General features: G+C 41.3%; 4 protein-coding genes across 6 annotated transcripts; 1 reads left to right on the top strand and 3 right to left on the bottom strand.

The window, feature by feature from the left end:
* Window positions 1–11,019: 11,019 nt before the first annotated feature.
* Window positions 11,020–14,635, bottom strand: LOC125709975 (cysteine and tyrosine-rich protein 1-like). The gene is made up of 4 exons (XM_048979076.1): window positions 14,188–14,635; window positions 13,096–13,195; window positions 12,545–12,705; window positions 11,020–11,681 (listed from the first exon to the last, which is right to left on the bottom strand). Exons 1-4 carry the CDS (start codon window positions 14,270–14,272, stop codon window positions 11,548–11,550), a joined length of 480 nt encoding a protein of 159 aa, XP_048835033.1. The 5' UTR covers window positions 14,273–14,635; the 3' UTR covers window positions 11,020–11,547.
* Window positions 14,636–37,446: 22,811 nt separating this feature from the next.
* Window positions 37,447–50,877, bottom strand: LOC125709961 (uncharacterized). Its single transcript, XM_048979056.1, has 6 exons — window positions 50,857–50,877; window positions 50,401–50,511; window positions 44,499–44,663; window positions 43,993–44,259; window positions 42,680–42,832; window positions 37,447–39,363 (listed from the first exon to the last, which is right to left on the bottom strand). The coding sequence occupies exons 2-6, from the start codon at window positions 50,486–50,488 to the stop codon at window positions 39,194–39,196; spliced, it is 843 nt and encodes a 280-aa protein (XP_048835013.1). The 5' UTR covers window positions 50,489–50,511; window positions 50,857–50,877; the 3' UTR covers window positions 37,447–39,193.
* Window positions 45,220–47,274, bottom strand: LOC125709960 (E3 SUMO-protein ligase ZBED1-like). Its single transcript, XM_048979055.1, has 3 exons — window positions 47,081–47,274; window positions 45,992–46,358; window positions 45,220–45,703 (listed from the first exon to the last, which is right to left on the bottom strand). Exons 1-3 carry the CDS (start codon window positions 47,242–47,244, stop codon window positions 45,377–45,379), a joined length of 858 nt encoding a protein of 285 aa, XP_048835012.1. The 5' UTR covers window positions 47,245–47,274; the 3' UTR covers window positions 45,220–45,376.
* Window positions 50,878–59,459: 8,582 nt separating the features above from the next.
* Window positions 59,460–68,029, top strand: si:dkey-192g7.3 (T-lymphocyte activation antigen CD80). 3 transcript variants are annotated; one of them, XM_048979050.1, is made up of 6 exons: window positions 59,460–59,757; window positions 60,356–60,402; window positions 61,856–62,161; window positions 64,811–65,107; window positions 65,222–65,346; window positions 65,819–68,029. In XM_048979050.1, exons 1-6 carry the CDS (start codon window positions 59,615–59,617, stop codon window positions 65,846–65,848), a joined length of 948 nt encoding a protein of 315 aa, XP_048835007.1. In that variant the 5' UTR covers window positions 59,460–59,614; the 3' UTR covers window positions 65,849–68,029. The 3 variants fall into 3 exon arrangements, with proteins under 3 accessions (XP_048835007.1, XP_048835008.1, XP_048835009.1); XM_048979051.1 differs by lacking the exon at window positions 59,460–59,757 and adding an exon at window positions 59,788–59,890; XM_048979052.1 differs by lacking the exon at window positions 59,460–59,757 and adding an exon at window positions 59,909–60,058.
* The last annotated feature ends 4,060 nt before the right edge of the window (window positions 68,030–72,089 follow it).

Here is a 72,089-nt window from a genome sequence, read left to right as displayed (position 1 = left end):
TTTTTTCAGCATGGAGGTGGAAAGTGTATGATCATAGACCACAAAATCAGATGTCTTTGTTGGATGCCATCAATGCTGCATGTGAGGACATCACAACTGGCCATTGCAGGGGATGGGTGCGGCATTCAAGGAGATTTTTTCCACAGTGTGTGGCAATGGAAAACATCAGATGTGATGTTGATGAAAATCTTTGGCCTGACCAACGGGAGCGACAAGATGTCCACCAAGAATAATTTGTTTTTTTTTTTCCCCATGAATGTTATTTGTTGTTTTTGTGTATTTGTGGTAATACACAAATATGAAATGTAAAGTGAAATCTTGTTACTCTTGTCAGTTACTTTACATGTACAGTAATACACTTGTATTGTGTATATACACGTGAAGTACAAAAATAAACACTGTACAAATACAAATGTTCATAGATTTTTTCTTTTCTACATACTATTGACTTTTGTCAACAAGTATGAGATTTTTGTTTAAACCCTTAATTTTCATGGTTGACTGTTGTGGTGAAAAAACAACTAAACATTTTGACCAGTGTGGCTCACACAATGACAAAAATACTTTTTTTTTTGGTGGCCTTGGCCAAATTATTGACACAATAACTAGGTTTTGAAGCATGAATTAAATGTTTTGGGTGAGTAACTACATTTTGCAGACATGCTATAAAGTTTTGAAGTTCCTGCAAACAGTTGTGACATTTGCACTCACAGTTTAGAGAATGTTAAGACTGTTTCGAAAAATGTGCCAAAGCAATTGAGAAAAACTGTATTGTGTATAAATGTTCTTTGAAAAGTGAAGACAGTTTTAAAAGTCGTGGTGCTATACTACTTTTGGAACTTTAACTAAAATCGATTGAGGAAGATGAGAAATATTTGCTGTCCTCACTGTCAAAGAGTTGAAACATTTTTGGCACAAAAGCCTATTACAGAGGTTTGTGCAGACACTCTCGAGAAATCCTTTTTCGTATATTTCTGTTGCTGTTAAAATATATTCTGGCCTATACTGAAACAGAACTTTTTTACATTTTGTGCAACTAAGATGTACATAAATATGAAGATTAAACAAATCACTTGAAAGAAAATTAGCAGACATTGTCTGTGAAAATAAGCCTCCTATCACATTCTTCCTGAGATTTTATATTGCTGAATAGTGTTGTTAATTTTGATTGCTTCAGCATTTAACAATACAGTAAATGCATTGTGCAAATGCTTAGAAGGTGATGTCACGCCCAGCTCGTACGATCCTCGTGTGTGCCACGCCCCCTGATTATCCACGTGTGCTTCCCTGATCGTACCCAGCTGTGTCTGATTATGTTTGCCCAGACTTGTGTATTTCAGTCCGTGTCTTGCATTGGTTTCTTGTCTGTCATTGATGTTAGTCTGCAACCCGTATCCTCGTTTGCCCGACTTTGCCTGCCTCCTGCCTGCTTTTCTGCCCGTGCGATCACCCGCATTACCGGCGATCCTGACAGGTAACATGGCTGTAGCATATTTAAGTCAGCAAACAACATAGATGAAAAAATATGAGCTGTAATGACATTTTTATGTTAGAACTCACTGGTTGCTTTTTATATACAACTACACTGTTACTTAAGCAATTAGTTTGCAGTGAAGGGGTTGTTTTTTCATAAAACATAATACAATACACCACCTCTTTCATCTTCCATGTTAGACACTGATTCTAAACATACATGAAGAACATTAACTGTGACTCTATAATTACCCTCTTTAAATAATAATGACCAGTAATGCCCGTGTCTGGATGATTCCCCAGTATGGCATGAAATACATTTTAACCTATAGGTCTGTATTCTGCCATCTACACAAGGGCATTGTAACAATGATGAGGATTTAACTTGTGTATAAATGGGTTTTAATAACCCTACACAGCACACATAAATGATTAAAATGTCTGGAATACTTTTCCAACATTTTTCTATCTTTACCACTTCTTACAAATTTCACTTGCCTGACTCATCAGATGGCTTTTTGCAGGATCTATGATTCCATGGTATTATTATTAAAAACATTTATTGCAGCCTTTAATAAAACAATTGATCTGTCACTATTGATTTGTACTGGCAGTGTTCTTCTGAAACAGTTGTCTTTCATGATCTCTATCTGCTGTAAGTAAATGATATACTGCACTCTTTGTGTGTTCTTCAGAAATCAGAAATGCAATTGGTACTGTAATGTGCTCTGATGCTGGGTTACTCAGTTTCTTAGTAATGTTTGACTTTATTATGCCTCCAGTTGCATCCCAGAACATGAGTAGATTTAGCCATTTCATGTCAAAGTCTTATGCCTCCCTCTGTAAAACATATTACTTTAAGTGGTACAGCTTGTATTGTAAACTGTAATCTTGTTTCATCCCCTAAATTTATACAGAAAGCCATTGTGCATGACTTATAAGCTCATCCCCACATTCTTAAAGCAAACATATTTCTTTGTCTTATTTTGGCTTGACTTAAAATGTGGTTTTTAAAAACAATTACACAGTAAGGATTTCACTTTTTAATTTTATCGACAAATGTTTTTGCCAGGTGTACTTTAGAAAGTATTTACCAGCCCTTTTGGCATTTAAGAATTCCCACTTCTCTTGGGTAAGGGTAAAATCTGAATTTTCTGGAGCAAAGGTTTTAAATTTCCCAAAAGATGCATTTTTGAAAGAATGCATGTCAAAGTTTCCTCAGAAATGATTTTTTTCCCCCTTCTATCACTGGTTAATGGCATATTTCTTCTTATTTACTGACCACCCAAACCAAACCCATCCTTCATACCTGAAATGTCCAACCTTCTTTCAACATTTCTTTCAACACTCTGCCAATATTAAAATCCTTGGAGATATGAACATTCACATGAACACACCCTCTTGCAGCTGAATTTCTCCAACTTTTGGACTGTTCATCTCAGGCCCTAGACTCTTTACCTGATTATTACGGATTCTGCCCCTCTTAGCAATCTGCATGTATATGGTCTGGGGGTGTCAGACCACAAGGCCATTTCCATGGAGCTGCTGTTACCATCTCTTCTCATCAACCCAAGCATCAAATCTGTTTCAGAAACAAAATAACATCAACCCGGCAATTCTGACTGCCGACCTCTTCATCGAGAACACCAAAAGGTTTACTCAATTCCCTAAAAAAACGCATGGTCAAAATTTTACTCTAACATGATCAGAGTCCAAGAAATTCCAGACAGCTGTTCTTCACAGACAGCTGTTCTTCACTATAAACCATCTACTCAAACCACAATTGCATTTAAATGATCTATGTTTAATGGCTTTTCCTATGAAGTTGCTTTTACTTGGTATGTCCACTGAACATTTTTTTTTACAGAATAGCAATACTTCTTTTTCTGACCTGCTCTCCTCCTGCTAATCTCACCTTCACCTTTCTCACCTGTTCTACTCCCGCTGTCCTGTCTCTCCTCACCTTCACCTTTCTCACCTGTTCTACTCATGCTGTCCTTCTCCTGACCTTCAGCTTTCTCACCTGTTCTACTCCTGCTGTCCTGCCTCTCCTCACCTTCACCTTTCTCACCTGTTCTACTCCTGCTGTCCTGCCTCTCCTCACCTTCATCTTTCTCACCTGCTCTTCCCCTGCTGTCCTGCCTCTCCTCACCTTCACCTTTCTCTCCTGTTCTCCTTCCGCTGCCCTGCTTCTCCATTCATTTAGCTTTATCTTTCTCGTTCACCTGCCTTTTCTTCTTCCTTGCCTGCATTTCTACCTATTCTATCTTTAGCTGACCTGATATCTGCCCTTTAGGGTAGCAGTGGACTGTGGCATCATCACCTTGGTAAATACATCCATTACTCCCAGCCTAGAAAAGCATAGTGACATTGAATAAAAAGACAAATAATACATCCACTTTCAATGTTGTTTTCAAGAAAACAAATTCATTACATCACAAAAGTTAAATATTTAACCCAGGATTTTATGTTTCAAAACTGCACAGACTTTCCAAAAGATATAGTTTTAAGAAGTACTTATTCTAGTTTTATTGTTTGAATGTGTGTGCATTATGTGCACACACACTGAAATCTCATAAATAATAAAAAAGGTAGACACCAAGGTAACCTCCCTAAATAGGTCTGCTGCAGCACTCTTCAGGATACCCATTACCTCGTTGGACTAGGTGCCCACGTTCCTTTGTGGCTTTGCCTTGATCACCCCTGTCACAATCACCTTAGGACTAACCCTTGAATGTACAGATATTACGCCTGGGGTGGAATGATGTATCAATGGAGTTGAAAAATACAATATAAATGAAAGGCACAATATACTAATGGAATATATTTAATATATTTGACACTAGTTTTTATTCCAGGAGAACTACTCCAATGGATCTGCGTTGGTTTGAAGCTGACACAATCCTTTAGATTTCCGTTATGGAAATGCATTTGCCCTATATGAAATCAGGTCTAATTTCATACTGGAGGGACTATGTTTCAAACCCAGCTAACTTTTTGATGACACTTATTTAATATAAGTGGCACTTGATTTAATTCAAAGAGCATTAGTAGAATGTACTTGACTAGGTTTGAAGCTGACACAATCCTTTAAATTTGTGTTGTGCATATATACATTTGACCTAAGTAAAATCTAGTCTAATTTCGCGTTGGGGGGGACTATATTGCCAACCCAGCTACCTTTTTTGCTGACGCTTATTTGATATAAGTGGCACTTGTTTCTACAGGTACTTGGAAATTTTTCACCAAGGTGTCTTGATTAACTTCACACCTATTTTAATGGAAAGAGATTAAAAAACCATAAAAAATGATACTTCATTTGTCAATATATCTTTAATAGAACCAGAGATATTGAAGATTTAATATGCCTGAAATCGGCTCTTTGTTCTAATGTAATTACAATTAGAACTGTAGAAAACACTGTGACTACTTAGAGCAACTTCACTCTGCATAGGCGGAGGGCAGCCTGCGCCTCGTTCAATAAATGTAAGAAATTGTAAATAGGGTATGGTGCACTTAAACAACCATAACTTTGCCAATATCTAAACAATCTTAGTGATTTTTGTTGTTGAATGTTGAAATGAAAATTTACTTGGGGGTATCTACATTAACTTGCATGATGTCCAACCAATCAGGAGCCAGATCGGTGGTCACGTGACATTGATCCATCCTCCGTACAGCACATAAAATCCCTTCAATCTTCAATCATCCTGAAGTGGGCACACGATTGTATAGTGTGGGCATGCATCAATCGTCATCATAGTTGGCAATTTTCACATTTAGGGTGCAATAAATATGCCTGTGCACAAATAATCGATGCCCCACGATTCTTTCGATTTTTATTTAGTGCGTGAAAGTTACCTTGTTTTCAAATTGTTGTTGCTCCGCGAATACTGAACCGATTTTGATCCGGTAAAAAGTACGAAAATCAAGGATAAATAAATTATTCAAAACAGCGGATATCTCATAAGTTGAATGCAGAGCTAGCCTCAAAAAACGCAGTTTCGCACCCAACCCGTAGCCGCCGCTGAAACAATGATGACGTCATCACACGGAATAGTAGAGTGAGCGACCAAAGCAGGATTTCCAAGTACCTAGTTTCTATACAAAGAGAATTAGTAGAATGTACTTCACTATAGGGATGAAGCTGACACAATCCTTTTTGCTTGTGTTATGCATATACATTTGACCTATGTGAAATCAGGTCTAATTTCGCATTGGAAGGACTATGTTCCAAACCTAGCAAACTTTTTGCTGTCGTTTATTTGATATAAGTGTCTCTTGCTTCTATTCAAAGAGCAAGTGTGCATTTCACTTGTATCTTCCCAACTGACCAATACTTTGAGTGCAGATGAATCTCTAATTAACAATCGGCTGTTTGAAAACAGTTAAGAGTTTTAAAAACAGGAAAACATAGACACTTTCCTGTGCAGAATTATTAAGCAAATTATTATTACTATTAAAATGGGTCAAAGAGGATCTTACAGAGAACAGGGGAAACAAATAGTAAAGTACCAGTCAGAGGGATGCAAAATGATCGAAACTGACAGACTTTTGAAATGTGATCACTGTACAATCAAGTGTTTTGTTGCCAACAACCAAAGACGACTTAAGAGGCTTATAGAGAGAATATAACACTCATAAGTTCTATGTCAAATTAAATGGGAGACTTCCAGAAACTTTTGAGCATCAAATGCTATCATTTTTCAAAACTGCAATCTGAACAGAATCTCCAAGATATTCTACAAACCGGATTCCAAAAAAGTTGGGACACTAAACAAATTGTGAATAAAAACTGAATGCAATGATGTGGAGATGGCAAATGTCAATATTTTATTTGTAATAGAACGTAGATGACAGATCAAGAGTTTAATCCGAGTAAATGTATCATTTCCAAGGAAAAATATGTTGATTAAAAATTTCACGGTGTCAACAAATCCCAAAAAAGTTGGGACAAGTAGCAATAAGAGGCTGGAAAAAGTAAATTTGAGCATAACGAGGAGCTGGAAGACCAACTAACACTAAATAGGTCAATTGGCAACATGATTGGGTATAAAAAGAGCTTCTCAGAGTGGCAGTGTCTCTCAGAAGCCAAGATGGGTAGAGGATCACCAATTCCCACATTGTTGCACAGAAAGAAAGTGGAGCAATATCAGAAAGGTGTTACCCAGCGAAAAATTGCAAAGACTTTGCAGTTATCATCATCAACTGTGCATAACATCATCCGAAGATTCAGAGAATCTGGAACAATCTCTGTGCGTAAGGGTCATGGGCGTAAAACCATACTGGATGCCCGTGATCTCCGGGCCCTTAAACAACACTGCACCATAAACAGGAATGCTACTGTAAAGGAAATCACAGAATGGGCTCAGGAATACTTCCAGAAACCATTGTCAGTGAACACAATCCACCGTGCCATCCGCCGTTGCCAGCTGAAACTCTACAGTGCAAAGAAGAAGCCATTTCTAAGCAAGATCCACAAGCTCAGGCGTTTTCACTGGGCCAGGGATCATTTAAAATGGAGTGTGGCAAAATGGAAGACTGGTCTGTGATCAGACGAGTCACGATTCGAAGTTCTTTTTGGAAATCTGGGACGCCATGTCATCCGTACCAAAGGGGACAAGGACAACCCAAGTTGTTATCAACGCTCAGTTCAGAAGCTTGCATCTCTGATGGTATGGGGTTGCATGAGTGTGTGTGGCATGGGCAGCTTGCATGTCTGGAAAGGCACCATCAATGCAGAAAAATATATTCAGGTTCTAGAACAACATATGCTCCCATCCAGACGTCATCTGTTTCAGGGAAGACCCTGCATTTTTCAACAAGATAATGCCAGACCACATTCTGCATCAATCACAACATCATGGCTGCGTAGGAGAAGGATCCGGGTACTGAAATGGCCAGTCTGCAGTCCAGATCTTTCACCTATAGAGAACATTTGGCGCATCATAAAGAGGAAGGTGTGACAAAGAAGGCCCAAGACGATTGAACAGTTAGAGGCCTGTATTAGACAAGAATGGGAGAGCATTCCTATTTCTAAACTTGAGAAACTGGTCTCCTCGGTCCCCAGACGTCTGTTGAGTGTTGTAAGAAGAAGGGGAGATGCCACACAGTGGTGAAAATGGCCTTGTCCCAACTTTTTTGGGATTTGTTGACACCATGAAATTTTGAATCAACATATTTTTCCCTTAAAATGATACATTTTCTCAGTTTAAACTTTTGTTCCGTGATTTATGTTCTATTCTGAATAAAATATTGACATTTGCCACCTCCACATCATTGCATTCAGTTTTTATTCACGATTTGTATAGTGTCCCAACTTTTTTGGAATCCGGTTTGTAGATGCAGTGTTCTGCATGGCATTCCTAACGTCATAAATGCTGAAACATGGCCTCCACTCAGTGAGGCATGTAAGGTATAACATTAAGAATGGGCACGGAAACATCTTAAGACTGATTGTCAGAGATGGATTACGGACAGGGTCAGCGGGGCCGCTGCATAGGGGCCCTTGGGGTGCAAGGGGCCCGTGGGGCCCCTAGCCCAAAACAATTTGCAACGCTTATCAACAATGTATTTTCGTTTGTCTATTTTAGAGGGCCTACATTCTTTGATCCTCTGCCTACAAGGGCCCCTGACCCTATAGGGAGGGCGTTTGGCTGCCAAGGGCCCTTGAATTGTGGTGGTTGTGGTGGTGGTGCTGGTGGTGGTGGAGGAGGGGGGGGGGCCCTCGCGAACGTTTTGCCCAGAGGCCCACACAACCCATAATCCGTCCCTGAGTTGAGACATCAAACATTGCCATTCAGTCTATTACCCAAAATGCAATGGAGAGGTCGAAAGGTGGAACCGAGTTCTGAAAGACTATATGTAGTAGACATTGAGTGCAGAGCTTAGAAGCAGTTTGTCACTGACTTCCTGTTTTCGTGCTTATATCCCTGCCGTCACACAAGCTTGACCTGCTGAACTCCTCCATGGTCGTCTTATGAACACCAAACTGAACATCAGAGGCTTTCCCTCATGTATTATACAAGTGGACCATGCAGGACTGAGAGACACTGTCCAAAAGAAATAGATCAAGTCAAAGCAATACACAGATAAACACTGTGAGGTGCAGACTCGGGTTGGTGGTTTTATGTACATTGAGAAGCTAGTATGGTCAAGAAACCATACCATTTTTCAAAACCATATCCAGATCATTAAACAGAGGGGTTCTGCAACTTTGCTCTTCTTTGATAGTAAGGTTTTCAATGGCACCTATCTTACCCCTTCCTACCCAAATCTTGCTATACACTGCACTGGTATTTGTTCTTTAAGAAGGGTTATGAGCTATATTTTACTATATTGGGACTTGATTATTTTCTGTTATATTATATAAGCTGTACAGTGGAGATCGAAGGTTTGGGCACCCCAAGTAAAAATGTGTATTAATGTGCATAAAGAAGCCAAGGAAAGATGGAAACATCCCCAAAAGCCATCAAAATGCAAATGAGACATTCTTATAATATGTCAAAAAAAAGTTGGATTTTATTTTCATCATTTACACTTTCAAAATAACAGAAAACCAAATAACGGTGTCTGCAAAAGTTTGGGCACCCTGCAGAGTTAATACCTTGTACTGCCCCCTCTGGAAAGTATTACAGCTTGTAAATGCTTTTTGTAGCCAGCCAAGAGTCTTTCAATTCTTGTTTGAGGTATCTTCGCCCATTCTTCCTTACAAAAGTCTTCCAGTTGTTTGAGATTTCTGGGCTGCCTGTTACACACTGCTCTTTTAAGGTCTATCCATAGATTCTCAATTATGTTAAGGTCAGGAGGTTGTGAAGGCCATGGCAAAACTTTCCGTTTACGCCTCTTCATGTAATCCACCATTGATTATGAGGTGTGTTTCAGATCATTATCCATCTGTAGAAGCCATCCTCTCTTTAACTTCAGCTTTTTCACAGATGGCATCAAGTTGGCATCCAAAATTTGCTGAAATTTTATTGAATCCATTTTTCCTTCTACTCGTGAAATGTTCCCTGTGCCACTGGCTGCAATACAACCCCAAAGCATGATTGATCCACCCCCATGCTTAGTAGCTGGACAGAGGTGCTTTTCATTAAACTCTGTGCCCTTTTTTCTCCAAACATACCTTTGTTCATTCCGGCCAAAAACTTCAATTTTAACCTCATCGGTCCACAGAACTTGTTTCCAAAATGCGTCGGGCTTATCTATATGTTCTTTTGCGAACTTCAAACGCTGATTTTTGTGGTATGGACGCAGAAGAGGTTTTCTTCGTATGACTCTTCCATGTAGACCATATTTGTACAAGTATCTCTTTATAGTGGAGTGGTGTACCACAACTTCAGTGTCTGCCAGATCTTTCTGGAGGGATCGTGCAGTCAGACGTGGTTCTTGAATTGCTTTTCTCACAATCCTGCAAGCTGTTCTGTCTGATATTTTTCTTGGTTTTCCAGTTCTTAATTTAACTTCCACGGTTCCTGATGACTGCCATTAATTACATTCCGAACAGAGGATATTGACATTTGAAAACGCTTTGCTATCTTCTTATAGCTTTCTCCTGCTTTGTGAGCATCAACTATTTTCAGTTTCAGTGTTCTAGACAATTGCTTAGAAGAACCCATGGTGCTGATTGTTGTAGCAATGCCAGATGAGTCTGGGCATTTAAAACCTTTGAGATTGACAACACCTGGTCTTTCCACACAATGATTGTGAACAGTCCCTGACACTGTCAGGTCTCAGCTTTCCAGAGGGGGCAGTACAAGGTATTAACTCTGCAGGGTGCCCAAACTTTTGCAGACACCATTATTTGGTTTTCTATTATTTTGAAAGTGCAAATGATGAAAATAAAATCCAACTTTTTTATATTATAAGAATGTCTCATTTGCATTTTGATGGCTTTTGGGGATGTTTCCATCTTTCCTTGGCTTCTTTATGCACATTAATACACATTTTTACTTGGGGTGCCTAAACTTTCGATCTCCACTGTAATTGTTGCTAATGTTGTTTTCATGAAGCACTTAATCCTTGCAATGCGTTCTAATAATGGGATATGTAGTATATTTTATCATACTGTAGGTGGCACCATGACTGGAATGATTATGAACAGCAGAACAGAGCAAGTTCATTAAAGTAGTGGGTTGATTACAACAGCTTTTGTTTAATTTTTACTACTAATACAAAGTAATTATTTAACCATCCTGTGTAGCTGTAGCTGACCAACAAATAAGTTAATACAATTAATACATTTTATAACTGGAAAAAGAGGTATGACATTACACCACACAGTGAATGCATTGTAAAGAGTAGAAACAAGAGGAGAATGGAGGCATCAAAGTCTTTCTCTAGAGTGTGGATCAGTTTGTGTAGCTGGAACATCCTACAGCCAAAGCTGACCATGTGAAAAAAAGGTACATAATACATATATACACACATATCCCTTTTTCTTCAGACTGAAAGATTTTATTTGGGTGTTCCAGCTGATGTTTTTGGTGGTGTTTGTAGACCCTTGGCAACAGCCTAGCAATACACATACCACAACATTCTAGACACTTCTGGTCAACAGGATCTTTATTTCATGACTTAAAATTAGATCTTATTGCTGAATATTTTATCATATGAGCAATTTATACATACAGATTTATATACATTCATTCATTAGACACACAAAAAAAGCTCCTTCGCTATAAGGATGACAGAAAACAATGAGTTTTCTTTAAATCCAACAGGGGGAAAGTGCACAGTCACCAAAGTGTAGTAGTATGTTCTGGCTCACTCTCTAGCTGCCACCCAGGCTCAGTGTAGCATTCTGACCAGTAGTGTATAATAATCTGGTGAACATAAAAGTCTGCAGTTCTTTGCTGAATGTGTGGCCCTACACAGTCACACCTGCATTAACCATAAGTACGTGAGTGATTCATGTTTCTTCGGAGAAGGTCCCTATTTCGAGTTAGGCAGCAACAGCTTCTTTGATGTTAAAAGGCTGCCACAGAGAACCAGCAATGTAAACTAGGCCAGCCTATGCTTCCACAGAAGTCATAGGTCTTCAGAACCTATGAGGCACTTTGGGATGGGGCATGGTTACTTCCAAGTATGCCCTGGGTAAGGAGGAGGAGGAGGGTAGCTGGTCATCCTGGGTGGGGTTGGGGTGTAGGGTGGAGGAGGGACATGGTGGGGGAACATCTCATAGTCGTAGGTGTAAGGTGGAGGTGGACCTGAAATAGCAAATGCATATAAAAAGCCATCACACTCAATGATACTTGCTGAAATGTGCTCTCCATTCATAAGGAGTCCCACAGATAAGAGGTCACTTTCAAGCTACTTGGGATGTCACCATAAATATCTCAGCACACTCCAGAACAAACCACATCATTGTTATTGATATAAAATATCGTAGCATTCAGTTCTTGACCATATTGTTCGGTTAAAAAATGTCTTGGTTGTCCAATGTATTGGTTCTCAATCAACCAACCCTTTTGCGCTAAAATGTGTCTGACAAAGCATGCATCTATTTACAGATAAACAAAGGAGAGAATACCTGTATATGAGTCAGTCTACCGGTAACACTCACATAGTGAACATCTCTGCTTAATTGTGCTGTGAATATTCTTGTGTTTTTTTGCTTTTGATACTCTTAATTTGTTTTTAAATAAGCCACCATGGGTGCTTAGAAGGTTAGTGATAGCAGCAAACTAAAAAGGAAAGTCATGAGATATAGCTTAAAAAAGAAATAATTATATGGCATTAGCTCCTCAAAGTACAGGGGATGCCACTGTTCCACTGTATATTATTATTCATATTGTAAGATAGTTACGACAGCATCGGTCATACATTTGAAACATATACTTAATCTGTAATCTGTATTTACCCTTTAATTTAACTGTAAATTGTACAGGATAGATTTAAAAAAAATCAATGGATATGATCAGAAAGGTGACAAATGCTGGTGACATTTTTTGTGAGAGAATCTGGAGTGCCATTTCAACATCATATCAACACACTGCCGGCTCTCAAACTAAGATATAGTTCTAATAACCACTAATTATTTTCTAATATAGGTATATAATTTAGGTAATACCTGGATATCCTTGGGTGATGGTGTTGATGTGGGAAGCTCTGAGGACATCTACTCTGGAACTACGCCCATTTTTCACACACATGCACACGCATAAGAAAATGCCAGCCGCAGCACCCATGACAAAAACAACAGCGAACACGATCCCTGAAATAGCTGTGCCCCTGAAACACACAGAAATATAGACCCAGCATTGCAGGGGCTCCATATAGACTCTCATTTTAACACAATACATGATTCCTATCACTACTGGAAAAACTCAAAAGCATAGGAAAACTAACAATAGAAATATCTGAATATTTAAGTAAACGAAAAAAGTGATAATTAAAAAAAAGACATTTTACCTTGTGAGAGTTTTTAGTTTTTGTCATACTTTCTATATGTGGACCTGCTCCCAAACAATATTTCCACAAGTTTAGGAAAACAACCCACATGCATCAGTAATGAAGTGAGACCTGAAATGGCCATTCTTCTATAACACACCCACACATAGAGAAGAGAGCCTCACACTAGAGTGACACACAGAAGAAAAGGGTCAGAAAGAAACCGCTTACGAAAGAACATCCCCCACGTAGGCGTAGTACGAGCAGCAGAAGGGAGATGATCCCTCACAACAGTAGTCCAGGCAGTCCTCACACTGGGCCAAACTCCCACCTGTCAGAGAGAAGTTCCATCACTAAGAAACAGAACCCACTTGGCAGGTGGTAAAACTGCTTCAAGAATGCATACAAATGGCCAACAAAGGAAGCTGGAGATGCACGTCAAAAAATTGTGGAGAAAAAAAACAGGTCTAGTGTTCACTGCACAAGAGGAATGTTGTTTTCACTGTCTCACTCTTTCCTGGTAGAAATTCACCAATAGCTCTAGGTGATGTGTAATAGGGGGTGTAGGCAAGTTGCTTAAGATCTCTGGGTCACCAAATAGTATCTAGAAACTTCGTCTACAAAGTTACTGTCCAATAGCTAATATTTCAGTCCCGTGGGGTTGAGGTGCATAACAGCAATGCTCAGTATGGGCTCATTTCCGGTTTGGGGACTCCCCACCGCATCACCTCGGAACACAGCGGCTCAACACCGTGAGACAAAGACTGAAGCCCCGCCACGACTACATGGGTTATAAAGCAATAACTTGGCAAAGCAGAGTTGGAAATGCGCTGTATGTTACACCTGGAGCCCGTCTTCCGAGGGTCATTTTAGGTTTGTTTCAATGTGTGCAGTGTTGGTCGCCGGAATTCTAGCTTGTCGCTAAATATTAAGTTTGCGCCAAACAACCTAAAATTGAAACGTGTAGCGACAGTGTCTGTAAAAGTGTTCTTCCTGAATTCAAATAAGAAAACTGCTTCAAGAATGTGTAGAGAACAAATGTAAATTACGCAAAGTACGTGTTTAAAAACTGTTCAATCGTATTGAACCATGTAGGCTTACTGCGCTTCGGGAACGCAGTGCCAACAGCTGGCATGAAATTCACAGTTAACAATACGCAGTGCCCGCTTACAGAACCTAAACTAAATAAAAGATGAATATCATTGCGTTCTTATTTGAGCACTACACTTATCTCAATAACGCGGACGAACACACCTGACGACCTTCTGTGGTTATTAAATATTGAAAAGTTGGCATACAATGTCACTATTAAATTAATCTTACCGACGAACAGACAAATGAGCAGTGTATCCCTGAGGAAGGTCCAGCAGGGCTGGATGCCGGGGACACGCGCTCTGTCCATGCTCATTCTCTACTCCATTCGGATTTCATCAGAGATTCTTCTAATTTCCACAACTCTCTGGCAATTCCATCTTTATCCCATTAGCGATTCATAATCGCTCATTTCCAGTCGATTGACTATTTGGAAAGGGCGTTTATCGGTTTTTTTTTTCCAGGAAAGCTCCTACTTAGTAGCCCGTTGTAGAACTTTTCCCCCCCCCCAAGTCCAAAAAGCTCCCTCGTGTTCACATCAAATAGAGCTGCTCCCGTTTCTTTGTTCCCAGTTTAGCTTCTGTTTCAGCTTGCATCCTCCCCCTGTCGCTGTTTTCTCAAATTACCTCGTCCGTCTTCGTAGGAGGTGAACGCGTTTCTGCTGGAAAGACTGTGTTGGCACTGACAGTAAAAAGGAAGATGACGCCTCCTCTCTCTGAGTGCCGTCACGACTGCTCGCTCCATCGAGCCGCTCTTTGGTTAATATAATGTTCGTCACGTTCTAACCAGACCAAATAATCTGATGACAACAATTAATAATAATAATTATAATGACCATCATCATCATTATTTATTATTATTATTATTATTATTATTATTATTAGTAGTAGTATATTCTCCAGGGTTGTGGGTGAATTCGAATCATTTACACATTTCTTGTAGCACTGCATGTATCTTATCCCAGGAAACTCCTGTAGCTTATACCAGGAAGCACAGGGCACAAGACAGGAACCATCCTGCATGGGATGCCACTATCTGTATAAACAGGTAAAAAAAATATCTATTGCTTTGGATCAAAGTGTCTGCAGGGAAACTATATATAAAAATAGTGATGTGGCCTTATAAAAGAACAGCAATGGTGTTTACACCACAAGCTGTCCTATTCCAGACTAAAGGCTGATGTATTGTTTTGCATGGTATACACACTATCATTAGTCACATGGCTTATAGTTACGTTTCTGAGGAGGTGCGTGTCAGGCTATGATGTAGGATAAGCAGCTACACCGCACTCATGGCATATCAACTGCTTGGATTCTACACAGAAGTATAAATCAGCCTTAACATGATGATGTTTTTCAATTCAAAGGAAAATAAGTAGTCTTCTCAAAAGCTATTTTAAAATGCTAACAACAGGTGTTTTCTTTATGCCCAAATGAGTATACACCATGAATCACCCTAATCATGTGAACAATGAATAGTGCTCTTTTTGCAGTACTATGCTCCTTCATGCAATTGTCAAAATGGCTATTCAGACCAAAATTTATGAAACCTGGAAGCAGAACAATGGATGTCCATCTTCCTAGGAAGACGTGGATGTCCATCTTCCTAGAGCAAACCAGTGACTCAGCAAAATGTGCATTTGGGTCCTAGCAAGGTCTGCCCCCAGACAAAGGGCACATGTTTAGGCTATGGCAAGCAATGAAACAGCAACATCACATAGCAGTTCACTTGACACCTAGTGCATGAGTCAGATCCCACTTTCAGGTCAAAGGTGTTATCTTAAGTGCTTCAGTGAACCTGCTTGTAAGTTGGCTGTAGTGTTATAGTATATGCCCTGACTATATGAAGGATAGTGGTTGAGGTGCCTGGTATATGGGGGAATGTATAAGACACACTCGGACAGGGACGCTGTAAAGGGGGCGGGGGGGGGGGGGGGGGGGGGTGTTAGGACGATTACAAGGGCCTCTGAGTGATAGGGGCCTTAAAAATGTGGAACATATTCAACAAAATTAGATAGATCAGGGTTGGGAGCCTAATATGATATACTTTCATTGTCATGAATCCAGGCAGATTTCTCACAGGAGTGAGGAATGGAGCAAGCAGGAACAGAAAGTGGATGACCCACTGGCGGCTCACAGGAACATGGGGGTTTATTAACAAAACAATGGACCACAAGGGGTCAAAACTAAAGGGGAAAAAACGAAGACTAACTACTAAAGGTCAGGGCAACAAGGGGCAGTTGGGCGACAAATAACAAAACACATTCAACATCATATAACATCAATGACTCCAGGAAGAACTGAGCAGGATCAGGAACTTAAATACAAAAGGTTAAAAAGGATAATACAGGACAGGTGAAAACGATTAACCAATCAGGGAGGGTGCAGGACAACGAGCAATCAGGGTAGAATACACAAGGACTAGCACAAGAAAACAGACATCAGGTGAAACTAATAATAAACTCAGGGAACTAGGGAATCAAACAATCAAACAGGGAACCTAAGAAACTAACAGAAACAGGGAAACCAAATCTAACGCAGGGGAATAACAGGCAGGTAAAGACACAATCAGGGGCACAAAAGCAAAAACCAAAACCGAATACAAATCAAAACACAGGAACTAGAAAACTGATACAAATGAAACACAAGGGAACAAAATCTACAAAAATACAAAAACAGAGGAGGTGGTATTTGACCACAAGACTGAGCTATGCAGCCATTCGGAGAACAGGGGAAACACTAAAAACTTGGACAACAGGGGAAGACAGGAAAAACTGAGACAAACAGGTGCTGACCCTGACATTCATAGGGTGCAAAATCGGCGCCCCTGCACTGGGAGGGATTTTATTATTGTGGTCCTCATTTTTGAATGGCTATTTGTCTCATGGAGAACAAGATGCAATTTGTAAAAACTACCAATTTTTTATGGGCATGTTTTATCAGTACTGGTCTCAGCCGATGTGAGGCCATACTGTAGGTGAGCATCACAAGTAGCACCCCCCATCTGAGGCAAAGTGAAATTGTCTGGCAAGTCATTATGCCCTTGGCTACATCTGTCGCCTATCGGATTGACCAGCTCTTTGTATCTATTCTATTCTATTCTATTCTATTCTATTCTATTCTATTCTATTCTATAAGACTGACTGACAGGTTAATGTGAGCAAATTTACTAGTAAAACATTTTGTTATACATGAATACTTTGCATCTTGCCCTACAAAAAAACAGTAGTAATAATATAATAATACTAAAGAGATATTTGTTTTTAAGAAAATCAAAATATTACAAAACAAAACAATATTAAACCAACTACAAAAAAACAGCACAAAAAGACAAAAACTAAAAGCAAGACACATGTTCTCAGAAGGAAGACAACAGTGTGTGATGAAGCTGAGAATATTATCAATTCATGAAGCATGGTAGCATGATTGTGTGATGGTTTGGTTCAGTGGAACACACACAGATGCACAGGCTAACTTCTGTGCTGCCCACCAGCAAAGGCAGTGTAGACAAAGAAAACTCTCCTCCCACAGAGCCATGGTCTGCCAATGTATCTTCACAGTTTCAAGTGAGCTCAGAGGAAACAGGAAGGTAGAACAGTAACATGTGTAGGTGGAAATAGTAGATGACTGCCTGGACAGCTCTACAGCAGAAAGTGGTGTCGGTAAGAGCAGAGAGAGTTTTAAAGCTACATGAAAGGATTATGATGATTATTTCTCACTGACCTTGGGTCAGTCAAAAAAAGGGACTTACTGCACTTAACATGGGTTTTACATGTCTGCAAGACTTTCTTCTGCCTTAGGTTCTGTTAGGTCCTAGTTAGACCCTCCCTCCAAACACAAACATACACACAAAGAAGGTGTTGCGACACACACACACGCACACAGAGGTGTGTAATTATATCTTAGTGGGCACTCTCCATTCATTTCTATGGGGAAAAATCTAATCCCAATATGTTGACCTCTACCCAAACCTAACCACAAGTAACCAAACAAAATACAAGACTTGGCATTTTTAGTTTTTTGATTGTATTCGCAGATCTTTGTTGGGTCCTGAAAAATGGTCCCCACAATGTCAAAATAACAGGCTTATATTACATTTATATTACATGGGGAACAACTGGTCCCCACAAAGTAATATAAACATAATCCCAACCCACACACACACACCATATGTTGAACTACTTTTTGGGGCTGTGTGCAAAACAAGAGTAAACAGCCAAGGCTTATTGGTTCAATCCTTCAGAAACTGGCTACAGGCTAAACACTAACTAAAACTAAATATTCCCCTCAAAGAAACTAAGACTACGGTGTGACTTGATTGTCTTATGAGTATCAAATACTGATTAACTGAAGAATAAAATTGGCCATCAGACAGACCTGGCACCTTGCTTTTCCAGGGTAGTGTGGTTTCCCTACTCCCTATTCTCCCTTCTATTGCCTAGGCTGGGAAGTTCAACAAGGGCACAAGGGCTTTCACCTCTCCAAAACAAAATCACTCCAACTAGAAGTAGGAGCCATAACAGCAGCACTCTGATGTCTGTATCCTGCATTCTCATCCTGTATTCACCATAAAACATGTAGATTCCATCCTGCTGGTGCACAGCATGTCCTGGGTCTTCCCTGGGGCCTCCTCCTGGTTGGATATGCCTGAAACACCTCCCCAGGGAACTGTCCAGGAGGCATCCTAGATAGATGCCCGAGTCACCTCAAATGGCTCCATTCTATGCAGAGGAGCAGCAGCTCTACTTTGAGCCCCTCCCGAATGTTTGAGCTCCAAACCCTGTTTCTAAGGCCCAGACACCCTGCGGTTGAAACTCATTTTCACTGCTTGTATCCATAGTCTCATTCTTTAAGTCACTACCCAAAACTCATGACCATAGGTGAGGGTAGGAATGTAGATTGACTGGTAAAACAAAAGCTTTGCTTTCCAGCTCAGCTCCCACTTTAAAACAACAGAAGGGTATGGTGTCCATATTACTGCCAACACTGCACCAATCCGTCTGTTGATTTCCTGCTCCCTTATTCCCTCACTTAAACTCCTCCACTTGAGGCAGCAACCATCCTCCACCAGGTGAAGGGAATCTACCCTTTTTTGATCAAACACCATGGCTTCAGATCTGGAGGTGCTGATCCTCATCCCGGTTGCCTTACACTCAGCTGCAAAGCATCCCAGTGCATGCTGCAGGCCACAGCCCGACAACACCAACAGGACCACATGATCTGCAAAAAGCAAAGACGTAATCCTGAGACCACCAAACCATACTTCCTCTGCCCTTTGGCTACACCTAGAAATTCTGTCCATAAAAGCCATAAAAAGAATCTGTGACAAAGGGTAACTCTGGTGGCATCCAACACCCTACCAAAACTGTGTGAAAATTGGTCTGGGATGTGGGGGGGAGATGGAGATAAGGTGTCTGAGTATACTAATGAGTATATAAATGATCATTTTACACCAATCAAAATACAAGAAGAGACAACATGTAACAACCAAAGACACGTCGCATCCAGCCTTGACCCCTGTCCCTGTGCACTCACATTGTTTAAGTTTCATATTGTCCCATAAGCCACTTGGGAGGAGGAGAGAATTCCATCCATAAGACATACCCGTTATATAATCAACTGTTGGTAAGGCATATTGTCCTATATTGCCCCCTACTGGCTTGAGGGAGATGTGCTATCAAATCATGACTTGGAAAAAAGTTTGGTGACATTCACTCTTCATTACTCCCTTTCAATAAACTATGTGGTCCAGTGGAATTAGCAAAAGCAGAATGGAAGCAAACTGTCAGAGCAGTCTGCTGTCTCTGTGTTCAATGCCTATTACTGACGTCATTGTGTGATTTATCAGGATGCTGTAATCTGCAAAAAAAAGGGAAGCTGTCTAATCCTCTGCGTTATGACTGTACTTTTGGCAGAGTTTACAACATGGCTTATCACATGCAGTTTGATATAACTGCACAGCTTTCTGACATGGGACCTTGGCCTTGATGACAAAGAGATAGCTAGTCCCCTTAGCCTGTTGTGCCACCTGGTAGCAGTCCGTGCTAGAAGCACCTGCACACTCAGGAACCCATTCTAATCTCTCGCAGGACCCTATTGATGAGATACAGTAAATGCTTCTGTGGGCGAGAGAGAGGGACAGACAGAGGAAGAGTGGGAGGGAAGGAGACAGATGCCTCATCTGTAGGATTAGTGGGATGCTGCGATGATCTGCATGTACTGTGGAGTGCTTGAAGGGGGTGCGATGCGTGCTGCTGGATCAGGTGTTCGGGGTATATGGTAGCATTCACTCTTGCTGTTGGGACAAGCCGCACTGTTATGGCATCCCGCAGAGTACTTTGCTTAACTTTTAAGTATCTAATTGTAGGAATATTGTACCCCTCGACAGCAGGTGTGTGATCAGTATCTACCTGTGCGTAAGATTCCTTACAAAGCTCATGCACCAAGTTGAACCTTACCTTGAGTCAAGCAAGACTGGCTAGCTCCATTCGAATTATACAGGCAATACCCATGTCAGTCATTCGCAGAGAGCAAGTGGAATAGGCATTACACAAGTCCTGCAGGGAGCAAAGAATGCATACAGTGCAGATATTACTATGTTACAGGTGTATGTAAGTATAGCTACTGGTGTCAGTGAGTACAGGTGCATATATGCGTTTGGGTGGTTAGGGGAAAGGGAAACTCATTAATATTCATAAGAATGTGCTATTTCATTGACCAGTGAATGTGAAAACTAATTCATATTCTGATCCAAGAACACATACTCTTATTTGTCTCACCAAATAAGGTAACCCTAATACAATAGACGGAAACAGTGAGCCTCCCCCAGATTCCTGCCTTCTGGCTTCAAGGCTGTTATTTGCTGCCCTGGCAGCATAGAGTCTTATTATGAAATACAGTAATGAGCTGAGGGTCCATAGGGAAAAACTGAATGACTGACTCACTCATTCAGCAGACAATTTGAACACACAAGTCATTGTTGAATGATATGATCACCACGACAGTGGTCAACATAAGCAGCACATGACAACAGGAATATAAACATGGCACAACTGCACCTTCAGAAAACATTTCGATTGATCAGTAAATTAAAAAATAAAAAAACAAACAAAAAAAAAAAACAAATGAAGGGCAGAGTTGTTAAATGCCTCTGCATTAAGACTCTCCACTCTGCCTGTTTCTGCCAGACTTACTGCTAAAGTCTTAGAGGCAAATAGGAGAATTTGCTGCCACAATAAATTTGGGGTGAGGACATGCATGAAGGCATGGAGCGCCGACTCTGCCTGAACCATCACATCAAATTGCAGATGAACTGCAAATATTCCAAAGTTTGTCCATGTCAGCAGAGTTGAGTGCTAAACTGATCCTTCATTCTATCAGTGGATGTTTGCTAAATGAAGCATCTTTAGTATGAGCACTTGGTACTCCTGTTTCCTGGGTACTCCGTCCATTGAACCATGTCTCCATCTGAACTCAGTACTTTGGCAGTTTAAAAGATGGTCCTCTCATAGAGGTATGCCATCCTCTAGCAAGCAAATGCATTGGGATTCTTTCTATACTCATAGCAGGTGCCTCAGTCACAAATGGCCCATGGTTTTGCTCATTGGCAGTTATAATTAGTGCAGCATCAGTTTCCCCAAAGCAGGTTTTGTGTTGGCAGCAGCTATCCCAGAATGACAGGAACAATCAATATCACCCGCTGACTTTTGCGGCTGGCAGGTGCTGCCTCCCTCTGTTAGCCTTGGAAAAATGCAGCTGTACAAGAAACATAGCATTTCTTTCACCAGAAAAATAAGGGAATTGCAGAGGTATAAGGCTCAGCCCCCCAGTCATCTCATGTTTTTTGCTACATCTTCTAGAAGCCTGGTAATTTTTCCATCAGTTTTGATCCAACCTTTGACACCAGTGTGGAGAGCTGGAGATCCATAGCAAAGCTGACGTCATTGTAAACTAAGAAGCTCTTTATTATTCACTTCAATTAATTTTATTTTTATATATTAGCTTTCACAATGAGGTAAAGGATTTGCCCCAAGGTGCTTTACATGGGTGCGTTGTGATACATTCCTGCATCATATAAACAGAATAATTCACATACAGGGAAAAAGAAAGACAAAAAAGGAAAGAATGAAAGCTGGAGGACAACAGAGGAGAGGAAACAAAAGAAAACAAAAGTTCCCATGTAGGGAGAAAAAAAAACTCTGGGGATTCAAGGTTAACTGCCCTCACTCAAGTGAGCTTGCTTGGTAAAACCAAGGGTGGCAGATAGAAGGTTGTTACAGTTGATGTTAGTTCATAATGATGTTACAGTGCCACCCTTCCATGGGACTGAGCCAGGACTCCAGCTCAGATGGTGCCCACCCCTTTCTTTCTCTTCTTCTTTCTTTGTTTTGCCATTTTCACTGTTTTTGAACGATTCTGTATGAATGATGTAGGGACATATAGCACTCCCATGTAAAGGTGTTATATAAAAATAACTGAATTTAATTCAGATCAGGTCAGGTTGGGGAACATGTACTGGTACAGCATGTTGCTGCATCCACCGCGCGATGACACACCTCAGGATCCCAGTTGGCAACCCCCTCTCCCCCCTCAGGTCATGCAGTCCAGTGCCACCCTCCAGAAATCACTGTCTGTCTGCCGTTTTTGGCACCGAAACTGACAAAAAGGCTGTTTAGCTACTGTAATCTTCAGGGGGGTGGTGCAATCGATAGCACTGTCGCCTCACACTTCTATTGGTGTGGAGTTTGCATGTTCTCCCCATGCTGTCGTAGGGTTTCCTCCAGGTACTCTGGCTACCCCCCACAGTCCAAAAACATTCTAATCACAGGTATGGAGTCCTTACCCACAATCATCCCCACACTTCCATTTAAGAATAAATGACCAACATACATACATACTTACTCCCTTCAGTCTCTACCCTTATTCTGGTTTCATACTGGTTTCATACTTACTTATTAATTTATTTTTCTACAGCCCCCTTTTCTTGTTTTTCTTAATTTATTATGATTTCATTTTCTTCTGTGGTCATTTCTTCTCATTATCATCATCATTATTTTGACACTGGTTTGTTTGGCACTTATATGTTGAACACCTCATTGGTATATTTACTTATGAAGCAGTATCTTTACAGTTTTTTTTCTCTTTTCCCTTCCTATCTTTTCCTTATACACCAGAATCAATGACTATATTTATATTTATGTACACTGATGGTTGTAGCAAAATATTTTGCGCTCATCAGCCACATACTTTTCCTTTTTCCAGTAATATTATCATCATTATTATTATTATTTGTATTTTCTTTTTTTCTCCTTTTTTTTTGTAAAAAAAAAAGGTCCTGGCTACGCCCGTGGTCCCTGCTACGGCACCACCCGAGATGCCTCCGCCTGCTCCACCCGTTCCTGAGGCATCTGTTTCGTCTGTCCTGACTCCGCCTGTTCCGGAGGCCCCTCTGCCTGTCCCTGCTCTGCCTGAGGCCCCACACCAGGCCCAAGGCTGGGGGAACCAGGCAACTGAGGCCACCCCATGGCATAAGCGTCCACAGCTACGTGTCCTCGAGACAACCACCCGCCCAACCTGAGAGGAGGCCCGCGAGGGACTAAGGGGGCGCCAACCCCTGTACAAGGAGGCCTGCAGAGGAGGAACTGGCGGCAAGTACCCCAGTCTTGCCTGCAACCCACCCCACCGAGGCAAGCGGGTCCAGGGCCGAAGAGCTTGGGGGGCATGGCCACACGCCGGCATGCCTCCCCCACCCGTTCCCCCCCCCCCACAACGCAGCATAACTGAAAGAAGGCCCATACAACATGTCCCCCCCACCCGGGAGCAGACCCCTGGTGACCAGAGAGCGGCAGACCCCCCACCCGGCCCAAACCCAACCCCCCAATTTACCTAGAAGGCCCCAGAGCATTCCAAGAATCCCTGGACCGCCTGCAAGGGTCCCACCACGGCGCAGCAGAACCAAGGACCACTCAGCCCATGGCCCACGAGAGGTGGCCGCCCACACCAGCCAGGGTCGCCTGCATCCTCCGCTTTGATGGATCCTCCTCACGGTAGGCCCCCGACCCATGCAGGGCCAGAGACAGATTACGGGAGGCCCCTCAGCCCCAATCGCTTCCCCGTTCCATGTTAGTGTAAAGTGTGTATGTATATGTGTGAGAGAGTTATGTGTTTATGTCTACAATGCATTAAAATTAGTGGGTGCAGTTAGAATATGAGGGCCCCACTGCTGGTAGATGGTGGAGTCCCTCATTCCTCTCCCCGTAACCCCAGGCCCTAATGTAGTATGGACTGTGTATATAGCTAAAGTGCAAAAAAACGGGCGAGTAATTGAGGCACAGGCACCCCACCACTGGCAGACGGCAGAGCACCACCTGCCTCAACCCACCTCCTCAGCCCTAGTGTCATGTCTAATATGCAAGTAAAAATTGAGGGGCAGTGCCTCAGCGCACCTCCCCATTGCCCCTCAAAGCCCTAGTGTTTTGTGAAGTGTGGTTTCAGGCCCAGGGGAGCAATTAGGACGTGCTAGGAGTGGGCCCCCCACCGCACTGGGGCCAGATCCCCGACTGGCCCCAATTAGTTCCCATCCCCAACTTCGCACAGCTGACGGTCACCCGGACTGCTCAGGGGTGCCACAAGCAGCCCGGCAGCAGGGGACCCCCCCCAAGTGCAGACCGGAAGAGTCCCGCCCCACCACACCCGATGGGACCCCAGCTAGCAGCTAAAGATGGGACAACCCCAGATCCACCGGCAAATGGAGAGCCGTTCCGGTCAGGCATGGTGACCCCCACCACCCGGGCACCCCAGCCCCCGCTCCAATAATGCCCCCCCCCCACCCCCCAACCACCCCACGTGACGTCAAACGCAGCTCCTTGCATCCGGACGTTGCCCCGCTTGAAGTGCAGGAGGAGGCTCCCTCCAACCAAGTTCACTCCATCTTGCACTCCCGTCGCCATCAGGGACAACTACAATACCTGGCAGACTTTGAGAGTTGTGGACCCGAGGAACGCAGCTGGGTTCCAGCCAGCGCAGTACCGGATCCTGACCTCAAGGCGTACTTTCACCTTGCGCACCCTACGTGGCCGGCTCCCCGGACCTTCAAAAGGAACCGGGAAGCCCAAGCACAATGTGAAGTGCACAAATGATCTTGAGCCGTACCAAGCATTTTTCTGTCTTTTGTCTGCCCTCTTTCCCTTACCAGGTCTGTCTGCCCAGTGTGTGCTCCTTACCCGCTCCCTTTCCTTTTCCCAGAACCGCTCCCCATCCAGACCTGCTTCCTTTGCTGAAACCGGCACGTCCCGTTCCCGCTTCCCCGTGTGTTCGTGTCCCATGCTTCCCTGTAGAACGGACCCTCTGGCTACTGATCCCCGCTTACGTCTACTGACCCTGCCTTCCGCTGATCCTTGCCTGTACAGTACCTATGTCCAGATCTCCCCATTAAAGCCGGCAGTTGCCCGCACTACTGGATTTGTGCCTTACGTTTCTAACCAGTATCACACCAACTATGTTCAAAATCTGTCAATTGATTTTTCTTACAGGGAGACATCCTCTCCATGGAAACATAGTCTAAGAGTAGATTTTTTTAACTAAGTTATGTTTAAACTCTCTTTTGACTTCCAGTTCAAAAGGATTGTTTTCTTGGCAATGGCTAGTACTGTGAGAAGCATGCAAGATTTATTCATGTCTATATTAATGTTATTGAGGTCCCCAAGCAGGGAAAGTGAGGGGGATGGTGGGATGGGATGCCCTAGGTATGTCGATAAGTCTGCACAAATCTTTTGCCAGAATTCATTGACCGGGTTGCAGTACCAGAAAGCATGAAGGAAATTATCTGGTCCATCCTTCTTACAAGTTACGCGTATGTCAGTATTTCTGATACCCATCTGGAACACCCTTTGCCCTGTGTAGTGCGTTCTGTGTAAAATTTTGTACTGTATTAACTGCAGGTTGGAGTTCTGAGTCATTCGAAAGGTATTCAAGCAAATTTGCCTGCAGAAGTTAGTGTCTGGGTTGATGAGTAAATCCCTTTCCCATTTGTGGGTAGGGAGTGAGATCATTCTACAGTATCAGATTCTGCTAGATGCACGTAAATCCTAGACAGTAGTTTTTTAGTTGGAGTTATTAGGAAGTTTGTTACTTTAGCTGAAAGCTCCAGATCTAATTGTTTACGGCACCATCTATTATGTATTATTGATTTAAGTTGAAAATATAATAAGTATTTGTTTTTCTGAATGCCATAAGTTTCTACTGTTTTGTCAAATTAGATCATTCGATTGCCTTGGATTATATGTTCGAGGCGCATGATTCCTTTATTATGCCATGCTGGGAAGTTTATCATTTTGTATTTAATAGGATGTCAGGGTTGTTCCAGATGGGTGTAAGTTTGCATGGGCGCAATGAAGTTTAGTTCATTTTAAGAAATTTCCACCAGGCTGTCAGCGATGTGCTGATATTAATGCTTTTAAAACAGCAATGTTGTTTAAGCATATGACTGATAAATGGCAGGTCCTGGATTCGAATATTGTTACAGAAAGTTTGCTCGATATCTAGCCAGGTAAGGTCTAAATTGTTTTGCGTAGTCCATTTTAGGACATATATCAATCTACTGACAAGAATGTAACTACAAATTAGGGAGCTCCACACCCCCACAGTTTTTGGGTTTCTTTAAAGTTTTTAAACTTATTCGTGGTGGTTTGTATTTCCATAGATATTTTGAAATTAAGGAGTCCAGTGATCTGAACTAAGCCAGCGGAGGGTGACTCGGAACCATTGAGAACATGTAGTTAATTTTTTCAAGATCATCATTTTTATTGTTGCTTACTCTTCCCAAAAGTGATGTGGGCAGATTATTCCATCGTGCAAAGATCTTCTGTCTTTTTAAGCAGAAGACTGTGATTTAATCGCGTCACATCTGACAGCTTGGCAGAAATGTTAATACTCAGGTATCTATTGTTCCCAGATTGAAGTGGGATAGTTGGATTGAACTTGACGTCACAAAATATTGGAAGAACAATTGACTTGTTCCAATAAATAGAGTAATCTGAGATGGAGGAGAACTTATTTATGAGTCTTATAGCCTCAGAGAGAGAGTCCTGTGTATTTTGAAAGAAAAGTAATACCGTCCGCATAAAGACTAATTTTGTGGGTTATATTTGCTGTTTGAATACCTTTGATATCATTATTTTTCCGAATTGCTGCTGCCAATGGTTCAATAAATACAACAAATAGTGATGGAGAAAGTGGAAAACCTTACCTAGTGCCCCTTCTGAGAATGAAGCTTGGGGAGATTTGGTCATTCGTTTTTATGCAGGCTTTAGGTGAACTGCAAAAAATTTTAATCCAGGTTATGAAGTTCTCACATATACAAATTTTAGTAAGGTTGCCAGTAGAAATTTCCAGTTTACCCTGTTAAATGAAGCATTCCTATGTACATTAATACTTTAATGTATCCGCTAGGTGCAGCACCAGTGTAAATTACGGTTAAAGAGTAAACATATGCTGCCTGTATACTGTACAGTACTTCAGGGGAAGACATTCCTGTACATGTATGATAGATGTAGTTACTTGGTTCTATTTGTTGGGGACATCATTGTTTTGGTTTGTATTGGTATTCTTGCAACCTGCACTTTTTTATATATCAAGGAGTAGTGTAGAGATTAAGCTTTTTTTAAAGAGTTGTAGAAGTTAAGGCTGCTTTGAACATTATTTTATTATTTTTTTATTTTCAATGTTTTAATACTCCAGGTGAGCACTGAGCAGTTCTTGGCAGTTCTGTTTGCCAATTAACTAGCATTTGAACAAAAATAGTGTAGGGATTTAGAAAAATAAATATTACAACAAGGAACTGATATAGCAAATGTAAATCCAAGTGTTAACAACAAATGTTTTAATAAATTTAAGTTTAATAAATCATCTTTAAGTATCACTTGGTATTCTGGATTCTGGTATTATTTGTTTTTGCACTTATACTTCTAACAAAGCTAATAAGGGCGAAAGAGGTGGCAATGGTCAAAATTACATTTGCTCCTGTTCAGACATTTTGTTTCCACAGAAGGTAAGAGTTACTAATGAATGACAACACATATTCCAATTGGACAATGTAGGTATGCTACAATCCACGGGAATCCCGGCTGCCATTTTCTACGATTGCCACTGTTATGCGATATAGGTGCATCACAGAGTAACCCCAAGTTAAAATGGGCAGTGCGCTATCTGTGATTGGCTATTTCTGTGAGATTCCTTGTTATGACATACTTAGGATTCCCCTCTTCAGCCTCGAATTCGAATTTTTCAATTTGATCATACAGTTTGTCATTTTTGCTTGCGCTGTTTGTCATTTTCATCAAGTTCAACCTGTTCTAAACCAAAATCTATGCTTTGGACAATAACAAAAGGTAAGTGGATGCTCTTTCTATAGTTTTTTCTGTGAACTGGTGAAGTTTCATCAAAATCAAATGAATCCGAGACAGTTATTTACCGTTCCGAAGATCGCCTGTCTGATTCACTGAGTGTCATGGCGGACACGAAATCTATGAAAATTTCCCAAAATCCTGCACAAATAAAACTGCTTTAATACTATCAAAAGCCGGTATTATGGCATTATATGTAATCAAAAACTTGGTACAGTGATTTACACCAAGACAGCAAGATTTTAACACCTTATTCTTGATGGTGGTCATGGACCTGTGTGATGTGTGTAAGTGATGGCCTTGACCTTATAATATTGTACTAATTATCACCCATGAGGGTAATTACCAGTCATGCCTGTTTCAATTAACTACAAAAGTATTTTAAGCATGTTGCTTAAGTTGAGAATTACTTACTTGGTGACTTGTCTTGTCATAAAATGCAATACTGGTCCATGTCACTGTGTTTTTGCATCTTTAGCCTTGTCCGTCACACTAATTAGTTAACTGATTAATTTTAAAAGGAAAAATTGATATCCAACTTAATTGTTTAGTGTCTTATCTGATTCTCTTTAACTTTCTCTGTATGTGTTGAAAGTTTCATTCAGTTATCTCAACCCACAAGGAAGTTATTGAACATTAAGTCATGGAATTCATTTTTGTTGATCACAGCTTTTGTTTTATTCTAATGCAAAGACAATACATGGAAATTAGCCATTCCCCGAATATTAAAACTGTCATAACTTCCTTAATACTGAACATAGAGGGGTGGTTTTGGTATCAAAATTTATGTTTCTTTACACTCTACCTGATGAAAACATTTGTGGGTCTTAATTTTACTGTCTCATTTTTTTGTAACATAACTAGACAATGCTTTACAAATTAATCTATATAAATGTATCTGTACATTGGGCAGTTTATGAATTGCTTTTATATATTGCTTTATTAATCATGAATTCTGGTAATTTTATGCAATTTAACTTAAATTACAATTCTTAATCAACCATTCATTATTTCATATTATTTTAAGTCCCTGACGGAAGCACTAGTATGCCTGTATTGTAGGGGTGTAACGATATACTCAGCCCACGAGACGAGACACGATAATGGGTTCAAGAGAACGAGACGAGACGGTCTTTTTACAATATTTTAAGGAAAACTCCGAAGAGGAAATATATTACTGGAAAGCAGCCATTTATTTGAAAGACAAAAAATGATAAATAATGCAGATGTATGGTGAAATGTTTTAAATAATCACCATCATCAAATGCAGTAAAGAACAGAACAAATACCTAGCACCATAATACATTTCACCACAAACTCAAATGACAAGCTTCTCTTGTATTTGACTACTCAATTGAACTGTCACGCCCAGCTCGTCCGATCCTCGTGTGTGCCACGCCCCCTAATTGCCCACGCGTGCTTCCCCGATTGTGTCCAACTATTTCCTGTTACGTCGGCTTGTTTTGCGTATATCAGTCCACGTCTTCCTCTAATTGCGTGTCGGTCATTGATGTACTGTTCGTCGCCATCTGCCTTGTCTTCCCGAAATAAACCCCGTTGTCCTGTATTCCGCCTACCTGCTTCCTTCGCCGCGTCCTGCCTGCCCGTCCACTGTGGATGTAACATGAACATAAAATATAATATAAATAACAGACATAAACATTTTTTTATGTTTTATTCACTGGTGCAGTGGATTTAAGCAAAGAGCTATGATGGTGCCGCAAATGGTTTGGCATAGTAGTAGTTATTTACCTACAATGCTTACAGATGGTAACCCTTTCGCCGTTTATATTTTCCGCTGAGTACCCAAAATGCTGCCACGCAAAAGATTTAAAAGTGTCTGGGGCATCTTCTGTGATAATTTCGTCAGACGCCGACATGATTACATCAGCTGATGTACAGCGCCTTCACGAGACCGCTTTTCACTCTGACGAGAAATCTTATCATGTTGTGATATCGCGAGATCTCGTGACACGTTACACCCCAACTGAATTGTAAAGGTTACTATAATACTTTCCTATAAAACGTTTCTGACCTCATCAACCTGAAAATTTCTAATGAGCTACAGTATATACAGAATTTTAGCATTTGGTGGAAATTAATTGAACATATCCACAACAACTTCTCGAAGTTGGAAGTACAAATCTACTTTCAAAAGAAATTTATAAACGAGAGGAGGCCATTCGGCCCATCAGGTTTGTTTGGGGAGAACTTAACTAATAGCTCAGAGCTGTTAAAATCTTATCTAGCTCTGATTTAAAGGAACACAGGGTTTTAGCCTGCGCTACACTAGCAGGAAGTGTTCTCCCACTAATTTCCACTTATGGCCATGAGTTTTTCTATTTAAACTAATATTGAAATAGCTATTTGGCTGAACGGCATCCCGACCTGTTACAATCTTATATACCTGGACCATGTCCCCCTTTAGTCTCCTTTGTTCGAGGCTAAACCGATTCAGCTCAGCTAAACTCTCCTCATAAGACATTCCTCTAAGACCAGGAATCATTTTCATAGCCCTACGTTGCACCTTTTCCAAGGCAGCAATGTCCTTCTTAAGGTATGGTGGCCAAACCTGCACACAATATTCTAGGTGGGGTCTTACCAAGGAATTATATAATTGTAGCATGACTTCCCTTGACTTAAACTCCACACACCTAGAGATGTAACCTGTGATGCCTGGCTCGTACGATCCTCGTGTGTGCCACACCCCCCTGATTATCCACGTGTGCTTCCCTGATCGTACCCAGCTGTGTCTAGTTATTTTCAACCAGTCCTGTCTATTTGAGTCCATGTCTTACCAGAGTTCAGGGTCTGTCATTGATGTTAGCGTCTTTGATGTTTCCTGATTCCCGTAACCCTCCATTAAATCCCCGTTTTGTTCCATATTCCGCCTTCCTGCCTGATCCTTCCTGCCCTTTCACCTTATTCGTCCACCGCAAACTCTGACATAACGCAACATTCTATTGGCCTTTTTTATTGCTTCCCCACACTGGCGAGAATGGGACATGGAAGCATCAACATACACACCGAGATCTTTTTCATAATCAGCTACCTTTATTTCAGTGGAACCCATAAAATATCTGTACTTTATATTTCTGCTCCCTACATGGATTACCTTACATTTATCTATGTTAAATTTCAACTGCCAGGTATCAGCCCAGTCGCTAATTAAATCCAGATCCTGTTTTAGCCTCTCCGCTGCTAGATCGGTATCTGCTACACCACCCACCTTGGTGTCGTCTGCAAATTTAACCAGTTTACTGTATGTATTGGTGTTAATATCATTAATATAAATTAGGAACAATAGTGGTCCTAAAATTGAACCCTGTGAACGCAGGCCCACTGTGACATTGTGCCTTTAATAACTACTTGCTGCTTCCTGTCTGTTAACCAGTTTTCGATCCAAGCTGCTACAGTTCCTAAAATCCCTGCAGCCTTGAGCTTAAGCAGGAGCCTTTTGTGGGGGACAACATCAAAGGCCTTCGGGAAATCTAAGTAGGTCACATTGTAGGCCTGTTTATGATAAATTTCTCTTGTAGCTTCCTCAAAGTTAAACAGGATCTACCTCTCCTAAATCCATGTTGGCTATCCCTCAGAATGTTATTTGAATCCAGGTAATCTACCATTTTCACTTGGATAATAGCTTCCATTATTTTTCCTTTAATGCTAGTTAAACTGTTTGGCCTATAGTTTGCTGGATTACTTCTATCCCCTTTTTATATATGGATGTTATATTAGCATGCTTCCAATCAGAAGGTACCACACCAGCAGATAATGATTTCTGGAATAGTAAAGTTAATGGTTGGCTAATAATATCCCTCATCTCTTTTAAAACTATAAGTAAGATGCCATCAGGCCCCTGTCATTTATTTTATTTTGAACCTAGCTATGCTTAGTACCACATCAGCCTCAGTTATACATATATTGGTCAAACACAATGCTGTATTCATACTAAATGGTGGTAAGTTACTCATGTTCTCTACTGTGAACACCCATGTAAAAAAAAAATCATCAAACTCATTTACTATATCAACTTCATTTTCAACTATAAGGCCTTTACTACCGGGCAAATTAGTGATTTCAGCTTTTAGAGCTCTTTTGGAGTTAAAGTATTGGAATAAACTTTTATTGTCATCCTTAGCCTCCAATGCAATCTTTCTTTCTACATTCCTCTTGGAGTGTCTAATGTTGTTTTTTAACTCAACCTGTAGACTTAGATACTCCTGCTTTATTTTGAAATAATTAGTTATTTTCCAGGGGCGGCATGGTGGTGCAGTGGTTAGCACTGTTGCCTCACACCTCTGGGACCCGGGTTCGAGTCTCCACCTGGGTCACATGTGTGTGGAGTTTGCATGTTCTCCCCATTTCGCCGTGGGGTTTCCTCCAGGTACTCCGGTTTCCCCCCACAGTCCAAAAAGATGCTGAGGCTAATTGGAGTTACTGAATCGCCCATAGGTGTGCATGTGTGCGTGAATGGTGTGTGAGTGTGCCCTGCGATGGGCTGGCCCCCCATCCTGGGTTGTTCCCTGCCTCGTGCTCATTGCTTCTGGGATAGGCTCCGGACCCCCCGCAACCCAGTAGGATAAGCGGTTTGGAAAATGGATGGATAGTTATTTTCCATTTGTGAAACAGAACCCTTTTCCTCCTGACTTCTTAATTTCCTTAGTAAATCACATTGGTTGTAGTTTCCTAGATTTAGTTTTGCTGGAAATAGGTATGAAGTCCTCTTGCACTTGCAACAATGTGCTTTCAAAAAATTCCTCTTCAACTATTTAACTCCACCCAGTTTACAGTTTGTAGTTTCACTCTCATACCATAAAAGTTAGCCTTCTTAACATTGTATACTTTTGTTTTGGACTTTCCTGTACTAATTCCACCAACTCAAGTTCATTGTCGGAAGAGTCAGAGACTGTATCCGAGTGACCAAGTTCCAATTTCCCATGTTCATCGAATGCAGCATTAGGTCCCATGGCATCTACCAGAAGGGGTGTAACTTATGCACTTCATAGTGCTCAAACGATAAGGTAAATAAGACCAAATGATAATACATGCCTAGATCATGTTCATGAAGCAAAACTGAACTAGTGATTTGTCCAGAAACGTGCCAGTGAAGTGTCCGTCTTCTTTCAGTTTGCCAAACAGGTCCAGCCAAAACTGAACAGACTGCTTCATTAGTGTAAGCCACCACTGCTCAATACGCTGGTTACCTGTCTCACCATCAGACAAGCACAGAAATTTCTGCATGTCAGCAGCATACACATTTTAAGTGCCATGGTCCAAGCGAACGTGTTCTGGGCATCCTCCTGAATTAATAACTGAATCCATATAATATCCAGAGATGATTTTGGGGTCGTTGATTGTTCTGAATGCTTCCAACCATATCATTTTATGAGAATAACCATCAGTGCACCCACTTATTGGTATTCCATACGGCCTTAATTTATCGTAACCATCCATATGCCAGACAAAATTTGAACATTAACGAGGGATCAGGACAGACATACAAAACAGGCACATAGGCAACAACCAGGATAGAACCTGACACAGAACGCAGAATGTGGACAGACAAACCAGAAAATGAGACACCGGGGAAATACCAACAGGCGGAACGAAAGGGCCAGGAGTGAACAAGGGAGACACAGAGGGACGAGGAGCAGAGACAGGAGGGACAAAACCCCAGCGGGCGATAGGCGGCCGCCGCAGGGGCAGCAGGCGACCACGAGGCCAGAGCAGGAGGGGAACTCGGAGGGAGCGAGGAAGCAGGTACAGGGACAGGCGAAGGGGGCAAGGAGGAAGTCGGAGGGGGCACCAGGGGAGGCGAGGAGGAAGTCAGAGGGGACCCCGGCAAAGGCAAGGAGGTAGGAGAGGCCGCAGCAGGGGATGGTGCAGCCAAAGGCGAAGGCGCCGTCCACCAACGAGCCACAGTGAGGGGACCCGTAGGCGACCGCCAAGTCAAAGTGGGGGTACCCTCAGGCGACAGACGAGGCGTCAGAGGCAGGGCTGAAGGCGGCCGACGAGTCACCGAAAGGCGAACCACATGTGACCACTGAGCAAGAGCCAGAGGACCCGCAGGTGCCCCTGGAGCCACAGCCAGGGAGACCGAGGGCAAGTCAGGGGGCATAGCGGGCAGGACCCGACCCCTGTGCAGGTGTCCTCTCCCCTTGTGGGAGACTGACAGGTGAGTACCCGGCCGGGATCGACCCTGCTGGGGCGATGGTGGAGGAATCCTCCTCTTGGAGGAGTTCATTGGGGCCATTAGGGAGGTCCCCGAGGGGTCCCACTCGAGCTCCTCTTTTCTTTCCATCTTGGGAGGAGGAGCAATGGTCAGACAGTCTGGGACCTCCTCAGGAACAGGGACTGGATCTGGAGCTTCAGGTGCAGGCGGAGCCGGGACCTCGGGCTTAGCAACTGGCGGTGGCGGCACTGAGACCTCAGGCGGAGCAGGAGGCGGAGGCGACGCCATAGCAGGAGCCTCGGGCGGAGCAGGAGGCGGCACGTAAGCGGCTGGGACCAGAGCCTCTGTGGGCGGTGCGTTAGCCGCCGAGACTGGAGCCTCTGTGGGAGGCAGGTCAGGCACAACATGCAGAACAGGCAGGTAAGCCACAAGCAGAACAGGCTGGTTGGGCAGCAGAGGAATAAGCAGGTCAGGTGGATCAGAAAAAAGCAGGTCAGGTGGATCAGGAACAATGTGGGGCCCAGCATGGACCGCCAGTGCAGAAACCGTGGGGGGCAGAGCATTCACCACCGAAGCCAAACCCGGAGGGACTGGAGTCGGGGAATGTGTCTCAGCAGTGGGCTTTGCCCCTTTAAGGACCTTCGGGACCCACGGGATTGCATCCCTTACTGACCTGGCCCCTTTTAGAGCCAGGCCCATCCTTGTAAAGGCTTGCCAGTACTGGCAGCATAGGAGTGGGCAGGTGTGTCATGCTCTTAGGCTGCATGGTGGCGTCGATGTGGGCTTTGGGCACCCGCTAGTATTGGTGATGTCAGGAGCGAACACCGCTGGGTCGGGAATCGTTAGGGGTGTCCTCTGACACCTGGCAGGGAAAATAGTGGAGAGCTGGGTAGCCCATAGAAAGATCCCTGGTATGTCTTCTTGCTCTCGGAGATCCTGCTGTCTTCTCCCTCCCCAGGTTTTTGGTGAACTTCGGGGCGCTCCGAGTAGCAGGCTGTACGTTAGCCCGCTATCAAGGTTCACCTGCCGCTGCATCACATTAGCCACTCTCTCTCGAAGCCACCGGAGGTTTTCACGCACCTTGCTCGCTTGGTGCGCATTACTGGGTAGGGACATCCCTTTCAGGATATCCTGGTGCGCTAACCCCCAAGCCATGGGATCTTCCAGGACATTCACCACTGAAATACATGTAAACATTAAATTCTCTTCATCATTAATAAACCATTTTCAACTAAAAAAAATAATAATAAAAAATTGGAGAATTGGGGGTAATCTTTTCTGGATTAGAGAAAACTACAATCATATATAGGAAGATAATTTTTTTAGTTTTAGAACTCTGCTAGAAGTGGTGACTGTTGCTATAATTTGTATCTCTAGTTGAGAGTAGGGACTACATCCATCTTCTACCTCATTATTCTGGTCAGGGTGATGAGGGAGGGATGTAAGCTTTCCCATGCAGGAAGGGCTGGGGTACATGCATGCATACAAAAACATTTGTACTCTATGAGCAAAGTCCATAGAGACACCAAATAGCCTAACAGCATGTTTTTGGTCTGTGGGAGAAAATAGTAGTTCCCAGCAGAAATCCACTCTATGCAGGGAGACCACGCAGACTCACACACATGGAGCAAAGCATGTGAAAGTAATGCTGCAGGCGTAGGCTGTGTTGCCCTGGAAGATGGGCTAGGTTTTTTTAATTAAATCACACTGAAACAGTTTATAGGACAAATGAAACCAGCAATATTTTTATATTTCTCTCTCTATTCCTGTCTCTGTGATTACATGTAACATGCTATGTTCAAAATGAATTGTACTGTACAGCTCTTGACTTGATGTTACTTATACCTGGGCACTCATTGTAATCGTGGCTTAGCAGCAATTATGCCAGATTGACTGTCTGACAGCCTTATGCTTCTAATGTGCTATTTGCCTTACTTGTATGTCATTTTGGTCAAAAACGTGTCAAAACAAATGACTCTAGATGTAAATAAGGTTATTTCAGCGGGACCTCTACAAGTTACCCTACAGGCCATCAAACCTGGGGGGTTTTCTCCGTACGTTGCTTAAATCATCCGAGATCAGATGCCTCATCTTGGATGAGTTAATGCCGGTGAAACTCATCCAGGATAAGTCAGTTTTTCAAATGCAGCTGTGTAGTAGATTAGTCTAGCTGGATCCAATCATCCGAGATGATTGTGCGCACCTGAACTGCTTGAAAAGCCCATATATATCTAGTCTAGAAAACTTGATCAACAAGTCTCTCATTGGCTTCCACAAAATGTCAAAAAACAGGGTGCAATTTTTCATGCAATCTGAGCAGGACGTTTTATTAGAGGGGTATGATGAATTCAAAGATTTAATATGTAATGAAGGAAACGCATCAAAAGCGGCCCAAATCAGAAAAGACAGCTGGCAAAAAGTGTCAGTTGTGATGTACTGGACATTACAATTCTGTCATTAAAAACGCCCCACCTTACTTCCTTTAAAAGTCATTAAAGCCAGAAAGTCTCATATTCGATATTCAGTTAACTTAACCGCGGTGCCCCAGGTAAACTTGACTTAGCCCCTCATCTTTTCAATAGCTAGAAACTTCCCCGGTCAGCGCGTTGGTGGAATAGCAAAAGTTACTTAACTGGATGGGTTGGTGACATTTTATGAATGCAAAATATGTGTTGCATATACCAATTCCTAATAAAAGTACACTATTATAGAATGGCAAAGATGCAATTCCATGTTGTTAAAGGCTCAGATGGTTAAAGGCGTGTTCACTCCAAATTCCAGCTGACCAATAGACGTGTAAGCTGCTAAGGCCCGCCCATCCGTTAAAACAGCGCCAAATGTCAGCATCAAAAAAGCATTGTAAAAGCAAAAAAAAATTCAAAAGCAAAGAGAAACATTCCAGAAACAAAACAAATTAGAGATGGAAAAAATTATTTTATTTGACTTTTTTGATATTTGGAATACATATTTTCATTCTGATACTTAATAATTTGCTTGTGGTTTTCAAAATTTTGATTGATACTTTTGGCACAAAATTAAATCCATAGCAGACAAAACCACTGGAAATTCTGGGTAATAAAAATATTAGTGTGATTTTTAAATTCTTTATAGAACTGCAATTTTATTGCGTATACATTACCTGCAATGGCATAAAACACCTCTTTAATTGTCTGCACTCGCAGGTCTCCAGGAAAAACAATAAAAATTCAAAGGAAATATTTCAGAACCAACCAGACTTCGCAAATTGCCTGGCAAACTGTACTCTTTGACATATTTTCTGCATCGCCAACAGTGTACAAAAAAGTGCCTCTTGCAAAATATCTCAAGGCAATGCACTTGCACATAGTTGGGACTTCTACTATACGGAGCTAATAAATCTTTAAGATATTCCATCTCGGCTTCAAAAACAATATCATCTGGCAACAATAAGGAACTTGCCGATCGCGCAAAACCCTCTCAATTTGAAATTCCCTTCTTATTATTTGTGCATCCATGAATGGCGAGCCCATAACTGAACGGATTTCTATACACGGACACTGATTAAGTATGTGAGTTAATCATTGTTTACACAGAACAAACCTGCTCTGAGCAGGTTTGAGGATTTGGAGGTGCTGCTATGACAACACATCCAGCAGGAGTTTCGAAAAACCGACATATCCAGGACCATGTCAAATTGGCATTAATTACATCTGGCTAAATGAGTAATCCACGTACAAAAAACAACCCCCCGTACACTAAAATCCTGCGCACTCCAAAAACATACAGATTTGTGCAAAATGACGAGCATCAGTCCATCCTTCTTCTTAAATAACAGGGCCTTCAGTGGATGCTGTTTCTATACTGGAGCATGACAATGTCACTTATTCAAGATGTTTTTGGACATTCCACAATTCCAAGTTCTAGTCTTATGTTGGCCCTGTTTTATTACAATTTCATGCAGGCACCAAATTCAGAATATGTGCGAATAATAATAACAATAATAATAAAATAGACAGATAGATAAGGCTGATAATTTTCTTTCTACTATTTTTTAATTAAGATAGGTCAAAGATGATTTACAAACCATTTCTTGTAACAATGCATTATACATTAATGCCCCATTAAGTAACAACTCAACAAAATGTAACAAATTTTCATTAGATATATTTAGGTAAATTTTCAGGGGTGCGTTTCCTGAAAGCTTCGTATCACTAAATAGTTTGTGACCTCATACTTAAAATCATTCGTTGATTAATGAGTTTCTCAAAACACTTTGTGACTAAAGGAGTTTGTAACCTCATTCATAAAATAACAAGTGACCCACTGACTATTCTGTCATTCTTTATTTGAACTTTTGCCTGCTATTCTGTCACAGAGACAAAGAAGTTACCCAAAAAGGATTACAAACAGGCTAGGCTGATGTTGATTTTTAGATGATGTAATAATAATGATGGTGATAATGGTGATAATAATAAAAGGGTAATGCTGTAATATAAAATGATAAAGTAGGCTACAAATTTGTTATATTTTGTTGAGTTATTACATAATGTGTCAAGAGTGTACCCTACCTTAATATAGAGTAATCATAATTGTGTCAGATAACTAACAGTAGGCCTGCTATGTCCACAGTAAGGCCAGTTGGTGACAGACCCAGCTGCACTAGGCTGAGGTTAGAGCCTGACTCACAAGAGAGGCAATTCAGGGGTACACAGGAGTTCCTGTCCTACGGCAGAGACCCGCAGAGCAAAAAGCATAACTCCTGATTGATACGCTGCTGGGATGACAATGTGGCTCATCTTCAGCTCCCCATCATCTTCACAGCCTTCCTCATGGCATAATTTCCTCACCTGGTCTGGAAGAAGACCATTTCCATTTATTATTCAGCTGATGCTTTTGTATGAAGCAACACAGAAACAAGGTAGGTTATATATAACAAGTGCACAGCTATCAAGGAACCAACTTAAGTACAGGTGCTGCAACACTAAACATCCAATGCTTGAAAATGCAAGATGGTTGTGGAAAAAAAGCTTCATGAACACTGTAAAAACATTGCATTTAGACCCAGAAATTCTATAGCTTTACTCAGGGGGCCAATTCTGCTGTCCATAGGTTTGAACTGGCAAACTTCCAGTCAGAGCATCCTAACCTGCTGAACCACACATCATCCCCAAAGTGCAACACACAAAAACATAGTGTTCTTTCACACCACAGGAACATCTTTCAGGAACCAGAACCTTTTTATGGAACAAGGATCTTTTCTTATGTTCGTAACGCAGGAACTAGGCCTGATTGTAGTTCCTCAGAGGATGTTCCAGAATGCTTTTTTTTTAAAATCCCCACTCCAGACTAGGTACTTTTTGTTCAAACAAAAACTACTGGGGAGGCGTTTACAGCGATAGCTTGATGATTGGCTGACCACAAGCACTGGCACTAACTTGATATGTGGGGAAAAGAGACAGAAGTAGCAGAGCAATATTTGAACAAATGGAGTTATTTCTGTACCTCAATTAGATTTAATTAGGGCTACACCCATCCATCCATTTTCCAAACCACTTATCCTACTGGGTCGCAGGGGGTCCGGAACCTATCCCAGAAGCTACAGGCACAAGCTGGGGAACAGCCCAGGACAGGGGGCCAGCCCATCACAGGGCACCCTCTGTAATAATTTTTTTCTTAAATTTAAACATTTATTGCACTCATTAAACTGAAAAAGGAAACACAAAAAACATGACTGCCAAACACTCAGTTGGCTATTCAATTATGGTAAACAAAACAGCCATTAAGTTTCAATACCAAAAGTACTTTTTTGGTACTTCGGTACTTTGGGGTGGGACGAAATGCTTTGTTTTTCGACTGGTTATGCAAATTGCCTGCCTATGAACCCCAACATAACCTCCATCTTAAAGACAATTGTGAACTCAGAAAACAACAATAAACAAAATAATAATAATAATACTGGATACACAGACAAATGAAGTGACCCTAAGCTTTAAATGCCATATGGGCGGAAGAACCAGAGATCAGAATAGCATAAAAAGAAATAAAGTATTTTGTATAGTATATATGGACAGTGCAGTATTTGAAAATTTCTAAGTATTGCAATGCGATTTTATTGTAAAAAAAATATTGCTGTATTAATAAAACAAAAAAGACGTTCGGCATAAATTTCTGAAAAACCTATCTAGGAGGATTTAAACAGCAAGGATGAAAATCATTATGATTGTCTAAGAGAATGCATACAGCGCTCATGCAAAAGTAGTGAACGTAAACTTTAAACTGTCGGAGCCTATCCCAGAAGCAATGGGCACGAGGCAGGGAACAACCCAGAATGGGGGGCCAGCCCATCGCAGGGCACACTCACACACCATTCACTCACACATGCACTATTACGGGCAATTTAGCAAGTCCAATTAGCCCCAGCATGTTTTTGGACTGTGGGGAGAAATCAGAGTACCCGGAGGAAACCCCACGACGATATGGGGAAAACATGCAAACTCCACACACATGTAACGCAGGCGGAGACTCGAACCCGGGTCCCAGAGGTGTGAGGCAACAGTGCTAACCACTGCACCACCATGCGCCCTACTACATAATCTTGAAAAGTAATATTAATAAAAACTGTAAAACCTGATCATTTTTTCCCCTATGACAGAGTAAAAATGTCTTACCCAAATTTAAACTCCCTGCAGGGGTTTTGCGTTGCAACGCAAAGGTTTAGGGTTATAACACAAAACATTACTTTTTTTTTTTTCTTCTGCCGTTTTTTCTCTCCTCCTTTTGTCCCCTTAGGGGCTCCGTAGTACAAAGAACTGAAAGTAAGAAAAATCCTGATCTTAATCTAGCTGACTGGTGAAGTAAGAATTGCACATCTACAACATGCAATGTTGGTATAAGACCCTATAATATACTACAGCCATTTTTCGAATTCAGTACAAAATACCCCACCTTGCGCTGTGATGTCATTCAATGCTGGTATTAGTTTTTACACCAGTGGAAAACCAAGACCATGAAGTACTGTACTTTTGGCAGGCTTGAGACTCTCTGGGAAAAGTTGGAGTGCTTGATCCAACTAATGTAATACAATGCAGAAGAACTGTTGTAATTTAGAGATGAGAGAGCACAGAGGTGTGAATCAAGATCGCTGTTTGTTTACGATAAGTTGTGCAGCCCTAAATTATTGTATCAATTGAATCAAATATTTTTTTGAATTACAATTTTAGTGATTAATTGTCATTGTTGACACACCACAGCACACAACAACAAAATGTGTTCTCTGCATTTAACCCATAGGTGACAAAGCAGGGGGCAGCTAATTCAGTGCCCGGGGAGCAGTGCTTGGGGGCGGTACCTTGCTGGTCAGAGATTTGAACCTGCAATCTTTCAATTACAAGTGCACTTCCCTAACCATTGAGCCACCACTGCCCACCACGTGCTTGCGTCTCCACATTTTTGCGTCAGAAAATTTGATCAATAGCTGACGTGTGTCTAATATTGTGCTCTATTAACGTTATGATTTTTTTATTCTGTGGAAAACAAAAGATTGCTCTACTGGCCATATTTTATAAGGATTAAAAACATGCGCTGGGTCATAAAAATAAATGTCTGTGTCCCATTTTGATTGTGATCAATCCCCGATAACTAACAAATAACTCAATAAACGACTTGTTCATCCTCCATTGTTTTGGGGTGACAGTGTAGTTTTGTATGAAATTATGTTTGAAATTTAGCCTACAAGCTCCTTGCGTCTCCCATGCTTATTTGGCATCAAGGTCCCAGTTCCTGTCTTGTGGTGTGAAAGTGACACACAAAAGTGACCAGGATTTTCATATGTCCCAGTCAGAGAGCCCAGGAACTTGCAACCAGGGACCAAGTTCCGGGACTTTGGTGTGAGAGGATCTACAGAAGAGCATTAGGGCTACCAAAAAATGTGACAGGAAGCAGGATATAAGTACCCACTGCCATACATCCGAGTCACACATTATCAACCCAAGTACACTATTCTTACACAGAATAACACAACCAGTGATTTTTTTGTTAGTGTTAAGAAAACTGAGCAAAGAGACATGCATGACTATACTGGCCTACAGGCCTCCAACCATAAGGCACACTGGACCCAGTTTCTCGTTAGGAATCATACTGACTAACAGAGTCGTTGATTTCTTCCTCACCCTCCACATCTAGCGCTGTCCACCGTGGGTGAGAACTGACTTCAGACAGTGTGCCGGCGGGAGTGTTGGCCAACCATCTTTGAAGGACATCCTCTCGGCGAATCAGAAGCACAGACTCACTGCACAGCCGTTTGTGCATGACTGCCTCACTCACTGTTAAGACAATGTGGAGAAAAAAAACACATTCATAAATACACAATTAAAATGGCTCGGGGTCAGCTCTACCTTTACTGGAGTTCTAGGCATAGCATTACTTGGGAAGCCCCCTTACTAAGAAAATGAATCATCATTTCCATTCCTCTGCAACATCCGGTAATTCAGAGGCCCTATGCAGCTGCCCATTCTGCCTATAGCTAGAGCTGGCTCTGCAGTGACTTGATGCAAACATTCATATTAGCTGAGCACACATGTATTCAAAACATGGAATGAAAATTAAATCAGGCAGTTTACAAAATTTTGTAATATGTGTTTGGTGCTTTTTCTTAACTCGTATTTGTATGAGTGACTGATCTGCCTGGAGGCACAGGGGCTGTACGTGGATTTGATATGCTACCAAAAGGCCTCCTTTTGAAGACACTAACAATATTGACTAGTTGATGACAGTATTTACAAGTGTATATTCTGGGCTGAAACTTGCAGGAATGAGAGGCATTTTCTATGTGTCTTCTTCTGTATTCAGAAGGGATATAAGGAAATAGGGTTTATACTTTAGTTGAGAATATTTAGCTTCTTTTCACTCACTGAGCAGTTTTGTTTATTATGGTCTTTGCTCATTCTGAAGTTGTACAAATAAACATCCTTGGTTTGCATGTGGATGTGCTGTGTTGTGCTGTTGTCTAACAGCTCTGTCCCTTTCATTAATGTATGCGTATCTTGACCTCACACAGAAAGTTGGCCATTCCGGATTTGTGGTTTTCAGCACTGAACACACTTACATAAGAACATAAGAAGTTTACAAACGAGAGGAGGCCATTCGGTCTATCAAGCTCACTTAGGGAGAATTCAACTAATAGCTTAAAGTTGTTAAAATCTTATCTAGCTCTTATTTAAAGGAACCCCAGGTTTCAGCTTACACTACACTAACAGGAAAACTATGCCATGTTTTAACTACACAGTGTTTAAAGAAGTGCTTTCTCAAATCCAGTTTAAAATGTTCTCTCGTTACTTTCCACCTATGGTCACAAGTTGTTGTATTTGAACTAATATTTTAATAACTATTTGGTTAAACAACACCAGACCTGTTAGAATAGTCTACTGAATGTGCAGCGAGTAGCCTAGTGATGCTGAACATACTTACCCACACAAACACTCACCCACATCCAGCGGGTTGGTCATGTACACAGCACTGGGCCCCACCCCAAACACCAGTTGATGATGCCAGGCATCTGGTATCTCCTCACCCTTGTGTACACCCTGCTGCATGTTCATAGTCGCCACAGGAACGGCACCTCTGGAGATCCAGCTAGCCAACCAAGGCACCAGCTGCACCTGCCGAGGGGGGTGGAGGGCAAATAAGCGGCCCACAACCTGCCCCCCACTGGCACGCTCAGCGCCTTCAATAAGCTGCTGGTGTGTGGCACCTGGGGAGGGACGGATACATCCATATTCACAAAAATAGAATTATGAAAACATATAAGGCATATACGCACAATTGCACACACTGACATACACAAAGTTTCAAGTACTCAAAGAAACTGAGTTTGCATTGTCAGTTTTGGGTATGGTAGAATGAAAATCTCACTAGGGATGAACTTTATTTAGCAGGCAATAGGATTTCCGTATTTCGTTCCATCACGTTAACTAGACCTTCTTGCAGTACCAGCTTCACTACGGGAAAGCAGGTAGTCCCACAGTGGTGCCTCATTCCTCCGTAGTCGGGTCCGGACACATTCGTCAGCTGTTTCCGGGGAAACAGGAATCCCCAGCGCCTGCAGGACGTCTACCACAGCAGTAGCCCCGCACGCCGAGGCTCCAATCTGTAGTGATGGGATTTATGGCTCTTTGAGGGGATCCGGATCTTGGCGATCCGTTCCTTTCAAAGAGCCGTTCAAAAGAACGGCTCTTTTGGCTCTTTTTAAATATTTAGTCAGTTTTAAGAAGCCAGCTTGGGGGCATCTCAGTTTATCCTGGAAATAATCACTGGGAGGAATGATGTGGTGAGATTTGTAGTCAAATAATTAAAACTCAGATATCACACACTAATATCTGAGTTTGAATTATTCTGAAATATTGATTATTACCTCATTTGTCATGTGTGGACTATATTCCATAGGGTTGCACAACATCCCTCTGCTTAGACAGTGACATCACTATTTTGGATTTACCTTTAGTACAAAGTGTGTATGTGTAAAGCTACGTTGACTTATGTTATTCATACAATACCTACTCACAAATAAATATCAAAAACAAAGCCGGCTGCAATGAATTTCTGTGCAAAATAGCTTTTACTACAAACACTTCCACACAAGAACATTGTTATCACACAAGAACATTTTGATAGAAAATAAAAAATATTTAAAGTTTATATATATATATATATACTGTAGATAAAATTAGAATAAATAAAATGGAAATGTCTACATACAGTCCACTATTACTACTATAACTACTGTAAACTTTGCAAATAAGAGATCAGCCCCTTCAAGTTTTAAATGAACACAAAATGCAATGTAAATAAATAGAAAGCAGTTCCTTACTTTATGGCTTTTTCTGCCTCTCTTTCTTGTCCTTGGGCAAATTTGCATTAAGGAAGACAAGAGCTCTGACCTTTTTGGCCTTAAGGCGACTTCTCCTCTCTGAGATTATCTGTCCAGTTTTGGAGAATATTCTCTCAGAGGGAACTGATGTCGCCACAACACAAAGCTTCTTGGCCATCAGCTTGCTAAGCCTGGGGTAAACAGGGGCTCGACTCTCCCACCACTTGAGGGGATCCTCATGTGTTGGAAGAAGAGGCTCCTCCAGGTAGGCTCGCACCTCCATGACAGCTTCGGCGGTGGGATTCCTGGCTTCCACTGTTCCAGCTACCTGCTCATAGGGGTGGGAGATATAACAATGGGAGATACCATTTTTATGTGATTAGATTACATTAAATTAGATTCAACTTTTGCCATTACACAGTGTAAGAGAACAGAGTAATGAAATGCAGTTTAGCATTTAATTAGAAGTGACAATAGTAGATTTGCATATGTACAGTATGTGCAGTATGTACAGATTAAATGCAGGGATTTACAGCTAGTGGAAGTTTTAGACTGAGATATCAGATTCTAGAGATTTTTAGAGAAAAAAAATGTGAATTATTGTTGCCACCCTTACTTCCCCATGGAAATAGCTCCAAACTATTGATCCAGCACCACTGCCTGCTCCTTCCAGTCCTTCTGCAGCTGGTTGCTGTTGGATGGGTGTGCCACTGCTAATTCTTGCTGCTGCAGTTGACAGCCTTTGAAACGTCTCATCTGCTGTTCTGCCATCAGGGAAGGCCATCCTCTTAAAACGCGGGTCAAGTGCAGCAGTATCTGCTAGTATGTGGTTGGCATGAATCCTGTGGAATCGCGATGACATACTCGCACACAGACTGTCAATCACACCTTGCGCTGCCGCTGTTGTAGTGTTTCGCCGGAAATCAGCGGTGGCTCTTTGAAGTCCCCTGGCCAGCACTATGACCTTCGAGGCTGTCAAGTAGCTGATGAAAAAAGAAAGAAAAAAAAACTTTAATGTTACAATTTTAAAGCTGAAACAATGATAAATATTACAATGTATTAAACAGATATCTATTGTGGTATCAAATATCCATAATTTTGTATCAGGAAATTGGCATGCAGGCTACAGAAATCTACTGACAATGATATATATTCCAGTGCATTACACAGATTTCTAATATGGTATAAAATATTCATAATTTACTATCAGGTACATAAGAATATAAGAACTATACAAACGGCCATTCGGCCCATCAAGCTCGCTTGGGGAGAACTAAACTAATAGCTCAGAGTCGTTAAAATCTTATCTAGCTCTGATTTAAAGGAACCCAAGGATTCAGCTTGCACTACATTATCAGGAAGGCTATTCCATACTCTGACTACACGCTGCATAAAGAAGTGCTTCCTTAAATCCAGCTTGAAATGTTCTCCCGCTAATTTCCACCTATGGCCACGAGTTTGTGTATGTAAACTAATGCTGAAGTAACTATTTGGTTGAACAGCATCCAAACCTGTTAGAATCTTATATACCTGGATCATGTCCCCCCTCAGTCTCCTTTGCTTGAGACTGAACAGATTTAGCTCAAGTAACCGTTCCTCGTATGACATTCCTCTAAGACCAGGAATCATTTTTGTGGCCCTACGCTGCACCTTTTCTATGCATGCATGCTAAAGAAATATACTGCTGTGCAACTGAGTTACATACCTTTCTGCACTGAGTTCCACAGTGACTTCCTCAAATGGTTGCAAGATTGTGCATATTTCTTGCACTGTGGTCCATTCTTCCTGGGACAGGTGGCGGACAGGTGCATTGATGACGGCCAGGGTGGAGATGATGGCATTTTTACTGGCAATAAAGCTTTTCAACATGTAGTAGGTGGAATTCCACCTTGTAGGACAATCCTGTTTCGGTCGGAGCTCCTCCATCTTCAATTGTAGTTGAGTCTCCTTCAGTTTTTGTGCCCCCACGGTGCTTCTGTGAAAGTACTCCACTGCCTCTTTCACCTTATCAATGATGGGCTTTGAAGCTTGCAGGGCATCTCTTACTACCAGGTTAATAGTATGGGCCAGGCATGGTAGGTGCATCCATCCAATGGTTTGTATAGCCTTAGTAACATTTGCCGCATTATCGGTTAGGCAGCACACTACTTTCTTGTCCACCCCCCACTCTGCTGCAACACTAAGCAGCTGTTCTGCAATGTTGTCTGCTGTGTGCCGCTCACTGAATTCAAAGCAGTCCAGGAGGCAGGAGGCCACACGGAAATCCTCGATAAAATGGCAGGTTACAGACATATAAGAACATAAGAACATAAGAACTATACAAACGAGAGGAGGCCATTCGGCCCATCAAGCTCGCTTGGGGAGAATTAAACTAATAGCTTAGAGTCGTTAAAATCTTATCTAGCTCTGATTTAAAGGAACCCAAGGATTCAGCTTGCACTACATTATCAGGAAGGGTATTCCATACTCTGACTACAGGCTGCGTAAAGAAGTGCTTCCTTAAATCCAGCTTGAAATGTTCTCCCGCTAATTTCCACCTATGGCCACGAGTTCGTGTATTTAAACTAATGCTGAAGTAACTATTAGGTTGAACAGCATCCAAACCTGTTAGAATCTTATATACCTGGATCATGTCCCCCCTCAGTCTCCTTTGCTTGAGACTGAACAGATTTAGCTCAAGTAACCGTTCCTCGTATGACATTCCTCTAAGACCAGGAATCATTTTTGTGGCCCTACGCTGCACCTTTTCTAAGGCCACAATGTCCTTTTTAAGATATGGTGACCAAACCTGCACACAATATTCTAGGTGAGGTCTCACCAAGGAATTGTATAATCTTAGCATTACCTCCCTTGACTTAAACTCCACACACCTGGAGATATACCCCAACATCCTATTGGCCTTTTTTATTGCTTCCCCACACTGGCGAGAATGGGACATGGAAGCATCAACATACACACCAAGGTCTTTCTCATGATCAGCTACCTTTATTTCAGTGACACCCATGAAATACCTGTACTTTATATTTCTGCTCCCTAGATGGAGTACCTTACATTTATCGACGTTAAATTTCATCTGCCAGGTATCGGCCCAGTCACAAATTAAATCAAGATCCCGCTGTAGCTGCTGAGCCACTAATTCAGTATCTGCTACACCACCCACCTTGGTGTCATCTGCAAATTTCACCAGTTTACTGTATATATTGGTATCCATATCATTTATGTAAATTAGGAACAATAGTGGTCCTAAAATTGAACCCTGCGGTACCCCACTATGAACGCAAGCCCACTGTGACATTGTGCCTCTTATAACTACTCGCTGTTTCCTATCTGTTAACCAGTTATCAATCCAGGTCGCTACGGTACCTAAAATACCTGTCGCTTTGAGTTTAAGTAGGAGCCTCTTGTGGGGGACAACATCAAAAGCCTTTTGGAAATCTAAGTAGATGACATCATAGGCCTTCTTATCATCAACTTCCTGAGTAGCTTCCTCAAAAAACTCCAACAGATTTGTTAAACAGGATCTACCTCTCCTAAATCCATGCTGGCTATCCCGCAAAATGTTATTAGAGTCCAGGTAATCTACCATTTTCTCTTTGATTATAGCCTCCATAACTTTACCAGTTATACAAGTTAGACTGATTGGCCTATAGTTAGACAAATTACTTCTATCCCCTTTTTTAAAAATTGGCGTTATGAAGGCGTGCTTCCAATCAGAAGGTACCACACCTTCAGATAAGGATTTTTGAAACAGTAAAGTTAAGGGTCGGCAAATAATATCCCTCATCTCTTTTAACACTATAGGTAAGATGCCATCAGGACCCTGTGATTTATTTATTTTGAGCTTAGCTAGGCTTTGCAAAACATCTGCTTCAGTTATATATATATTAGCTATAGACAATGCTGGATAGGTAATAACTGGTAAATTACTAAGGTCCTCTATATATGATGCTGTCGTTCTTGAAGTCCAACAGTCTGTGGTTAAACAGACAGCTGGTACTTTTGACACCCTTCTCTTCAAAGATGCTGTCTCCCTGTCATACATATCCATGACCTTCTGGGCTAGTGCCTTCCTACTTGGAGGAATGTAGGAGGGGTTGAGCGCCTGTGAATATTTTTTGAATCCTGTGTCCTCCACTATTGAGAAAGGCTGGAAGTCAGTGGCTATCATCTTTGCCAGCTCTTCGTCTATCTTCTCCTGTCTTAATGGGGTCAAGATAGAAGGTAAATATTGAGTGATGGATGTCTGCTTTCTTTTTGATCGTGCCTGGCCAGGCGATGTGGTGGGCCCAGTGGGGTCAGAGGCTGCTGTGGCTGCAGTTGCACTTGATTTGGAGGCAGAGGAGGCAATGGACACATCAGCGTCACTGTTGTTGTCTGAGTCTGGCTCTGCTCTCAGACCTGTGACCTGCAGTGTTGCGTGTTGAGTCTTCAAATGCCTGTGTAAATTATTTGTTGACCCAGACTTAAATGAAATAACTTTTTGACAAATGCTGCATTTAGCCTTACTGTTTTCTTCGCGAGAAAAGTGCACCCAAATGCTGCTCCTTTTCCTCTGGCTCATTTTCAGACGTGTCACGTGTGTGTCTTCTTCCTTCGAACGACCCGCTATTACTGACGTTGGCACTGAGACAGAGAGGCACTCGCACGTGTTTTTTTTTTTTTTTTTTTTTAACTGAAGTAAGCATGTGACAGCAGCGTGCACAAGTCATGGCTCCGCTCATACCCAATGACAGAGGCACGCAGGGGTTTTTTTCCACTGGAGTACTCACGTGAAGGATGCGTGCACAACTATCATCATGCTGTTAGGCAGTAGCACCCCTGCGCTGGGTGCGCTCCTCCCCGTGTAACTGTTCTGTCTCGCGGAGCTAATTTGTGTGCATCTGTGTGAAACACGCATAGGAAAAAAAGAACGACAGAAAGAACGGCTCCACCCCAGCCGCGACTCGGCTCCCATCGTTCATGTTTATGATCCGTTCAAAAGAATCGGTTCGTTCGCGAACGTCACAACTCTACCAATCTGTAGTGTCTGCTTCTCAGCAGCCTCCGCGACAGACCACAACATGGCCCACAACGGTCCTGCCAACTCAGAGTCATCGGACTGGCTGGTCTCCATAACCGATTCTGAGAAACATGCCTCTGCAAAATAAGCCGTGAAACAATAAGGACGACAAGGTGAGCTATGGACAGGTCGGGGAAATGTGGACGGTTTCATGCGGACAGTTCCCTAATCGTTGATATAACGCGGACATTTAGAAACAACGAGCTAACACACCAGAGGTCCACAACGGAGCAAAGCATATAACCAGTCTTCAAGAATAAACACACTGTTTAGATTCGATTTCTGCTAAACGTTTTGAAATGGTACCGCAACTACTAAAAAAATCCATTCACATAATCAGTTCACATGCGACTTATCATTCTAATTTGTTGAAATTTTCCATAACAGCAGCTAATATATTTTCCCAATCCCTACGCACTTACTCGAAAATCCAAAATGAAAGACTGTCTGAGCGTCCACCAATAAGAACCCGGACCAGTCATCTTCTTCGCAGGCTATTGGTAGTTTATTGTGAAGAGGCAGGACTTTTTCATAGTACCGAAAAAATTGTACCTAGGGGTAATGTAACCAAGTCCGGTTATTAAGGGACTTTGGCTTTATTTCCTAAAATAGCTTGTAATTCTATTGAGTTAAAGTTATTTTGAGGTTATCCTAATTTGTCCGTCTCAAAGCACCCAGACATTGTGTGAACGCATACAGAAACAACGTCTTCATCACCTTTTCCCTGCGCAAGCTAATAAACTAGGGTGCCGCTAGCAATGCGAGGAAGCCATCTAAAGTAATTCAAAATAACTAGAAAAATCATTTGCGTCTGAAAAGTAACTGACTGGGAGTAGAACAAAGACCTTAAGATACCGGTTCGTCCAATCGTAGGTGATGAACACAAGACTTTATCTGAAGAAAAATTGTAATTAAACCATTGAACATATATTCGAAAAGTTTCACATACTATAAAATATCAACACAAATGACAATTATACATGGGGATGAGAAATATACAGCATATGAAATGAAAATGTAAAGGTTGAAAAAATATAGGATTAGAATGTTATCAAACCATATTTTTATTACATTTTAGACAATATACAATATTCCATTAAGAATGGAAAAATGATATATATATATAATTTGAATGATAAGAAATATGACTCAACATTTACGAATCATGCCATCAATAGTAACCTTGCAAAACCCTGGGATAATAAATAATAGACCACAGGACCATGATGGGTCAAAACAGGAAAGCTAACATGGGGAGAGCACATGCAAGAAGAGGTTAGACTTCAGTGACTGGACTGGGGCAGATGAGACAAACAGGTACTTAAATACAAAGACAAACGAGGGGCAACAGTTGCGGCACATTAGGGCCATGTTAGGGAGGAGACAGGAGGGACATGATGGGCAGAATATTACAACAAGTGAATGAGTTTACGGTGAGGAACTTGGATATTCAGTAGGGACTCAAAGTACATTGTTAAAAAAAAATCGTAAAAAAGACGTCAAATGACTGGCATCAATGGCTGAAACATCCATCCATCCATCCATCCATTTTCCAAACTGCTTATCCTACTGGGTCGTGGGGGGTCTGGAGCCTATCCCGGAAGCAATGGGCACGAGGCAGGGAACAACCCAGGATGGGGGGCCAGCCCATTGCAGGGCACACTCACACACCATTCACTCACACACGCACACCTATGGGCAATTTAGCAAGTCCAATTAGCCTCAGCATGTCTTTGGACTGTGGGGGGAAACCGGAGTACCCGGAGGAAATCCCACGACGACATGGGGAGAACATGCAAACTCCACACACATGTGACCCAGGCATAGACTTGAACCCGGGTCCCAGAGGTGTGAGGCAACAGTGCTAACCACTGCACCACCATGCCGCCCCCATGGCTGAAACAAAAATCATAAATTAAAGTCAAATATCCTAATTCAAATGAAATGCAAAAAATCAATTTAAAGTGTTTATAGGTGACACAAGGCAGGTGTCATGCCCGGCTCGTCCGATCCTCGTGTGTGAACCCTCAATCCTGACAGCAGGCAGGACTAATCTGGAATGTCTTGATTAGTAATCTGAAATGTCTTTGAGTCTTTCCCTGCATCCTGTTCAAAGCCTCACCAGCAAACAATTCAATTCAGTTTCAATTATTTTGCTATAGCCTTTCACAGCAGACACCCCAACGTATTTTATTTTGGTTAATCACTTTATTTTGGTTCCCTTTTCCACTGTTTCATGTATTATTCACCTTGGTTGTCAGTCTGCTGTATTGGCTCAGTTCCTGTATTCGGTACCATTATGTATTCAGAATAAAGTTGAATCTAATATTTACATGAGTGTTTTACTACATTACAATATTACATTACTACATCATTTATACAGAATAATAAATTATACATGGAAATAATAAATAAATAATAAATAAACATGGAAAAATTGAAGAGAGAATAAAAGAAGGAAAGCCAGATGACACCAGGAGCAGAACAAAAAACTCCCAATTAAGAGGAAAATACCAAGGTCAATTGCCCCCCCCTCCCCACCCCCCCGGGCATGCTAACATTATTGAAAAAGAGAAGAGAATGGGCCTGCTTACTGGAAGCAAGGCATAAACTGGTGGAGATCAAAGCCGAAGTCCATCAGTCAGTCGGTTCTCCAGGCTGGTCTGTGTAAGTCAGCAGTTTTACGCTGCACCCACGGCATCATGGTTTGTAAGTTATATCCACGATTTCATACTGTAAAAATTGTAATGTAAATTGACTGTAAAATACTGACAATACTGGTTCCCAGTAGTTTACTGTTAATTTCACAGTTCACCTACTATAATCTACTTTACAGTATGTTACTGCACTAAAAAAAATAACCTCTATGATTTACTCAAATTAAGGCAACATTTTTGCACTCACTTATTTTGGGTAAATTTATAATTGTTTATGAGTAAAAGAAATCCAGATTTAGCAAATAATTTGCCCAATGCCAATTAAAGGACCATAATCAGCATCTGATACAAAATGATACCAGGCATGATGTAAGTGTCTTTGTTCACACAAGCCTGATGCACATTTTCTGCCCCGTTGGGAGTCAAGGACTTTGCTGAAGGGGTGCAGAGACATGTGACTATCCAGATGAGGCTGGATATGAACTGGCAACCACTGGATTACAGGCCCAGATACTTAGTCTGCTGAGCAGTAAAAAAGTATACCCAATTTTAGGAAATAAAATATTTTAAATAAATTAAGCTAAAGTTCACCTATACACTGTAAACCCTGCGATGAGTTTACTCAAAACACTTGAGGAAATTTGTTGTCTCAAATGATTTAAGTTTAAAAGCTTAGTTTTTCCAAGTGAATTTGAATGTGTTATTGAACCTTATTTTTCCGGTGGAATGAACTGCAATGTCCCCAAATGAATTTAATTAAGCTTATAATAGTGATTAAGTTCAGTTCATTTACGTTCCTAATTTCAGAGGCCAGTTAATAAATATAATTAATTTTTAGGAGTTTCGCCTGTAATATAACACATGTTTAAGTTAATTTCCAAGCAAAGCATTTCAGGCATGGCAGTGCCCTTTGACACTGATTATCAAGGTTGTTGGACCGCACAACATAATTTAGCAGGGCTGAGAGAAGGTGAGAGCTCCCCTAGTGGCTATAGGAATCCATTTCTCTAGAGCAGATATAATGGGTGGCAGCCTCATAGGTTTTAAATCGCTTGGGATAGATAAATAAGTCAAATAAATAATTTGCTCATTTAATATTTTGATTTTTATTACGCTTAAGTTTTGGAAATCCATGCTTACTTAATATTTTAAAACCCGGTGCAATTGTGAATGGAATGCCACAGATGTTAGTCTATACCACAATTTATTGTTAGATATATTTCAGGGTCTTTGGAATGCCATCCATCCATTTTCCAAACTGCTTATCCTACTGGGTCGCGGGGGGTACAAAGCCTATCCCAGAAGCAATGGGCACGAGGCAGGGAACAACCCAGGATGGGGGGCCAGCCCATTGCAGGGCACACTCACACACCATTCACTCACACATGCACACCTACGGGCAATTTAGCAAGTCCAATTAGCCTCAGCATGTTTTTGGACTGTGGGGGGGAAACCGGAGTACCTGGAGGAAACATGGGGAGAACATGGAAACTTCACACAGATGTAACCCAGGCAGACACTCGAACCCGGGTCCCAGAGGTGTGAGACAACAGTGCTAACCACTGCACCACCATGCCGGTCTTTGGAATATCTTGAGTTAATTGTTGTGTACCAGTAGGCCTTTTGTCTTTAGTGACCCAGCTCAAAATAATCTGTGCAGCAGACTCCGACCATCTAGAATTTTTTCCTCAAAATGAATGAAACTTACATTTATATAGCGTTTCAGTCAGGGCCAGAGTGGGGTTATTTTTCAGCCCTGGAGCGTCATACCTATGGCCATCCCATTTCATTTTCAGGAAAGTGAAAACTGGATCAATGAGGCAATACTTGTTATTATTCACTGGATTTATTTGCTTTTTCATATATGAACGAAACACAAGTTCTTCACATGTGAGGTATGTTGCACTACTATACAAATTTTTACATGTAAATGGCTTAAACAACAATAACATAAAACAATAACGTAATATCTGTAACAGTAGCCATTTATAACAGTAACTGCTATCTGAGTAGTGTACTGGTGTCATGCCCGGTCCTCACGGTGCACTGTTGAAAAGAGAAGCATCACTGTAGCATTTGAATGAAAAAGTTTATTTTGAATGATTTACAGAAGGTTGTCAATCATAATGTTTTATTGCAAAATACCATAATAAACAAGTGAGAGTTTTTTTTTTGTCGGCTTAAGGCCAGAAAAATGAAGTTACAGGGAGCGGTCGCTTCTGTTGCACTGAAGAAGCGACTTTGCCTTTAAAAGTAGTGATGACGTCAGGGGAGGCAATCCGTAGCATGGGGGGGGGGGGGGGGGGGGGGGGGGGGGCAGTTTGGAGCACAATGCAGGCATTATGCTATTCTATTAACAATTCAAGTGAATGTGCATTTCAAAATAGAAAATGTGACAGCTCATAACATGAAGTGGAACGGCTTTCAATATTAACATTAGCTAACTAACTAGCTAGCATAAATGACTTACTGACATGAGACCTCTTCATCCAATGAGCCAAGGTTGTGTCATCTTCTGATGACGAGCCTGAAGTTGGCTCATTATTCGGATTTTCCAGTCCACCTTAAATGCTGTGCAGCCAAATGCAATTCCGCGATTGGGCCTGTAGGGGGGACTCATTTGCAGAGGCTTACCTTCAGAACTTCATTTGGCTTTCGATTCCTATTAATTGAGCATGATTTAGCTAACTTGTTACCCTTTAAGGAAAGTGCATATCTGGGCAGTTTCAGTAGTAGTATGTTTGTAGAGAAAATGCAAACGTTTTTCCACTCCCAATTATGAATTATTTCTGTCCATCTCTGTCCCTTATTATTTTGTAGATGAACAAAAATATTCTTTAACCTTAGACACCAGTAATCATTGTACATAAGTTTTATTATGCACATTTTATTCTTAATTTTTAAATTCTCTAATGTAGACACCTACAGGTGTAAGCCAGCACAAATAAAATACTATGATCAAATTGAAATCCATGATAGAAAATATCTGAAAATAAGATGACAATTTTATTTATTTATAACCACTGAAATGCCTCTATATTTTATATCTAGATTTTTTTCCATTACATGACGATATCGCAGCCAAGGTCCAAGGGCCTAAACATTTTCATGACAGAATATCACATCTAAACAAAAATATGACTTCTTAGATGGTTAACATGTGATGATTTCCAGACAGGAGCCTAGGAATTAAAAGGGTTTGGGCCATTAAAAATTCACTCCAGTATGATGTCTGAAAGTAATGTCCCTTGTGTCAGGTACCACGGAGGACGGGCAGGCTGGAAGTGGCGAATGATGAGGCAGGTAGACGGAATACGGGCAAACGAGGGTTTATTAGGGTTTACAGGGGGTATAGCCACGCACATTACAACAATGACCGACCTCAGACAGGGCAAGATGTGGACTGATATACAAAAGACAAGCTAAAAATAACAGGAAACAGCTGGGCACAATCAGGGAAGTACACGTGGATGATGAGGAGGCGTGGCACACACGAGGATCGGACGAGCTGTGCAGGACACCTTGTAAACAGACTGGTCCAAAGTTGTTTTGAGCTTTGTATCTAAAACGGAACATTACTCATATTCACATTTGGTGATATTTTTTGACAAATATCAGGCAGGAACTGGAGGGATTTTCACAATTAATCCAGCTGGGACTATTGCTCACATACACATTGGTTGTCATTATGTGATGAACTCCAGGCACGAGTTCAAAGAGTTAAACACTTTGACCCAGTGAAAATTCACTTCAGGATGATAGTATATGACATCTACAAGGGATGTCACTTGTTAGCTGCCTGCCTCAGTGTATTCTTCACCTTCAAATACACCTGGGAACTTCGCATACATATTAATAGACAATATTTGACATTATTGAACAACTTGCAGCCAACACCTGGACAATGGGAGAAATCAAAGCGAAAGTGGTGCGTTTTTAATTGAAAGCATATGTCATGCCCTGCTCGTGCTGATCCTCCTGTGTGCTACGCTCCCCTCGCTACCTTGTGTGGAATTCCCGTGTCATCAGCTCTTTCGAATTTCATTAGTTCTGTGTATTTAAGTCCGTGTCTGTATGCCTTTTGTAGTCCGGTCATTAACGTTGTGTATTTGTTGTATGTACCTGAGGATGTTTCCTTTGATTTAACCCCGTGTTCCCCCAACCCCCCGACTCCTGCACCTATTTCCCCAGTCTGTGCCAAGCGCCACTTGACAGAATGACTGGACTCCCGAAAAAGATCCCTCACCTCACAGAGGAACGGTACCTCGGTCTAGTCGATGAGATAATTTACTGGCTCAATCAGCCCGAAGTACGGGACAATCCCGCGGCTCGAGCCATCGCTTACCGGACGAGAGACATCCTGAATGAGATGCCCCTGTCCGAGGACTCCCACCTCACTGAATAGGTGCGAGAGAACTTGTGGCAGCTAAGGGGAGGGGTGGTGGAGATAATGATAAGGCAAGTCGCACTGTACTGTGGACTGCCTTATGGTCCTCTGGCAGAATTGCCAAAAATGTCCTCGGCTCTGACAAAAGCCACCAGCAAGGAGAAAAAGCAGAGAGACCGTAGACGGGAAGACACGCTGGGTGTCTTCCTGAGGTTCGTCTCGGTCTCCGCTATTTCCCCCGCGGTGTCTTATACTGCGGAGGAGTTTGCTTCGACTGAAGCCTTCTTCACAACAACTGAACCTCTCTCCTTAAAGTTCTTGATGATCAGATAAATGGTTGATTTAAGTGCAGAATGCACTTTTTCTAAAGAATTGTACAAGTTTACTGATAAACAGTGTGTTATTTAATAATTTAACTGTTTTTTACAGCATTTTGTTATAGTACACCCTTCCATGGGGCAGATCCAGGACTCCAACTCAGATTATGCCTATCCCAGGCACCATTTGGATGGGAAGGAAAAGGAAGGAAAGTAGACAACAGGACTGGTTAGATCATGCATAGATAATGAGACACTGATGGACAAGCACAGTAGACCAAAAGGGCATGTACAGGTGCACCAGCAGCCATAGTTAGTTACATATATTAGATGCAGGTGCAGGTAAGCCAGACTGAAGTAACAGGTCACCATTCAAGTTTTAAAGACAGATCAATTTGGCATCGAGAACATGAGCTTGCAGACCATTGTACAATGTAGGGGCCCTGTAGCAGAAGGCTTTTCTGACAACTGTTACTTTATTTATATGTGGGAGGACAAGGAAACCTGTATAAATAAACATTTGTTAGGGAAATTATTCTTTATCAAGCATATGAAGGGGTCAAACATCTACATGGCTAACATACAAATACAATCATACATAAAATTAAGGTAAGTTTGTTAAGTGTAGCATAATTGGCCCAAAAAAAGGTAATCATACAGGTGTGAGGCTGATGGCTCCATCACTGGAGCCACACCCGCCCCCTTCAGGTCTTCCTTCCCAAAGTTCTGATTCAGCTGTGTCTCGGTCCAGTTTCTGGTTTCTAATAATTACCTAACCTACTTAACTGGTCTAACTGGTTATTTCAGTAGAACATATATCCGCTCCCTGAGCATACGCTATCCCAGGTTTTCCTCAAATGCTTGATTCTCCTCTTGTGTGGTTGGCTGTGTGTGATTCTCCCAATTCTCAACCCAATGCGTGTGTGCTCCAACCCCTGTCTCAGTAAGAGTGTGTGTGTGTGTCTCACGTTGCTTGTGTTTGCAGATGTACCTGCATTGCCCTGCACCCCCAGGACCAACCTTCTGACCTTTGACTCCAGCCTATGTTCCTGATTATGACTTTTTAATGACTGACCTGCCTTATGTCTTGCTTCTCTCTCTGCTCTTTGTGTGGATCCCGGGTTCCCAAGGTGTTACGTTACAACAGGTTGTATTCACAGATTTTTATAAAATTGAGTTTCCCCTTGTGGAGACCGAAAACGTGGTTTTTATCACATGGTTTTATGGCAGGGCATGGTGAAGGGATGGAAAAAGGGGTGATCCACACTAAAGGGGAAACCAGAAAATAAGGGAATAACAAGGGGTCAAAAACAAACAGGAAAAACAGAAATTAATAAAAACGTAACCACAAAGTACCACACTAGGAGACAGAGTCAATCTGGCAGCTGCGCTGTGAATCATCCCTTTTTCCCTTTTCCATCAGACTACATGGCATAATTTCATCCCTAACATATTACCCAGTCCATATCAGTATAAGATATTCAGCATGATTTGAAATCGGATGTGTTTTCAAAATTCAAGTTCCTTGAATTTTTTTGAGCAGTGTATAAGCATGTAAGCCGGCCATGTATCATTGGTGTTTTCCTAGCAGGCCATCAGGCACCATGTTTTTTTTGGGTTGGGCCAGCACAGTGATTATGACTCCTAGGCTAGTAGATGTTTTTTTTTGGAACAGATCTTGAGGCATAGCTGAAAGTTCTTCAGTGCTCACTTTTGTCGCCTAATGGGTTGAACGGCAATGCTTTCTGTAAGCACTTCAATATATTCAATATATTCTGCAGTTTTAGTAACGGGTAATTCACAGGGCTCTTAAAGAGCTATGAACACGTTTACCAAATTTCACAATCGATACGCGTCAGAGGAAGTGGCAGAGGCTGCGCCGACTTTATCTTTTTTTTTTTTTTTTTTTTATCGCATTTTGCTTCTCAGTTCCCCACGCACGGTGAAAATGGAAGAACACTGGTATGTTTCCAGTTTTCTCTTTCATTACATGAATGTTGTAGCAATGTTCTCGGGAAGGTGCATTTTTAATTTAACTGTAGTTTCGCTGTGACTTGAATGGTGGAGCGGACTATTGCCTCATGTTTCCCAAGGGGTGTGCGATCAGTTTGTATGCGCCGGTTTACCAGTTTAATAAGTGTTTCTAAGTAGTCCGTTGTGTGCTCCTTCGCGCGCACTGTTAGGATATGTTTAGGGCTCTCAGTAACCTTTTCCTGATTAGATGATTATAGAAAACAGATCATACAAATTGATGACTGATGATGTATGTCGGATGAGCTGTTCATATAAATATTTAGAGCATAGATTATAAAATACGTTTGATTTTCTCGAGTAAAATGTAACACATTCAGGGTGTAAATTTAACCTTTTGGCGTGCAGTACTCCATAACGGCAACACGTGAAACGTAGATAAAAACGAAAGGGGAAAGAACGGGGATTTTATGCAATGTTGCCTGACATCACTGTGAACTGATATTTAGCCAAATGAAATGTGGTGGCATAACTTCCATTAATTAATTATTAATGTTTATTAACATTATATATTTTCTACCTCCAACAGGATAAACTGTAGCATGTTAGTCATGCTGCTCTCCCGCCTTCTAACAGGTGAGTAAGTAATTTTTATGTAACCCTTAAACAGGTGGGTGAAGACGTCTGCTCTCATTCTGTATATAGCAGAAAACACAATACAAAGCCAGGTTCCAGTGTAGGTTTTGAAATAACAGCTGAACTCTGAGGATACAGAACTTGACCTAGATATCTTCAGGAAAAACAAGAAATTGTGATTGTTTAGTGTGTCAGGTTGCTGAACCAAATAAATGATGCAAAGCCATGGTATTATGTCTGAACATGTCATGGCATTTCAAAAGCTTAAAAAGTTGTACCTCCATGCATGGCATGCTTTTTTTTAAACTGCCACATAAGAATGATTAAATCTTTCACTAAACTTTTACCCTTAAAAACAAAATCGCAAGAGCAAGTACCACAGCAAGACTACCAACCTAAATACACCTGCACTGTAATAAATATCATAAAACTATCAGTACTGTGGCTAATATTTTATACGTTTAAGAAGTATGAAAGTGATTACTCTCCATTTTAATTGTCAGTGGAATTTGAGGTAGACATTTCACCAATGTGGGGGATTTCCCTGCTGAAAAAAGTTCACATCTCTGAAAAGAGCTGCGCAGGGTGGGTTTTTTGTTCCACTCAATGGACAAAAAGGTCACTTCCTCTGTGGCAGAAGCAGACAATTGAAGTAGACAGAGGCTGGAGTCATATGGCAGAGGAACTGAAAACCCCAAAGCTGCTTTCATATCAACTTCTCAGTTCTGTCGAGATTGTATATACCAATATCCCAGGAGTCCCAGGCAAATGATCTGAAAAACCACCCCCCCCATGCTTTTGTCTGTCACCAGTGCCTGGTGACCATTTCTTGCATCAACCTCTTGCGTATCTTTTTGCATAAGCAGCTAGTGAGTTAACAACATTCCACGAATTTATGGGTGAACTTCCTGAGAGCTTCTACTTCCTTTTTATATACTTAAGAATGGAGCTTTTTCACTCTCCATCCAATAAAATTTATACCTATTTTTGTTATACTTCTAGGTTGACTACAGCTTATATGTTTTTCATAAATTGCAGGCATTAAAATTTTAAGTGAGATTCACAATGTAATGTACTGAACAGTTCTGCATGCGTTTGCAATGTATTTATGTTTTTGTCATCAAAGAGTGTAAGCAAATGGGTAATTATTTGCTACTTAATGTATTTTTAATTGATTTAGCTTAATTTATTTCTTCTGTGTTATTCTTCGAAACCTTGTTTTAGGTTGTACTAACTGCAGTTTGCATAGTGTCTTGTTTATTCATTTACAGATATTTATAATATAAAAACAAGTGTTGCTCTCAGTTTCTCTTCCTCTGATTTAAAATCAAATTAGGATTTCAACTGGGCCCTTGCAAAAAAAAAAAAACAGTAGTAAGGGGTGTGTCTGTGTGTTCTGTGAAGTAGCAATAAATGCCTCCTGTTATTTGTGTGTCTGATTGTTCTCACCCAGCCCTGGCCCATGACACACAACTGGCTCTTGTTGGTGACGATGTTCATCTCCACTGCCCCTGCCCAGCAAGTACAGGGGACCCATACCTGGTCTGGCAGAATGAACTAAACGTTGTTGCCCAATATGTCCAACGGCCTAACAACCTGACTGTACTGGGTCAAGGCAGGACCCACCTTTATTACCCCCAAAATGAGAAGAATTGCTCTCTGCTGCTCCGCAATGTGTCTGTGTTTGATGAGCACATCTATAGATGCTTCTACAAGAATGGAGATTTAGTTGAAACACAGGTGTCACTGCAGGTGGCTGGTGAGTGTGTTCGCCTTGTGTCACATTAATTGTATAATTTTATCTTTATATTCCAATATGGTGAAATACATAGTCTAAATTCAATTGATACATGGTATATTCATTTGCCATTTAAAAACAAAATCATCACAGCAAGACTACCAACCTAAATAAACCTACACTGTAATAAATATGATAAAGCCATCAGTACCATGGTTAATATGTTACACATTCATGAAGTTTGCTAATGATTACTGTTCATTTTAATTCAGTGGAATTTGAGGCAGACATCATCAATGTGAGAGATTTCCCTGCTGAAATAAATTTAGATATTTGAAAAGAGTTGTGTAGGGGGGTTTTAAAAATATCTACAAATTAGAATTTTATAATTACAGTAAAATCCAGTTATAGTGGACTTCAAGGGACCTGGCAAAACAGTCTCTTATATCCAGAGTTGCTGTTTGCCCAGAACACAACTACAGGACACCATTTACTCATGCCACACCCCAGCAGAAACACTTGTGGTATAGATTATTATATTGTGCATATACTAATCCAACTTCTCCTGATCAGATGCGTGACTATTAATAATCCTGACTACGTATCTGCGCTGGATATCACCAGCACGCCACACACCTTGTAGGCGGATCCTGCACGTCCGTTATAGCCAAACAATACTACAGCTAAAGGGGGCCTTGAGGACCAAATTGTTTGTCCATTATAGATGAAATTCCGTTATAAGCAAGTCCACTATAACAGGATTTTACTGTACAATTTAATTTATAATTATGTAATTTCATCTTTATAGTCCAATATGATGAAATACATATTATAAATTCAATTAATACATGGTAATTCATTTGCTGTTTCACTTTCTCATTCCACCAAAATGCTCACTCTTTTAGTTCCCGTTTTTGAAATATGAACTTACTCTCCTCGGCATTGTGGTTGGCTCATTACTTTAACAACTCATTTGTACTATTTTATTCACTTTTATGCCAAATAAAAATGACTGGCTATTGCAGCGCTAAATCTAACAGTCTAGCATCCAAGAAATACTACAGTAATAAACAGTATTTGCACAAGAAAATGCATAAACATTAGCTATACATAAAAATATTAGATATATTGAAATTAGTCTAACTCCGGGGTGGCCAATCTTGTCTGCAAAGGGCCAGTGTGTATGCAGGTTTTTGGGATAACCTGCTGCTCAGCTGTTCAAACCCAGGTGTGAGGACTCTTCAGCTGATCAGTCCTCTAATTAGTAATCTAATTAGGGAGTCACAGCGAAAACCTGCACACACACCAGCCCTTTGCAGATAAGATTGGCCACCCCTGGTCTAACTCCTCTATTCACTGGGTTTAACTCAACCATTGGATATTAAATTCACATATTGCGTAGCACAACTAACATAATACAGTATGTGGATTACCATGGGATTACTTACAGTTGTAGGCTGTAGCATACACATAATACTTTTCATTTTGAACACAGAACTCAAGGTTCCTCTTGGTCAAGTGTGTAAAAAAAGTCATAATTGCTTAGAATAATACACTTAGAATAAAAAAAGTTTTGAAAAAATAAAACTGAAAAAAGTTCTATTAGTTTCTTTAACTGTATGATGTTTTTTCTGCTATGGAATGCAGCTTCAGGCAAACCTGGGAGCAGGAGGTCACTGACCCTGGTAGTTCCTTGTATTGTGCAGAGATGGAACCCATACATTTTATCATGGACTGTCACACTTGGCCACATAAGGCACTTTCACCCCAAAGTTCAGGAATCTAGTTCTTGGTTCCAGGTTTCTGAGCCATCTTCAATGGGAAGCCATTTTCCCACCACAGAACAGGAATTGTGACCTTTATGCTAAATGAGTATGGGAGATGCCAAAGGCTCATAGGTTAAACTTCACCCGTAATTTCATAGGAAACTACGCTGCAATTCCAAAGCAATGAAAGATGAAAAAAACCTTTTTTTAGTTATTGGGGGGACTCGATTGCATGTTCCAAAAATTCAGGACAAAACACACCCCAAACATACTTTTATTTATATTTATGTTTATTTATACATCCCATGACATGTTTATTATTCATTACTAAATCTGGTTAGCAGATCAATCTTTAATTTTCCATAGAATGAAAAATGATGCAATGTTATTCCATCAATAGGTGCTTGCAGGTTTCACCACCAGCAGCAGCGATATTAGAAGTATATCGGTTATTGACTGAATTTTCCAATGCAGAAATATGGAGACATAAGCATAAAAAGTTATTCATTAATGCATTTAATCTGAGAAAAAATCCATCTGCTCAATTTTTGCTCCACTACTTCTCTTCTTTTCCCTGCATCTCTGCGTACCTTCCAAATTAACACCAGTGCTTGTGGTCAACCATTCAGCAAAGTTTATGAATGTAAGCCCCACCCAGTAGTTCATGTTGAGCCCAAAGTACCTACTCCAGAGTAGGGACTAAAAAAGGTTCAGGAAGTACCTCAGAGGAACTTCAGTCAGGCTGAGATCCTACCATGGGAATGTGGTTGCAAAAGTTGCTGGTTTGTGAAAAAGCTCCTTGCACTGGAAAAATACCAATACCTCAATTCTCTCTAGGTATTTCATTGTGCACAGGTGTGGCAATCATGAATTTAGAGATTAAATACGTGTCTCTTCTTTCCAGCAAACTATACTCTCCAGGTGGATGTGAATGGAATGAATTCTGGAACAGGGATATACCACTGCCAGGCAAAGGGAGGATACCCACGGGGGAGACTCTTTTGGCTGCGCAATGGGGAACCTATTGTGGCTAACACTACACAGGACCAGGACCATTTTTCTAAGCTGTATACCCTGACCAGCACACTATACAACAGCATGGATAATGACACCATCCTACAGTGTGTGGTGGAGAATCCCAGACTGCACCTCAATACCACTGCTAAAGTTCTTCCCGCCCCCCCTGTCGTCACCCCCACGAGTGAGTAAGCTTTGCGCAGTGTTTCCTAAGCCCTAGGGGGTCCATTCAGTCCTATAGCTTTTCTCGGCACGCTCTCCTGCTAACCATGATCTTGTCCTGTCATCTTGTTTATAGTGCAGCAGATTCAAGAACCAATTACAGCTGCCAGTGTGGTTCCCATCACAGTAGGGATTTTGATCAGTATCCTGATCACAGTACTGCTGATCAAGCGTTACAGGAGGCAGCATCTGACTCAGTTTGTAAGCTTCTTCATTCTGTCTCCCGCTTATTTGCATGGTAGTTAAACCATGTATTTAATGGTATTTGAACCAAGTATTTAATTGTTTATTAGACGAGAAGAGCCTCTTTTATAAAGGAAAAGCTTCTCACAATACTAGTCATAAATGACACATGTAGTAACGTTTATACTTCTGGTCCCTGAAAATAATAGCTGACAGAAAAGGAAACGTAAACTATTGTAAAATTTATGAATATTTAAATTATTAAAATATTGTTAGCTTCTTGTATGTCACCGTGAAACTTCAGAGATAGTATTAGAGGTAGTATTAGAAGGTAGCCAATATGTCAGTAGTGTAAAGCTGTGTTTGTTTGTTTTATTCCAACGGCAAAGCTTTATTGAGTAACTGCAGCATTATATTAGCCTGTTATCTGTGGTAAGTTGTATCATAGCTGTGGTACTTAAGCATAACTGACTGTATTTCTTTCTTAAAGGGCTATACTGGAGCATCACAGGTGGTCTGAGCATTGGAAATAAGGGACATAATTAACCTAGGGACTCTCTAAGCAGAGGAGCCATAAGTCCACAGATGACTCATCGGTGACCCCATGGTGAACTGTGGAGGGAACTGCATTAGTGGATGATAGAAGCTTCCAGATTTGACTACATCTACCTACATCTGAGCCAGTGACAACAAGCTAAAGAAACCCAGACACAGTCGCCTAAGCTAGTTTCATTATGCAATGCATGATGACTTTCTCATTCAAATTGAATAGTTTAATTTGGAAACAAGAATCTGGATCACCTCCTAAACTTGTTATTCTAGAAATGTATTCATACACTCACCTGAATACCTGAACACTTCAGGTAAATATCAATGTCAATCATGTGGCTGCATCTCAGTGCATGTATTCATGCAGATATGGGTCAAGAGCTTCAGATATGGGTCAAGAGCTTCAGATATAGGTCAGATCAAACATAAGAATAAGGGGAAATTAGATATACGTGATATAAGTCAGATTTTTCAGAAACTGCTGATCTGGGATTTTCATCACTTTCTATAGTTTACACAGAATGGTGTAAAAAAAAAAAACTCCAGTAAACTGCAGTTCTATGAAAAGAAACACCTTATTGATGAGAGACATCAGAGGATAATGGGTAGACTGATCATAGGAAGGCTTCAATAACTCAAATAGCCACTCATTACAACAGTGGTGAATGGAAAAGTGTGTCTGAAAACACAACTTACTGACTCTTGAGGTACATGGACTACAATGACAGAAGACCATATTGGATTCCTGTCAGTTAAGAAAAGACTGAGACTACAGTGCTTATGGGCTCATGGACACTGAACTGCTGATGACTGTAAAAATATCACCTGGTCTGTTGAAGATCAGTTTGTGCTGCAACATGGAGATAAGGCGGTAAGAATTTAGTGTAAATAGCACAAATTCACGTACCCAATCTGCCTTGTGTCAACAGTCCAGGGTGCCTGTTGGTGGTACGCTGTGAACAGGGATGGATTACGGACCGGGCCAGCGGGGCCGCTGCCCAGGGGCCTTTGGGGTGCAGGGGGCCTGTGGGGCCCCTAGCCCAAAACAATTTGCAACGCTTATCAACAATGTATTTTCGTTTGTCTATTTTAGAGGGCCTACATTCTTTGATCCTCTGCCTACAAGGGCCCCTGACCCTATAGGGAGGGCGTTTGGCTGCCAAGGGCCCTTGAATTATGGTGGTTGTGGTGGTGGTGGTGGTGGGGGGGGGGGCTCGCGAACGTTTTGCCCAGGGGCCCACACAACCCATAATCCGTCCCTGGCTGTGAATTGTACATTATGTCATAAATAATACGTCATTTCAATCTGATTCTGTGAGCATGATAATGTACTTCAGTGGCCTTCCAATTACCAGATCTGAGCCCAGCAGAGCACCTTTGGGATTTGGTGGAATGGGAAATTTAGAGCATGAAAGTACAACAAATCTACAGCAATTATTTGATGCCATTAAGCCAACAGAGACCAAATGTTCTCAACACTTAACTGAGCCTTTGCCATGAAGAATTCAGGCTGTTCAGAGGCCAAAGTGGAGGCCTACCCAGTATTAGAATGGTATTCCTAATGAAGTGGCCGATGGGTGTATACCGTATACGATAATATGGTGGGAGTATACGGTATATATAGCTGTGTGTCTCACTGAGATTGAATTTAATCACTTATGGGTCAAACTGTAAATACAGTATATCCAAAAATAGAACAATTATTCCATCCATCTATCTATATTAATTTTATATTCAACTATCACATTATTACACCCTCTTATACATTACATGTGGTATTGTTACAATATAGAAGGTAGAGACCCATTGTGCATCCAAGCCTTGTAACCTTTAACATGGTTACCAGTTTTCAATGAACACTGTTCTGCTAGACTTAATTCCCTGTTGTATTCCTTAAGATATTCAGGATGAACCTCTATAGATTCATTCCCTGATAAATGAAATCTCTTTTTTGTATTAATTCTTTAAAGTGTGATACTGATCATCCTACAATTTCTGAGCCAGTCTGTGACTTGAAAGAATGCCTAGTAAAGGTATATTATATAATTGAATATTATATGACTTTTTATTGTTGTCCTCATTATTGTTATTGTACATCCAGATGTGACCAGCAGTTATTTGCAAATATAAACACAAATTTCTGTTTATCTCAGCCTTGTCTTCCCTGCTTTCTTTTAGTTTCTGTCTTGGGCTCTGCAATCACTCCCTCATAGGGGAAGTAAGAAAAACTTGACTAATATAACAGTAAATGACTGCAGATAAGTGAACAGTTTGCAGTACACAAACTCTTATTGTAGTGATGACTTTGTCAGGGACCATCCCAGAGGTATGCCGCTGTCTTTCTACAGCCACAGCCCCCAGGGAATCCTCATCAGTCAGATGATTTTGCAAAGGCAGCAGAAGTAAAACTTTAAACTGATTTTTAAACATACTAGAAATTTGGAAATGAATAATCATTAAAATAGCAAGTGTTAATTTTAACAGCATTAGGTTATTGTTTTAGTCTTAGTCTTTTGACAAAAATTCAGTTTAGTTAAAGTCATATTTTAGTCATCTAATGTTGGCCCTGGGCAAGGAAACATGCCTTACTCATCCATTGTGCACTGAAGGTCAAAGAATTTTTTTTTATATGTTCATAGTAGCGGATGACAAAGATGAAACTGTTTTACAAGCTATACAGGATTTTTTCATCCTGAAAGTTAATGTAGTATCGGAGTGGTATTGTTTTTGCTAAACGTGGCCAGTGTCTGGGTTCATAATGTACAAATGCAGACTAAGGTTTTGTTTCAACCAACCAGCTGAGTATAAAGAGTCACAATCTTCAGAGTACGCAACTGGCTGCTTGAAATAAAGCCTTGGTCTGCATTTGTACTTTCTAGACCTGAACTTTCTACTTCTGTTCACGGTTCAAGCAGCCATCCCTTCCCAGTCAGTGTAATGCAAGCAAAAATGTTGACAAGCTGTATAATATTGGTTTCCCGAGGCTTCTGCACACACTCATCAGTCCTGAAATTTCACTTATGGACCCAGAGTTGCCCACCATGGTTGCGTCAGACATGTATTCAATTCAGGTCATTTTTATATAGCGCCTTTCACAACAGAGTTGTCCCAAAGCACTTTACAGGGTTGTGTTGCGACATGACAATGGAGTTGGAGCAGCCTACACCCGGATAACTCAGAGCGAACCGTAGCCTTTGCGTCACAAACTGGCCCTCTCCCAGACCAAAAGGAGATATTGGTATTCCAGTGGTATTACTTGCTGTTCCCGAAGTATATTACATGGATGTTCCCCAGGGAAAGGAAAACTCAAAATAGGACTTCTTCTTTGTCCTTTGTATTTCTCCTAGACATAACTGAGCTCAATTTAACATCAATATATTAATAAGTAATAAATTCATAGTAAGTAATATGTTATGATAATTGTCATGACCCAGCTCGTCGGCTCCTCGTGTGTGCCACGCCCCCTGATTACCCACGTGTGCTTCCCTGATTGTCTCCAGCATTGTCCGATTTCCATGCTTCGTCTTGTCTTACTTAAGTCCTTGTCTGACCTGTTTCCCCGTACGTCATTGTGGTTTGGTGATGGTGTTTCTGTCGTTGCCTGTTCCAAGCCTCTGCTGTAATAAACCCCAAGTTTTGCCCTGATTTCGGCTTGCCTGCCTGTTTCATACCTGCCTACCCGCACGATCGCTGCATTGTTCCGCGTAGATCGTGACAATAATAACATTAAAAATCAGTAATAACAATTGCAACAATAACAAGAAATGTTTAATAATAATGATAATAATAATAATAATACATAATGTGTCAATAAGTGAAAGGTAAATATGTTAATAATTTAAAAGTATGTGTTGCACTTATTAAATTCAGCTCCTGAGACTACCTCACGTTAGGATATGGCATTCATGTGGTATTTCTAGACAGTGGTTAATCCTGTTTTCTCTGTTAATCTTGTTTAATGCCTTTATTTGTAATTTTTTTTATGGTTGCATTAATCTTGCTCTACATGCATCTTATATGTACCTCCAGTAGATTAATTGCTTAGAGTGAGGGAATATGTGGTGTCTGACACAACCTCTAGTGGGCTGTACTGTAGGAGGGAGATTGCTTTAGTGGGGGGGGGAATCTTATTAAGAAAGAGCTGCTGTCTATGCGGGTTTTTGCTGCAACTCCCTAATTACATTACATTAGAAGACTCATTGGCTAAGAGCTGGGTTTGAACAGCTGACCTAATAGTTACCCCAAAAACCTGCATACACACCAGCCCTTTATGGATAACACTGCCCGTCCCTGCTTTAGTGAGGGAACAGCAGTTTGTGACACTGCTTGAAAATCTAATCGCAGTGTTCAAGTGTTCTTCCTCCTCTTGTCGGACATTCAGTGTGCTGGTATAAGTCTGGAATTACCCTTTTTATATTAGCCTTGTTAAAGTCTCTGTCCAGGAGGAGGGCCAAATCCAAGTTGTTGGTCTGGTTGAATACTTTGTCCAGTCATGATTCTGTGATATCTGTATTCCCATCTTTGTTCTTGTTTTGTTGTTGCTGCAATCTTTGTAACTCTGGAGGTTCTCCCTCTGAGTCACTTGTTAAAATGGCAGGATATTGATGAGTAGACTATAATCCTAAATTTATGAGTGTCATGTGATCTAAGTGACAAGAGCTACAGTGTTCTGTGCGAGAAAAACAAACAAAACTAGACAAAACCAGTCTGGACCTAGCTGCACCATCTTGTGTGTATATGCAAAAGTACAGTTTTACAAGAGTACAGTTGGCAACAATGCATATGAACAATGGAGAAAAACTTTCTGATGGGCTGCAGTATATGGCACAATATGAGCAGAACACTCCATAGGATATTCTTTGGATATGCATGAATGGTTAAAGAGTAAAACCCACTGCAGACCTAACTGCTTGAGAAGAGGGAGAAGAGAGCACATTGTTCAGTTCCCTATACTTAACTCCTGATACAAGGCAGACTTTTGCCATCTCTCCCTGACCTCTGTTTTGTTTTCCTGTGTTTACCCTTGTGCTGATGTGGAAACATCTTTTGTTTTTGTTCATATCCTCCAGTCATGCCATTCTGTTTAGCATCTGCTCTAGTCTTATAGTGGGGTGATACATGTATTCAAGAAGTTTTATTTGTCACATGCATGCTGTAGTTATACACATACAACATGTAATGAAATGCGATCCTGAATCTCTCCTAAGACTGTCAATTGGTTTAAATAAAAACAGATAACTAAAAACAAAAAATATATAATGGCTTAAATCAGATACATGAATAACAAATAAGCAGCATGTACACAAATAAACAATATGTACTACAAATGAACAAATAATTTAAGATTTAAAGTGGCATTGTGCATTGCAGGTCAAATGTGCAAATGGAATTCCATATATAGGACAGCAATGACAGTATAATAATGGTATGGAATAGTGATAAATTACAATGTAAGTGAATGTATCTGAACTGAAATACACAATATTGAAATGCACAGTACACAATGTAGTAGTACACTGTCCAGTGTGGATACTAATGAGCGTGAGGCATGTCTTGATTGATGAGTCTTCTGACCTGAGGATAAAAGCTCCTCCTGAGCCTTCTGTTCTTGTCGTGAGGCTGCAGAACCATTAGCTTGAGTTCAGCATGGGAGAGGTCTTTAATGATTTTGATCGCCCTGGTCCTGCAGCGCCCGGTAGATGCCCTGCAGGAAGGGTAGGTCAGATCTGCACAGTGCACTGCTGCTTTGAACACTCTCTGCAGGGCTTTGCCGTCTTGGATGGAGTAGTTACCAAACCACGCTGTGATGCTCATGGTCAGGATGCTCTCTGCAGCAACTGTGCAGAAGGTTTTGAGGATCACAGAAGAGATCTTAAAACTTCTTAGCTGCCTCAGGCGATAGCGATGATTAAAGGCTGGCTGTAAAAAATCTGATCAATCCCAAAACACAGATTATAACAGAAAACTACTCATCTGTAAAAAGAGAGACTGCTTTCTGTCGTACAGACATCCCTGTTTTTTGAGAGTTGATATTAGACTGTTAAGGTTTATGTGGGATGGACGTTTAATTGTCGCTAAGCACAAAACTTTGTGAAAGCTAAGCAACTGAAACTTTCCAAAAAATGTAAAAGTGTTATAGCGGTATATCAAGTCTTATATCAAGTTATGCCCAGATCCGTAAATAGAGAGTCGCATCAACTCTGTTCACTTCA

This window comes from Brienomyrus brachyistius, chromosome 16 (genome assembly GCF_023856365.1).
Source record: "Brienomyrus brachyistius isolate T26 chromosome 16, BBRACH_0.4, whole genome shotgun sequence".
NCBI lineage: Eukaryota > Metazoa > Chordata > Actinopteri > Osteoglossiformes > Mormyridae > Brienomyrus > Brienomyrus brachyistius.
Note: the sequence above shows the minus strand (reverse complement) of the source record. Positions and strands in the feature narration are given on the sequence as shown.

Bases quoted from the DNA above. Each gene is read 5' to 3' on its own strand.
- si:dkey-192g7.3 (XM_048979050.1), top strand. From the start codon at position 59,615: ATGAACACGTTTACCAAATTTCACAATCGATACGCGTCAGAGGAAGTG. The intron at 59,758-60,355 runs GTATGTTTCCAG...TACCTCCAACAG, and splicing joins GTGAAAATGGAAGAACACTG to GATAAACTGTAGCATGTTAG. The intron at 62,162-64,810 runs GTGAGTGTGTTC...TCTTCTTTCCAG, and splicing joins GGTGTCACTGCAGGTGGCTG to CAAACTATACTCTCCAGGTG.
- LOC125709961 (XM_048979056.1), bottom strand. From the start codon at position 50,488: ATGGAGACCAGCCAGTCCGATGACTCTGAGTTGGCAGGACCGTTGTGG. The intron at 44,664-50,400 runs CACTACAGATTG...CATAAATCCCAT, and splicing joins GGAGGCTGCTGAGAAGCAGA to CACTACAGATTGGAGCCTCG. The intron at 44,260-44,498 runs GTACTGCAAGAA...GTCCCTCCCCAG, and splicing joins GCTTTCCCGTAGTGAAGCTG to GTGCCACACACCAGCAGCTT.
- LOC125709960 (XM_048979055.1), bottom strand. From the start codon at position 47,244: ATGTTGAAAAGCTTTATTGCCAGTAAAAATGCCATCATCTCCACCCTG. The intron at 46,359-47,080 runs GTATGTAACTCA...TTTTTTCATCAG, and splicing joins GTGGAACTCAGTGCAGAAAG to CTACTTGACAGCCTCGAAGG. The intron at 45,704-45,991 runs GTAAGGGTGGCA...CCCTATGAGCAG, and splicing joins GGAGCTATTTCCATGGGGAA to GTAGCTGGAACAGTGGAAGC.
- LOC125709975 (XM_048979076.1), bottom strand. From the start codon at position 14,272: ATGAGCATGGACAGAGCGCGTGTCCCCGGCATCCAGCCCTGCTGGACC. The intron at 13,196-14,187 runs GTAAGATTAATT...TCTCTCTGACAG, and splicing joins GCTCATTTGTCTGTTCGTCG to GTGGGAGTTTGGCCCAGTGT. The intron at 11,682-12,544 runs GTATTACCTAAA...TTGCTATTTCAG, and splicing joins CATCACCCAAGGATATCCAG to GTCCACCTCCACCTTACACC.